Source organism: Aplidium turbinatum, chromosome 8 (genome assembly GCF_918807975.1).
Source record: "Aplidium turbinatum chromosome 8, kaAplTurb1.1, whole genome shotgun sequence".
NCBI lineage: Eukaryota > Metazoa > Chordata > Ascidiacea > Aplousobranchia > Polyclinidae > Aplidium > Aplidium turbinatum.
Genome location: NC_137479.1, coordinates 16,431,129 through 16,492,076, shown reverse-complemented (window position 1 = coordinate 16,492,076; position 60,948 = coordinate 16,431,129). Strand labels below are relative to the sequence as shown.

Below are 60,948 nucleotides of genomic sequence, written 5' to 3'. Positions count from 1 at the left end.
GCGTCAGCGCGAATTGCCTAAAAACTTTACGGCGTAAAGTACTGCGTAAGCTCTTAAAGAAATTGACGGCGTCAGCGTCAGCGCTAATTTCTAGCGCTATTTTTTGCCAGCGTCTCATAAAACGGAAATATTTCAACCAAGTTTAGGCTAACAATAGCTAAAAATAAAGAGCAGATATTATGTTTTGAGACTGTAGTGTATTGTAATTAGCTGCTTAGCCTATTAGTTATTTCCTTACAGAAAAAGCAAGCATTTCAAAACGTTTGTCTGACAATTTGCTGCGTTTGGGACGCATAGCCTAGGCTATTGTCCTTTCCAAGTGAAAACATGCGTTCCACAGCAGCGCTGGTTGGTATTGGTGTGTTGTATTTCAAAAATACATTGAAAACGTTTACTCGGAAAGGTATCATTGTTCCTAACGTGCTGTGATAGTTTAGCATGTATAAATCTTTTAACCAGGTTCACTGCACCAACATCGCTCTTTTCAGAGGCATAAAGCTCTTGAAATAAAGTATCTTCAACGTTCCGCGAAGCCGATCATGGATTTTTCGCTTTCTGTCTCTGATCTCTCGTTCTCAATACAAGGGTGATCACTAGGGCCCGCAAAACTCAATAAAGTCAAAAAATTTTAAGGACCTCGTCTATCCACGAATCCAAGAATAAAGTTATTTTTAGCACCTAGGGGACTGTTTCTACGAAGTTTATAGGTCAAAATAAAGTCAAAATTGACAATAAAGTCAAAATTTGTCAAATTATGGCTTTTGACAAACTTTTTGTGTTTCTTGAAAGTAATTTTTGTCAAAATCCTCGTGGAAACATTGTAAATCAGGAACTGCGACACAATTAAACCATATTAACCCCTAAAAGCAGGAAATATGTCACAATGCTGACGGATCAGCAGTACCTTTTATCGCAAATTGCCCATTGTTTATTCATTGTTACGTATTTAAATATTTTTTATAAAAAGCTCCATCTTCACAAACGTAGTCTTTTCGAAAATCAACAGTTTGGATTTTAGGAATAGCCAAGCTAAATCGTCTTCAGCAAAAGTTAGACAGATTTGTGGAGATTTTCCTATCGCCGAAAAACACGACGCACTTTTTATAATCCATAAAAACCTTGACTTTTCGACAAAATATTACGTTTGGGTCTGAAATCGACAAAACATTATGTTTGGATAACTAGTATCAATTCAAGGAAGAAATGTGACCTTTACAAACAAGCAATTTCGTTAGGTCAAAATAAAGTCAAAAAATTTTTTTTTTAGGTCAAAATAAAAATGGCCCTAGACTGATCACCATTTGGCGAACTTCTTCGGCGTGTATTCCAGGGAGCCATTCCAACCAACGCAAAAGCCGGTAATTCGGATGAGTCGCGCTGGCCAGAATACATTGTGAAACCATAGGTGAAACTCTAATTGTGAAACGAGATTTTTCATTTTTTTCCATAAAAATAAAAAATGACGCATAGCGCTTGACGCTTAAAATCGGCAAAATAGTTGACGGCGCTATCACTTCCGTCAACTGAAAAATAAATTGACGGCGCTAGCCTCAGCGTCAACTAAAAGTTGACGCCGTCAACGTACAACACTGCTGAACGCCTCATAGAAGTTTCCAAAAGATTCCAAATAAAAAATTTCAGGTTTCAAATACTTCATTTTTTGAAAAAGGGCAATGTTCTCAGGAATTCTTTTAAGAGTTTCCTTGATGGCCGAGGTAATAAACATTCTGGCCCTTTCTTTTATTGCTGTTTTTTCATGGTTTTGTAGATTAGCGTTTTCTAGGTTTTGCAGAAAAGTGATGCCCAGTTGGCAAGCACTAAGGTGTAGCAAGTGCTCTTCCCATCTGGAATTATTAAGAAAACCTTGAATGTTTTGACAATTGCCATTTGAAAAACTAGGGTTTACAACTTTTGTAATCAAGCATTGCAAAAACAAAAACAGTTCATCATGCAGTTTCAATGGATCAACCGACTCGCTTTCAAACTTGTCATTCATACTCTTGAACTGCTTGACAAGTGGCTGAATAAACTGCAGATACATCTTGTTCACAGGATCGCAAAACATACCATGCAAGATTTCAGCAGTGTAGCATCTGTCAGTGACTTTAGCCTGCCTGAACAATTGCTCCAGTTCATCCCATTGGTTTAAAACTGCAGTCATTGCTGGCGCATGGCTAATCCATCTGGTATTTGCAATACCAGGAATGACAAGAGGGCTATCGCCATCATTCAAGTCCCTGTAAACTTGTTGGTACGTGTCCTTTCTTTTTGACGAATGACTAAACCAATTATGTGTTTCTCTCACAAGAAATTCGATATTCCGAGGCAGAACAGCAATGCTGTTGCTGCAAGCCAAATGCAAAGAGTGACAAATGCATTTTACCAATATTACATTTGGAACTTCTTGCTTAAACAAAGAATACACCGAGTAATTTCTCCCACACATTGTGCTTGCCCCATCAGTACCAATGCCAATGACTTGGGAAAGTGGCAAATTGCACTTAGCCAGTACATCTGTCAGTGTATTGAATAGCCCTTCAGCTGTACAGTCATTAACTTCCACAAGCCCAAGAAATTGTGACACCACATTCTCCTTTTTGACAGAGAAGTAACGAACAACAATGCTCATTTGCTTTGTGACACTTATGTCAGTTGTTTCATCAATTATGAGTGACACAGGTGAATTGCCAATATCAAGCAGAAGTTGCTTATGAAATACAGGGCCAATGACATTGTTGATCAATGCTGTGCACTTAGTGCGTTTCAAAGTGAAGGTTTTCGAAATGTCAGAATCTTTGAAAATGCTGCATAGTACCTCAGATAAATGGTCTGCAGTAAGCAACGATGAATGTACAGCTACATGACAAGCCATCTTTATCTCAGCTCGCTTAGTTTTAACACTGATACTATCAACGCGTGGAAACACAGTAGAAATTGAAGGCTGCTGGCAATTTGAAAACATTTTAATTGATGTTTTGTGCTTTTTGTATCAGCATGTCTTTCAAGATCTGTCTTGTGGGCTCGTATTACAACTTTGCAGTAACGGCATTTTGCTTGAGAATCATCAGATGGATGAGCCTCTAACCAATCTGAAAATACCAATTTGAATGAAAAGAGAGTCTTTTACATGGTACAATATAGGCCTACTCCTCAGTTGCACGCAATGCAGACATATAATTGCGCTTACCTTTAAATTTTGTATCTTTTTCCCAATCTTTGTTGTATTTCTTCTTGTGCTGTCCCCACTTTCCCATCTTTTGTCAAAGAACTAGCAATATGTTAAATTAGGTCTTCTGCAATTCTGATGTGATGACGGTTCTGAAAAGTGATGACGGGGGCACTGAGCCCATGTTGTCGAGGTTGCTGCCTTCCTAACTCTGGACCGCTGGGCTACACTGACAACGACTAAACATTCTATTAATTTATTTTCTGTCTGATGTTTCAAGAGCGCTTACAATATTACCTACATGTAGTAGGCTACTCCGTCTGCTGCAGCAGCCTACGGGTTGCATATATGCCTATGATTATGACTAAGCGGGTTACAATTAACTGACTACGAATATTATCTACGTGACTTAAAAAAGCCTTCAACGAATTGTTTTGGCTATATTTCTATGCTGTTTTAATAATATCTCCTGTATCGGTTTTGTTAGTCTTGCAAGTCCTGGTGCTCTTTCAAAGCAAAAGACGATAAGTGCCTTAAGTTTTAAATTCAACACGTTTTCTTCAACTGAGTCCGTGGCGCATGCGTAACGTATCGGGCTTCCATTCTAGAGGGAATGAGTTCGATACTATCCGGAAGCGTTCTTTACATGCCTTTTGACTCCTTTTTATTTCTTTAAAAGTAATATCTAAAAAGACATTATTGACCCAAAAAGAATGTCTAAAAAGACATTATGAAAAGCAACTACGGACAAAGGCCAGTGTTTCGATCTCCCGACCTCTTCAGCGTAGCCGTAGCGTAGTAAAGTACTAAAGTGAAAGTGGAAAGTTGTCTTGAAGGGTTGGTTGAGATGATGATTTGAAACTTGACTGATTGTTGTGCGACAATGAGACTGGATTTAATTTTTAACTTCGGACTTCAGCGAAACGTAATCTTACAGCCTATTAGAAGGCGTGATTTTTTCAGAGAATTTGTGCTAAGAAATGAAAGGAATTTGTTAAAAAAAGACTAGAAAAAACTTTTTTAATTCGTTTTGAAACTTTTTTATTCACTTGTTGATTCATTCAGATTCATATCAGTTTGTATCCTTTTGTAGATAAAAAAAAAAAAAAAAAGAACGCTTCCGGATCGTACTCATTCCCTCTAGAAAGGAAGCCCGAGACGTTACGTATGCGCCACGGACTCAGTTGAAGAAAACGTGTTGAATTTAAAACTTAAGGCGCTTATCGTCTTTTGCTTTGAAAGAGAAAAAGAAAAAAGTGCTTATTTAGTGACGTCATGACCGGTCAAATAGTGTTTCAGATTCAAAGACCGGAGCCGGTCAAATAGCCAATGCCTTTTAATTATGCGCAGGTTCTTGCATGTGTACAGCCGTGCTCAAAAGTTTAAGACCACCTGTCAAAATTTTAGATTCTTACAATAATCTATAGAAATCATTTTAAATGTTATGTCATATTGGGTTTTATGCCATTATTGCAGTGTTATGTAACAGAGCCTTCTGTTTAAGCCATTATAAATGAACTATTTCTTTCAGAAATAAAAAAGTTAAACTCTTTTTCAAGATTTGTTGTTGAAAAAAATGGGCACAAAAAGGGAGCTTATCAGCTGTGGAGAGGTCAAAAATTGTTATATTGAAGGAAGAAGGATACTCAGAAAGAAAAATATATGAAAGACTAAAGTTCAGCAAGACAGCTCAGTCCATCAGGCAATAGTTAAACTTAAAAAATTTGGAAGTTTAAAGGACTTGAAAAAGCTGATGTGACGCTCTCTGTACTGTACAGAGAGCGTCACATCAGCTTTAGAGTTGCCAGACTGACTCGGCGCCGGCGTCATATTACGAGTACTACAAAATATTTATTTGCATCAGACAAAGCTGTCCATATCCAAAACACAACAGCGAAATAATACACAAACTGCAAATGCACAAAGGTCACAGAGAGCCGCTTTGGATGTCGTCAGTTTAAACTCTCACTCAATTGGCTATCTACTGTTACAAGTTTACAGACAATGGTACGGTAGTGTTAGTGTTACAAGTTAGAAGAATTATTAAAACAAGTTAGAAGAAGTATTAAAACATGCATTGAACAATGGTGAATATGGTTTTCATCGGGTAAAGTTACGATCATCATCATAATCCATCGTCGGTTTGTTCCCCACTAGTGGGGGTGGCCGATTGTTTCCTCGCAGCACTTGTTTTAATCCCTTTTCTCCATTTCACTCTGTCCCTTGCATCTTCCTCCTTCAGTCCGACTTTTTTAAATTCATGCTTCACTTGTTGTTTCCACGTTCTTCTTGGACGACCGCGTTTCCTCTTCCCATCCACCTTTAGATCTAGTGCCTTTCTAAAAAAACTTCCTTCCTCCCTCCTTATCACATGTCCAATGGACTGTCCATACCATCTTACTCCATTTGCCCTTGCCAGTTGGTCTATGGTCTCTCTCATCTCTAGCATATCCAACAATTCTTCAGTCCTTTTTTCCCTTCTCGTTTTCACCCCACACATTGCTCTCACCATTGACCTTTCCGTTCTTCTCAGGATTGCCAGTTCACTCTCTCTCAATACCCATGTCTCGCTACCATATAGCATTGCAGGCCGCACACAGCTCCGATATACTTTCCCTTTCATCCTTAGTGAAAATTTTCTGCCATACAACATTTCCCCACATTCCCTGAACTTTGCCCAGCCCAATCTTGCCCTTGTTGTCACCGCTGCTTCGATATATGAGATATATTGATTATTATGCATTTTGAAGAATAAATTAAAGAAAGGCCAAATCTAGAAAAAGGCCAAATGTACTGTAGAATTTTTAAGGCTAACAGATTCTAAAAAAGTTAAATTCGAGAAATTTGGCCTTTACAAGGCCAATCTGGCAACCCTGATCAGCTTCATTTTAGTATTCGGGAAGGATTAATATATGACATTAGCAATCTATGATAGAGTTGCCAATTTAGCTAGATTGTGTAAATTTTTGTTAAAAAATTGTGTTGTGTGTCATTTTTTGTTAAAAAATTGATAAACCGTCAAGATATGAAATTACTTCAGATTTTGAGATAATATGAAATCAAAGTAACAAAAATGTGCAAACATCATGTTTATGCAGTTTCACTTTCAAACATGCAAGGTTAGACACTTGTTAACAATAACTTTGTTGTAAACATTTTATTAATGTATATTCCTGGTGTTTTGTTTTTACAATTTTTCTTTTTATTAGTGTCTAGGTTATGATCTATAAGTGCATGCGTGACCTTGCATTTCACAAAAAGATATGTGGATCGTCCCTCCAGGTTACAAAGACTTTCAAATTTAGGAAGCTTGTAATATAAGTCTCCCTATCCATTTCTAAGACTTCTTTCAACACACAACTTTTTAAAGCTTAGTTGATTTTTAAAGAATTAAAAATAGTTATTTACAAAAATCAAACGATAACACCAAAAGATCTCAGCCATCCTGACGGCATTAACAAAAAACTGTAGTGATTTAAATAAAACAGTGCAACGATACTGGCCCTACCTTAAAGGAGGCGCCTTCCCGCTGGTAAAGTGCTAACGAATTAGGTGACGCATGTGCAGAAGCAAATGAGCCTCGGGAACAATATGCTTGAGTGTGTGACCTTATTTCAATTATTTTCAACTGACACCCAGTGACCATGGTAGCCACTTTAACAAGTCGAAGTTTGCTAATGTGATTGGAATGCTTTGTTTCTAAATGCCGTTTTAACTTTGATCGCTTCATAAATTCAGCACTGAGAACTACATTGCACAGAACACACTGTGGCTTCTCAATGCCATTGCTGACTATGAAAGTAATGCCAAACATTAAATACTCTTCAAAATATTTTCGTTTCTTGTCCATGGTAAGTAGGCTATTGAACTGAAATATTTATAAACACTGAAATATATTTATTCCTGACTCACTAAATGCAACTCCACAATAATTAACATCTGATTTAGACAAATGATTTTTAACAATTTTGTTCTTCACTTTTACCGCAATTTTCTTCACTTCGCCGACCAAGGTTTTTCGACAACTAATGTTTTGAGATTGTTAAACAGGCTGACTCAGTTCATTCGTTCTAATGGAACAAACGATAATAAATTGGCCTACAACCGAGCTACGTGTTCTCTATCGTTACAGTGCAACCAATTAGTCCCTTGCTACAACATTGCTGTATACAAAGTGATTGCTGCAAAGGTATTTTATTTTTCTGGAATTCTTTGCGACCCCCATGACAGGACCTTCGCGACCCCCAGGTTGAGAAACGCTGCTGTAAACCATTTAAAAACTTCATAGACCTGCTGATTATAGCAGGGTAATAGTAATAATAATAGAAAGAACCAATTTTATCAAAAACAGTTACAGTATATTTTAATCATTTTTTTGAAAGGTTAAGGTATAGCCTATTCTCCAAGTATTGAAAATGAGTAAGTAAGTATACAGTAAGTAAGGCATACTGATGATAAATTCAAGTGATAATGGTTTCTGGTTTTTCTGCTACTACAGTATATAAATGTTTATTAAACAGATTATGCAAACGAACCGGTCATTATGCTCTGACAGTGTTAAATTATTTTCTGTTATGCTTAATAGAAGTAAAAAAAAATTTGGCCTTTTTTGGCCTTATTTTATAATGAATTTGGCCTTACTATAGCTTGAGTATCTGGTAACCCTGCACCCTATATGGTGACTATTGCCTCAGCCTTGAAAGAAACTCAATTTTGTTTCAGTTTGATTTTTATACAAAATGGTTTGTCAATTAGCATATTTATCTGGTGCCTCTAAATACCAGGACCATAGAGTCGAATGGATTTTGACATGTCCGGAGTCGTTAAAAATGACCGACTAGGGCTTGATACAAAAGGATGAGCAATATACTTTTTGTTTGCAATTTTTTTTCAAAATATTGCTTCTTGATTTCCGCATTTGGCTTTAAAACTTTACCAGAAAATAAAAGTATTCTTATCAGTTCTTGTGAAAGTTGCTGTTTCAATTGCTATCACAACTTTAGTGAAATTTCATTTTAAAAAATGTAAAAGGTAATAATACTCATCAAGTCAGCAATCAGAACGTTGGCCAATTATAAACTGAGGAATCGGAGGTATTTATTGCTCAGACTCCACTACCCCGCTAAACACCCATTGTCCAGTTTGCCAGTTCCACTTGGATTAGTTTTGAAGACTACAATTTGGGTTACAGCAGTGAGGGTTAGGATTATACTACCGGTATGATGGTCATTAGGGTGCGTCGTGTGCCCCAATGTTCATATTTTTTGTATTATTTTTTTTCAATGGTGAGGTTTCACTGAAACAACAATAATATGAAGTTTCAGCAAAAAATATTAATGTTTAGGTGCTCCACATTGCAGTTAAAAATACAGGAATTTCGACCCCCATACTCCATAAATACCTTGTTTTAACATAACACTGGTGTACACGATTTTTGCTCTATGAACTTTGAAAACTGATTTAGAGTAATTTTGGGGTGCTGAATCCGAATCTGCCCTCAGATTTATCCTATCACATCAGGTATGTGAGCTATGATGACAGCAAATTGTTACTTTTGTCAAAAGTGGAAGATTTGACGTTGCGTTTATTGGACATACATATTTTGCTATATGCAGAAATCCAGGCCATGTCGTGCATAAGTAGCTGAAATACACCAAATATAAATTTTGATACCAATTTGTTTTCTAAGCAACATTATTAACCATACAGTAACAATCTAAAAGGGAGGCTAAAAGTATAACTGACCCCCCCCCCCCCCCGTCAAAGGTTTGCATGAAACCACAAAGGATTAAGTAGGCCTGTGGCAATGCTTGTACAGTAACCTTACTTAGGCTGTTTTGGTCTGTCTAACACTAACCATTCGTTATAGCACTGCATATGTTGGTGGTGAACGCAATGCCAAATCTTCCACTTTTGACAAAAGTAACCATTTGTTGTTATCATATCTCACAAACCTGACGTGATCTGAGGTTAGATTCGGATTCAGCACCGCAAAATTACTCTAAATCAGTCTTCAAAGTTCATGGAGCAAAAAATAATTCTTTTTTTGTTTACCAATGTAATATATGGATTATGCCTGCATTGTGCTTGGGCATGTTGAATGTTGATGAAGACTTGCAGTTTTTGTCAGTCGGGAAATTATGTCATTCAAGGTGGCTAACACTTGCTTGTAGGCTACTTCGTAAATACACTCATGCAATCAACCCTTCCAAAAGTTTCATGAACTTGTCTGAGTACTGCATCAAGGTTTGCTTCCCACCTTGGTTTGAAATAAAACACCACAATTCATTATCTGATGGGTCAAAAAACTTCTTCAACATGTTGCAAAGAAATCTTCCCGAGCCAAGAAGTAAAAGATTTCCAAGAAGGTTTTGGAATGCAATGCATTATTCGCTCACTCTGAAAATGTCATTGTTGGAATGCTAGGTGATGAAGACTGCCAAGTTAGAAGAGCAGCAGGCCAACAAATCTATTCCTTAAGTGCACAAGCACAGGAAAAGCAAAGCAAGAATCATGTTGGCTCCTCACAAAAAGCAGAAGATGAAAATCGAAAGCTGAGAAAGGAAATTTCACCAGCCGTGCCACCTGCAATATGCAGATTTCTTGTGCCACAGCTTAATACTAAAGCAAAATCATACCACCAACTTGTGAAGCTTGGCACAGTTCATAAGTCTGAGCCACCTATCATGAGATCGCTAGCAGATCAACAGCTTGACAATGTCATCGACGAACCTCTGCGGCTGGATTATCCTTGCCACAACCAAGCAGTGGAGTGTCACGTTAAGCTAGTGACTGTTAAAGCAAGCTTATATGCTGTAGGTTTTGAAAGAAGGGATGGACTGATTCGTCAGAAGGTGCAATCTCGTCAACCTATGAAAGAATTCAACAGCAAGAAGGAATTCCCACTAGATTGACATGTTCACCTTTTTGTGTTGGTTGCTAAAGTCTCAATGTAGTACAGGTAGTCTAGCACATGCAGCAGTATGGAGTATATCAATCTGTGTGCTGGTATTTCCTTGACAATGATTTCATGGCAGATCACAGTCTACCCATCACCAATTATGTCTACTAATTACAGTATTTGTTTTATGCACCTACACTTTGAACAGTCCAGTTAGTAACCCCCAGGTCGTGCAGTAAAGTTGTTACTTGCTACTGTGTGTGTACATGACACGAGCACTATATTGTATTTCCAGTCACACTACTGTACCGTTAGACCACTGCCTACATGCTCTCGATTAACCCTTGTATTCTCTACATCATGTGTAGTGTGTACCATATATTATGCATACCATGCTGTATATTTATTGCAAATGCAATAAGCAAAAGTATCCAAGTCATCTGTGACCTGCATCAACATATGCAGTACAGCATGTGCATTTACCCATTACCTTGTGCCTGCGCTATCGTTTTGTCCAAAACATTGTCAAATATACGCTTTTTGTCATAACTTTTTTTCTAGTGAAATTAAGGCAAAAAATCCTCATAGAGCAGATAGAAACATTATGATTCTGCATCATTTGATACCAAACTCATGTTCCTAGCACCAGCAGTTCCAAAGTTACATCCGATTTGAGAATTTTGGGGGTATTTCCCCATAAAATGGGGGGTAGAACGGCCAATATGTGGTACAACTCCCTGAAACCAGTTTTGTTATTGTTTTTAGCCAATTTGTCAGTGGTCTAGACCCCCTTTTTTTTAATTAAAAAAAAAATTTTTTTCAATCCACCCTATTGTCAAGCCAACAAGGGGATACAGGCAATTGGGATGTGGAGCACCTAAACCTTGACCAAATTTTTTGAAATTTTGTAATTTTGCTTTTTTAGTCAAGCCTCACCCACAAAAAAAAAATAATTTTGTTTTCAACCATTTTTTAAATTTTTGGGGGCACACGACACACCCTAATGGTCATGCAGCAGCGGTCTGCTACTATTCGGAGAATCCATTTAGGAGGATCCAATTCGAAGACAGCCTTTTGCGAAGATTTGTAAAATCTCACAGCGGCATCTGTTTATTCAAAGAAATTAGCTTGCAATCAGGCCTGGAAAAAATGCGGAATCCGGGAATGACATTCCCGGGAAATTTGCCGGTTCGCGGGAAATTTTTACAGTAAGAATCACGTTACTAACGTCTTCATACAAGCGTCGCAAATGCGTGTTTACAAGAAACGTTATTTACGAAATAAAGTTTGGTATTGTGATGTCATAATTGTAAATTCCAGTATACCAATGGTAGGCCTATATACTGCTATTTTGCATTCATCAAATGCTGGCGTTTGCACAACGGGAAAAAATTCAGCAGTCAATGGATGCTTTTAGCGGATTAGCCTTCGCAGTGAAAGTGTTAATTTAATTTCTCAGCGGGAAGTTTTTCCCTTCTATCCACTTAGGGTCGGCGTTTTCGCTTACGTCATGGTGCCATGCCTATGGCGTTTTTTGTTGGCGTTTCGACTGTAATATGAATTCAACATGTCCAGGCCTTGAATCAACGTGGAAAGACTCATTCAATAGCCAGTTTGAACTGAATTTCTCAAACCTGCTTGTAAACACACCAGCTTTTTCCTTAGGAAGCAAAACCATAACGATGATTTATTGAACCCAAACTATTTCTGATAGATAACAGAAGCTTTAGGGAATTCACCGAAGCGATACAAGCTGTAGACGACCGTAAACGTTGTTCCAAAGTTAAGCACACGGCCTGTTAAGCAATAAAAATTTGCGTGTATAGACGCTTGCCCGAAGCAAAACGCGCCTGCGTCTATTAACGCTTGCCGATGCTAAGCGGCTATTCAACTGCCCGCGTTGGTGTTATTATTACTATTTGCATAACTCAAGTTAGCAAGTTAGCCCTATATTCACTTCAGTTCAGCGTCTATTTTCAGTAATTCTTGGTGATAAACTAATGGCAGCTACGCCAACGTTTAAATCAAAGCTTCCGATTAGGTGTGGCTATTGCAGGGTGTCTATGCGAAGGGACAGACTTAGCGAACATACCCATCAGCAACATCGAGGTTTTCCTATTAAAGAATACGGTCAAATAAGTTTAATGGACATGTTTTCCTCATCCACTCGGAAAAGACCACATCCCCAAGACGAGGAGAACAATCAAGGACAACAACAACAACAAAAAACAAAGGACACATGTGTTATTGCTAGTAGGCTACAGTAGTAAAGAAGTCGAAGACAGTGACTTCGAGTTATTGGAAGCGCAACCCACGGAAATCGCAACAACGGATAACCAGCCTGAAACACGTCATCTTACAATTGGAGCTGAATCGCAAAATAATTCTGAAATGAACGAAAAGCGAGACAAAATACTCGATAAACTCACAGAAATGGAATTGTTAGCAGACAAGTCAACGCAATCTTGCCCAATTGCTGCAATAAAATCTGGAATATACAACGAAGTTTCTGCTGTAAAAATATTACTTCAAAGTAGTAAATCTATTCAAAGAGTAAGCGAAATTGCGAAACTTACTGTGGATGTAGACAACAACATTTCAATATGTGATTCTTGTTCTACCGACATTAGTGTTAGATTTCGATGTGGTACTGGAGTATTTTATTACGACTTTTCACTTGGAATTGACTTTGCCGACAATAACCAGCCAGTTGGTTTCACTAAAAAAAATCCATAGCAAGACACATAGCTGCAGATGCGCACCAAGAAAATTTGATTCGCATTACGGTTGTCAAGTACGTAGGAAGCGGTTCGTGATGGCGTATTGTTTCATGACATTCACACGGTGGTCAGTGAGTCAGTGGATCTAATTTGTAAGCATGCGGCGTCTAATTTATTATACCTATTGTTGTTCCAATTTATTCCGATCAACGTGGGCATATCAGGCACAAACAGTGCGTCATGCCTGCTTACGAATAAAATACCATACCAAGATTGTTTATTGGAACTATGAAGCTACAGATGGCCGTCTATAATATTTTTGTGTGAGGTTTTTCGCCAGAAAACGTGTAAATGTGTAATTATGACGTCATTATCGTGATTGTAAACCACGGGAAATTTTTTCACAAAAAAACAGATTCCCGGGAAGCCAAGCATTTTTTCCAGCCCTGCTTGCAATAGAGGTTAATCAAATAAAGTTTTAGCGAAAAAGTCTCAACTGAAGTCTCAGCGAAAAAAATGAAACAGTTGTCAAACGGCGTGTCGTGATTAACAATAGTGGTTAACCAAATGAAGTCTCAGCAAAAATGTCTTAGTTGTTGCTAAAATAAAAGTTGCTAAATAGTCTGCCCCGATAGCTCAGTTGGCTGGCACATGGCTTCTGGAACAAAAAAGCTTCAAGATCAAGCGGCGGTGGTTCGCCTCTCAGGGTATGCGCTTGAGCAACGCACGTCAAGGACTACTCGCCATTTAGAGGCATCTAATGGATGGAATAATTCCCCGGCTGCAAGACTTCAACAATCGGAAGCTTCACTCTGTCAATCGTGATGACCAGGCCTGCACCAGTGATTTCTAGAAGTATGTGAAACTGCCAAGATTAAGCTCTGCAAGAAGCTTTCCCTGTCCGAGAAAAAAATTCAATCAGTCATAATATGCTAGATATCACTATAGCCTATAATCGCAAAATATCAGCTAATTTACTTCTACCTCACTGAAACAATAATTTTCTCGTTTGCATTGGTATGAGAAGAAGATAATGATCAAAGGACAAGCCATAGAGTACCGGTAGTCTATCTGTCTAGTTATTTATGCTGACATGGTACTCATGGTAGGGCACCAAAAGGGTGTAGGCTTTTTTAGTTTATCTGCTTTGTACTGTGTGTTACAGTTACTGTATATGTGTATAATATATATTATAAGCATTGTTTGATATTGTGCACGACTGCAGGTATCTGAACATGACATTTATTAATGACTGTTTTGAGTTGTTGATTTTACAAGAAAATGGTTTTTTGTTTTCAAGAATTATTTTTGACTTGACAGTGTTTCTCCCTCTTGCCTTCACAGTTGCACACTATTTGTCAAAATTTTTCAGCTCATTGAAAGATACTGCAATGAAAGATAGAATTGCAGGGGTTGCCTTTGCTCCAACACGTTTTAACAAGCCTCACTGGTTCAAAGGTCACACAGTTCAAGTTAGTATTATCGTAGATATTGTTTTGGCGATGCCTGTAGTTAATAGTGTGTGGTTCTGAATTATCAACAATTGCATATGCGTGAGTAACATTGCAAACTAGGCTATACACTTGAGTAAACATTTATTTTGCAATCACCACTCCATATTTTTAAACCTAGTTTACCCTTCAAGTTTTAGTAAAAATATATACAGAAAATTTTCTGAACTAGACAACTGAAATTTAATTTAAAATGCCATTAAGTTATGTCAAACATCGAGTTATATATATATAATAATTAATTAATCTCATTAATTTTTCACTAAAACTATGTATCTGTTTTGGGAGCTGGTATACAAGTCCCCTCCTCCCCCCTTGGTAACTCATGACCATTGACCAGGCCTCGAAATTCGTTTTTGTTGACGGCGGACAAACGTGTCCGGTCTGAGCAGCTATCTCGGCGGACAAATTAAGTCCCACGGCGGACACACCAGTTTTAGCGTCGATCGTCATGCTTAATCACTTTATCTTGATAATTCTTGGCCATTTGAGAACTATAGCTACGGTTTAGAAGGCTTTTTAAAATTTCAGCGAAGTCACTCTGAAAGGCTTTCATCAGACCAACAACATGCGCTTGCAGAGTCAAAGCGCGTGTAGCTGCTTTACGCCGCATAACTGATTAACTTTCACCGAACGAGGTCGTGTGGCTTCTTGCGTTACAATGCTCTGGGCACGAGTCGGAAAACTTCTACACCAACGCTACTATTTTCTGCTGTGCAAAGCTTCACTAGGCTTCTTTCTTTAGAATTATTTTTGCGTGTCATGTGAGCGAAAGTGAATTTTCCCTGGACCTTTTCTTTCTTACTACTGTACTGTAATAACAAAACTTAACAAATTTTGCTGTAATAGCCTACTCGTATAATCTAATTTTGTAACCAACCTTGCCTTATCAATATTACTCGGAGATCAAAGCCAGACATTGTGACGTAAGACTTGAACTAAGTTGCGCGTAATTAGTGTAGAAGTACCGATACTCAAATCGATTTTTAGCAAAAAATTTACCTTTGTTACGCTGATTCAATGTCATCAATCGTTGAAGCAACGTAAAAATCGAAAGTTTTCCTGCTTAAATGAAAGCTAAGGGATACAGTATTTTCATTTTCTAGATCCGCGCTAGAATGCGCGGGAAATTATATTCTTGCAACATTTGGTCGTGCTATGCAATGACGATTTGTATCGCTAGTTCCTGTGTTATTTCTCGGCAGACAAATATGACCGATCTAGATGGTACTTCCTGCGGACATCACATGCTGTGACGGCGGACATGTCCGCTGTGAATTTCGAGGCCTGCATGACAAAGACAGGACTCAACCAAACATATAGGGTGAAACTACTTTACCTTTGCTTTACTGTTCACACACTTCAATCCACATGTTTTGGTCAATTCCTCTTTGTCATGAGTTGCCAAGGGGGGGGGGAGCGACTTGTATACTAGCTCCCTGTTTTGTTTATAAGACACTTGCCATCTGCTCAAGGTAAAATGATTAGGGGAAAAGATTCAGATGCAATCATAAAAAGAACACTTATTGAAAAGAGCAAGCGTCTTGATTGTGGCGAAAGCTTTATCAATAAATTCTACAAGTTTCTGAACCTGACTGAGTTTGTTTGCTTACAAATTGTAAATGCTGAAATAATGCCCAAAAAATAATTTTGTGCTATTGGTCTCTGATGAAAGCAATCAGTTCTGAACAGTATTTTTTTTTCGATTGTACTGTTGTTTGCAGCTGCATGGACTTTCGTGATTATAATATGTTGCAGCTTTTGCTTTTGTATTGAAAGCATCATTGGAATTTTGCACTATTCAGCAAACTTTGTGTTGTTTACGTACCGGTACTTGTAAAAATGTCATATTTTTCTTGTTAAGCTAGCAATCTTGGCTTTAAAGATATTTGTTGACATTGTTAAAAATCGCAATTTTCAGCAGTCTTTAACATATCTGTTACATTTATGTGAACTGACTTTTCACAACTAAGCTAATTAAAAATTACGATCTCATGTTTTAAAAGCAGGGCCGTGGAGTTGAGCGAAAAATTTACAACTCCGACTTCTCGGTTTATAACTTATCGACATGCCGAAATCCACTACACAAACTGTGTGAAAACAAAGCCTAAAAAACTGCTAGAAATCTATGCACATGGAAGTAAAGACTGATGTTAAGTTAAGCATGACATAATTTTTTCTCTGGTCCAAAAACTGGCAAAGCAAATCCGAATGTTTATTTCTGTTTTTTTTTTCTTTAGTATTCACCCAACCATGAAGGAATAATGTTGGCTTGTGAAAGAAGTATTGATTTTCCTGGAATCTTTTGTAGTCATATGGCTCCAGGGCAATCTTTTGTTCATCTCTCACATCCTGAAACTATGGCTCCCATCTTTGCAAGTTCAGGTACATTTAATTTTAGTACCCTAGCAGAAAATTTATCTGTGTCCACAAAAAGTGTTAACTGAAATCTGGCTTGGTTTAATTTTTTATTACCAGTACTAAGTTGAGTTTTTGCATATCCATTCCAATAGCTTCCCAAATACTCAGAATTAGTAGTACATTATATATACCATAGTTGAAAAGTATAATATTTTTAGCTGTTTCCAAGAATTTTTTATTGAAACTTTATGTTTTTTGCAAACAATTGTTATCAAGTATATATATATATTGTGCAAAATGAAAAGTGTGATTTAAAAAAATGCTGTAACACTATTTCAGTACGGTATTTTATAATACCGATTCAGATTGAAAATTTACATAAAGGCTATTTTCAGAAATGACTCTGCCAAACATCAGTACAGAACTGTATGTAAACTGTGTAAATAAAGTAGTTTTACATACTATGTACTATGTAGTATATACATAGTAAATTTTGGGCCAATCAATTCATGCACTGTGGAATGAAGTTTCAGCCTGCTAGGACAACTGCGAAAGAATCGCAATTTTTCTCCAAATATGCTTAGATGTATTAATTGTATTTATGTTACAAGTAAGATTGCTTGAGAACATTGCTTTCAATTTAAATGTGTGAGCATAATATGCATAATCATATGAGAAATTTGCAGTTATTTACAACAAAATTCAAGGAAAAAGAAGGCGTGTACCAGCAAACACCTATTAAATTTACTGATATTTTTTATTCATTTTTAACAAACTTTGCATAATTAATTATATTATATGTTTGTTTTCTCACCATTTTATTGCAACAAAATTTAATCTAATTATTACAGTACACCCATACTATCATCAGTCTTTAATCTACAACTGCATTTGAACAAGACCACCCTTCTGTGCGGTACACGACAACTGGGCGAGACAAAGTGGGCGATACCCATTTGGGCGAGACCAGGTGGGCGACGAGCCAAGTGGGCGACGGGCCAAGTGGGCGACCATGAAGTGGGCGACGGACCAACTGGGCGACGAGTCAAGTGGGCGACGGTAGCGAAAGTTTAGTGGTGGTGACATATATAATTTATCTAGTTGCTTTGCGGCGTCACGGTTTATCGTGAAGCTTAAGAGAAACTCCTTGAGCAACGCACGTTAAGGACTGCTCTCCATTCAGCGGCATCTAATGGATGGAATAGTTCCCCGGCAACAAGACTTCAACAATCGGAAACTTTACTCTGTCAATCTCGGTGACCGGGCCTGCGTCAATGATTCAAAGCCTCTACAAGTATGCAAAACTGCCAGGATTAAGCTCTGCAAGAAGCTTTCCCAGTCCAAGGATAAAGATTTAATCAATCAAATATGACTTTTAATTTTTACTTTAAAATACAATAATTGATTTGTGGAAGGGAGGCAATGAGAGTTCTCACGCTGAGTTTCACGAAGCATTGGAAGCAACATTTTCATTATTTTTTGTAGTCTAGTAATAGCGCTTGCTGTTTGATGTTAATTTGCATTGTGACATCATCTTGACACATAATTTCGCAACACACAATTCAGTCTCTGAATATTATAAACACTTGCGGTAGGTCACTAGGTCAGCCAGTGCTGAGATCTTAACTACTAAGTAGTTGGTTTGGTAGGTACATGCATTAGACATTTAAATTTTTGTAGCTTTTGCTACAAAAATTTATCCACCACAGGATCCTGTCCACCACATAGTCTGTGGTGGACAGGATCCACCACAGACTATGTGGGACTTCTCAAGAGGCATAAGTCATAATTTTAACTTGGGCACTTCAAGTCAACTGATATTTTTTAATCCGAATGCTCTAGTCTAGACGCTGTGTACTGTAGCCGCATCAACAGTTTACAGAACACATTGTGACTGACAGTCATTACTACGGCCATTTTGTTTATGACCTAAAAATTGAAAAATATGACTTTATTTTTTGAAATATAAAATGCAGTTTACGGTTATTTTTAGAGCATCAAATTTATGCTAATCTCCGTAGTTAATGATTCGTATGTAAGTTTTTACATGTATTTTGAACAATAACACACTCGAACAACTAACAAAAAACTTCTGTTTCGCTTGAAAATCACTACAAAAATTCAAATGTCTAATGCATGTACCTACCAAACCAGCTACTTAGTAGTTAAGATCTCAGCACTGGCTGACCTAGTGAACTACCGCAAGTGTTTATAATATTCAGAGACTGGATTGTGTGTTGCGAAATAATGTGTCAAGATGATGTCACAATGCAAATTAACATCAAACAGCAAGCGCTATTACTAGACTACAAAAAATAATGAAAATGTTGCTTCCAATGCTTCGTGAAACTCAGCGTGAGAACTCTCATTGCCTCCCTTCCACAAATCAATTATTGTATTTTAAAGTAAAAATTAGAAGTCATATTTCATGATCTAAAACAGAAAATATGACTTTATAACGACTGACAAGCTTCGATGACTTCAACCACTCTTTGGCCATTCGTTTGTCTCTTTTCTGAGGGGTTTCTCTTAAGCTTCACGATAAACCGTGACGCCGCAAAGCAACTAGATAAATTATATATTTTACCACCACTAAACTTTTGCTACCGTCGCCCACCTGGTCTCGCCCAAGTGGGTATCGCCCACTTTATCTCGCCCAGTTGTCGTGTACCGCTTCTGTGAGATTATGTATTGTTTCTTTTGTCAATTATGAATTTTAATTTTGTTTGTTTTGCATCTAATGTTTTCACTAAGCACGAGTATACTTTGTACACTTGTAGGCTACATTAAATCCAATCACCATTTTAGCTCCAAAAGACAAGTTAATTTATGGTTTCTTGGAACCTTGGATTGGCAATGGACTTTTAAGAAGTAATGGAAATTATTGGCACCGGCATCGTCGCCTTTTGACACCAGCTTTTCATTTTAGTATTTTAAAATCGTAAGTCCTGAGAAGTTGTTGGTAGGTAAGGAAAAATGTGATTTGCTTTTTCTTTTATCATAAAATTACCATTCATGTTCTTTCTTGCAGTGCACTTTATTTGAAACAAATAGTATGTTTTATTTCACATGTCAATATTGTCACGAAAGGGAAGCAAGGCTTGTTGCTGTGTAACAGCATTTTTTTTCAAAATATTTTAACATCACATAAAGAGTTCATGTTCTTTGATTCTTTGTGATTATACCAGATGTACCATACATAATTTACTACAAATGTTTATCTAAGACGTTTATGATTTCAGGGTTTATCATTTACTTTGGTCATTTGTTTTCACACCAAATCGATTTTCTTTGTCGATTGCAATCTTCTGCATCTCTTCACAGCATTTTTCCAATTTAACTTTGGTCTTCATCTTCCTTTGTTTCCATTCACTTCAAAAAGCATACCGGTAACATTGTTGAATCAGCCCTTATTATCATTTTGCAGCACATGTCTATTGTCTAAGCTATTTTATTATGTCCTCAGTCTCACTATTGTGCATTCATTTATCAACTCCCTCAATTCTGGATGTAGTATCTGCTTAGCGATATGCCACTCATCCATCCAGTTTTCAGACTTAGACATAGACACTTAGGCACATACCAGGTACGGTACACGACAACTGGGCGAGACAAAGTGGGCGATACCCACTTGGGTGAGACCAAGTGGGCGACGAGACAAGTGGGCGACGGACCAGGTGGGCGACGAGTCAAGTGGGCGACGAGCCAAGTGGGCGACGGAAGCGAAAGTTTAGCCGTTCGGAAAAAATATGACTTTTAATTTTTACTTTAAAATACAATGATTGATTTGTGGAAGGGAGGCAATGAGAGTTCTCACGCTGAGTTTCACGAAGCATTGGAAGCAACATTTTCATTATTTTTTGTAGCCTAGTAATACTAATAGCGCTTGCTGTTTGATGTTAATTTGCATTGTGACATCATCTTGACACATTATTTTGCAATTTGCGGCGTCAGGGTTTATCGTGAAGCTTAAGAGAAACCCCTCAGAAAAGAGACAAACGAATAGCTAAAGAGTGGTTGAAGTCAGTTATGAACGTTCCCTAACCGTTAATCAAAGCTTGTCAGTATAAAATATGATTTTTAATTTTTACTTTAAAATACAATGGTTGATTTGTGGAAGGGAGGCAATGAGAGTTCTCACGCTGAGTTTCACGAAGCACTGGAAACAACATTTTCATTATTTTTTGTAGTCTAGTAATAGCGCTTGCTGTTTGATGTTAATTTGCATTGTGACATCATCTTGACACATTATTTTGCAATTTGCGGCGTCAGGGTTTATCGTGAAGCTTAAGAGAAACCCCTCAGAAAAGAAACAAACGAAAGGTCAAAGAGTGGTAGTAAGAGTAGCCTAATTGTAATCAAAGAGTTAGAAAGGAAAATGCCGCAGAGAGTTGTTGCAGCAAAATTTGATGTGGCACAGGCGCAAATTTCACGGATATGGAAGGCATGGGAAAAGCTCTTGAACAACCATCGTAACAACAACATCGACAAAGTCACCGACATACTCACCTTAAGCAAGTAGAAGTTGTGTTTTATTTCCAGCAAACACAACTTCTTCTGTCCATCTTTCAGACCATCGTATCATCAAGAATTTCAAACATAATTATCGATGGAGTATGTTGCAAAAACTTCCGGTCACCATCGATGCTAATAAAAACGCTGCAGCCACCAACATAGCACGCGCAATCTGTTTTTGTTTTTTTTGCTGAGACTTTTCGGTCATTTGTCCGAAATGACTTGTAAAAATTCGGTCATTTTTTATTTATTTCGGTCATTTTTTCTGATGAAAATATTTCCTTTCAAGTAGCTGATACAAACCAAAATTTGCACTTTCTGACTCGCTACAACATTAAGTTTCGCTGAGAAACGTTGTCGTGTTTTACCTGAGAAAAGTTGGAACAGACAAACGTTCTTCAACGTTCATCAGCGAAACTCAACCTTGCAACACTTGGCCGAATTGACTATATATTTGTTTGCACATTTTGACCGAATTGGCTAGGCTATATTTTTTTCGGACATTTTTCTAAAAATCGGTCAATGACCGAAAGAAAAACAGCGCACAATTAGTGTTCTTGACGCCATAAATCGTATGTGCGCGGAAAATCCAATGTCTCATAGAGACTTGCCATTAACTTACATTTACAATGTTGTATGTGAAAGTACCAATAAAACTTTAATCCGAATGCTCTAGTCTAGACGCTGCGTAGCCGCATCAGCAGTTTACAGAACACATTGTGACTGACAGTCATTACTAGGGCCATTTTGTTTATGACCTAAAAATTGAAAAATATGACTTTAGTTTTAGATATTCTGTCAAAAATTTTATTTTAATGGATTATTTTTAGAGCATCAAATTTATGCTAATCTCCGTAGTTAATGATTCGTATGTAAGTTTTTACATGTATTTTAAACAATAACACACTCGAACAACTAACAAAAACTTCTGTTTCGCTTGAAAATCACTACAAACATTCAAATGTCTAATGCATGTACCTACCAAACCAGCTACTTAGTAGTTAAGATCTCACCACTGGCTGACCTAGTGACCTACCGCAAGTGTTTATAATATTCAGAGACTGGATTGTGTGTTGCAAAATAATGTGTCAAGATGATGTCACAATGCAAATTAACATCAAACAGCAAGCGCTATTACTAGACTATGCTAGACTACAAAAAATAATGAAAATGTTGCTTCCAATGCTTCGTGAAACTCAGCGTGAGAACTCTCATTGCCTCCCTTCCACAAATCAACAATTGTATTTTAAAGTAAAAATTAAAAGTCATATTTTATACTGACAAGCTTTGATAACGGTTAGAGAACGTTCATAACTGACTTCAACCACTCTTTGGCCATTCGTTTGTCTCTTTTCTGAGGGGTTTCTCTTAAGCTTCACGATAAACCCTGACGCCGCAAATTGCAAAATAATGTGACAAGATGATGTCACAATGCAAAGCGCTATTACACAAAAAATAATGAAAATGTTGCTTCTAATGCTTCGTGAAACTCAGCGTGAGAACTCTCATGGCTTCCCTTCTACAAATCAACCATTGTATTTTAAAGTAAAAATTAAAAGTCATATTTTTTTCCGAACGGCTAAACTTTCGATTCCGTCGCCCACTTTGGCCGTCGCCCACTTGGCTCGTCGCCCACTTGACTCGTCGCCCACCTGGTCCGTCGCCCACTTGTCTCGTCGCCCACCTGGTCTCGCTCAAGTGGGTATCGCCCACTTTGTCTCGCCCAGTTGTCGTGTACCGTACCAGGTAGGCGCACAGCCGCACACACTGTGGTAACAGGCAATGTATGTGTTGCACAATTACTTTCAAATTAATTTCATGGTACTTTTTTATTGCAACTTGTTAATTAGTGCATTTTTTGCATCCCACTTATTCTAAACTTTTATTGTTTGGTACAAACTTTTTGTGGACAACATTGAATTACTAAGCAGAAAATCCATGGCGAGAGTTTTGGAAATAAAGCATTATTATTGTCACCAAAACATCAAAATAAAATATTCCGGGGCCACAGTGTGTGTGCTTACCTAACATGCACCGATGAATCTGTGCTTACATTACAAGTCATGCTTTGCATCGATCATCCTTTATTCGTATTTTCTCAACATTTTCTTAATTATCAGAACTTATGTCATAATAATCAGAACCCACTGCCATACAGCATAGCCTACATTTATCACACAAGCAGCACAAACCCTTCTTTTCATCTGTCCATTATCATCCGGAATGGCCCGATTCGGTGAGTCCGATTCGGTGAGAGCCTTTTTCGGTGAGAGCCCTATTCGGTGAGTTTTTTTTTTTTAATTATTGCGCGCCGTAGCCTAATTATCATTGCCGTTATAGGGTTAGAGGTTAGGGGATAGAGGTTAGGGGGTTGGGGGTTTTTGGGGTTGGGGGTTTTTGGGGTTAGGGGGTTGGGGGTTTTTGAGGTTGGGGGTTTTTGGGGTTGGGGTTTTTGGGGTTGGGGTGTTTGGGGTTAGGGGGTTTGGGGGGGTTTTGGGGGTTGGGGGGTTTTGGGGGTTGGGGTTGGGGGTTAGGGGGTTGGGGGGTTTTGGGGTTGGGGTTTTTTGGGGTTTGGGGGGTTTTGGGTTAGGGGGTTTGGGGTTAGGGGTTTTAATTAGGCTACGGTACCCGATAATTTTCAAACAAAAATTCAAAAAAAAAACACAAAAATCCCCAACCCCAAAAATCCCTAACCTCTATCCCCTAACCCCTATCCCCTAACCCTATAACGGCAATGATAATTAGGCTACGGCGCGCAATAATTTAAAAAAAAAAACTCACCGAATAGGGCTCTCACCGAAAAAGGCTCTCACCGAAAAAGGCTCTCACCGAATCGGACTCACCGAATCGGACTCACCGAATAGTAGCAGACCCATTATCATCAGTGACACAAACTTTTCTTAAATAGAAAATTCATTCAGTTCCTTATAATGTTTTCATGAATGCCGAAGATACTAATTCTGAATTTCCTTTATGCAATATGCATATCCCAGAGAATAAATTTTTTCAATTCTGTCCACGTACTGTTACATTAATGTTTTCTTGGGGTACCTTGGTTTATATGACCGCATGTTTTTTCGTGTACACAACATTCTGACACAAGATAACTGACTGTGTCGACCTATCACAGGGACATCTTACCACGAGACTACTTGACGTAAAATCTATTTTATTGTTACATTGTAATGTTATGTAATATGGTATCATCATCATCATCATTTTCAGCATGTGAGAGCCCACTGCAGAGCGTAAGCCTTCCCCTTTTCATGCCAATTTACATGATTATTGATTAAATCAAATATAGTTATTACTATCTGAAGCCTTTACAAATTGTTTCACCTAACGGATCATCAGAAGGTCTGCAAAAACATGCAAAAAAGTAAAGAATCGATAATTCCTGAAAAGATATTAAATAATTACAACTGTAATTTAATCTGCAAAAAAAACCTTTTAAACCTGTACTTCCTGAAAAGATATTAAATATTATAACCGTAAGTCAAGTCAAGTCAAGTCAATTTATTTTGTTTTAACAGCGCCATATATTAACAAATAATCAGAGTAAAATGTAATTGTCAAAACAATGCATTGTACAACTGTTGGTTAGATTATGGCGCAAATCGTAATCCAATCTGCAGTAAAAAAACCTCAGAATTACTAAGGGCTACCTTCATCCATTACTACAAAGTTTACAAGGTTTTTAAACAAACAATTTCCATTTATTTTTTTCAGATTACTACGGGTTGCATTGATCATCAAACTGCATTTGCTTTTTTGTGATGTCATAGAGGTTGCCATCATGTTGCTTGGTTTTCAGATGGACAAATCCATTGAAACTTTGTAGTAATGGATGAAGGTAGCCCTTAGTAATTCTGAGGTTTTTTTACTGCAGATTGGATTACGGTTATAATATTTAATATCTTTTCAGGAAGTACAGGTTTAAAAGGTTTTTTTTGCAGATTAAATTACAGTTGTAATTATTTAATATCTTTTCAGGAATTATCGATTCTTTACTTTTTTGCATGTTTTTGCAGACCTTCTGATGATCCGTTAGGTGAAACAATTTGTAAAGGCTTCAGATAGTAATAACTATATTTGATTTAATTTGCTCTGCTTTGCTTTTTTGCTTAGCATTGAGCACTTTTTTGTAGTATTGATAGTTTTCATTGTTTTTGATTATTGATTATGTGCTAGTTGGTACCAATTGGTTGTATTGCATTGTTTGTCAATGTCGTCCCTCCATCTCACTTTTGGTTTTCCTTTTTTTCTTTTGGTTTCTCGTGGTGTCCATGTTGTTAATTTTTTAGTCCATCTATTGTCCTGATATCTTGCTATATGACCTGCCCAGGACCATTTTAGTTTCTTGATTGTGCTTAATATATCTCGTAATTTCGTTTGATTTCTGATCCATTCGGCAGTCTTTTTATCTCTCCATGTTAAACCCATCATGATTCGTTCATGTGCTCTCTGCATAGTTCTTAGTTTAAATGTTAATTTCTTTGTAAGGTTCCAAGTTTCTGCACCATATGTAGCGGTTGGAAGGATGCATTGATCGTAGACTTGTTTCTTGAGGGAAAGAGGCAGTTTTGACTTAAATATCGTACTTGCTCTTCCGAAGGCTTGCCATCCAAGTGATATTCTTCTTTTGATTTCATCTTCTTTATTGGAGTTGGTTGTAATTTTTTGGCCAAGGTATATATAGTGATCAACTTTTTCGGTAGTCGCTCCGTCCAAAAGAATATTGTTGCCGATGTCTGCCAGTTTGTTAAACATAACTTTCGTTTTGTTAAAGTTCATATGAAGGCCAATCTTTTTGCTTTCTGTATTGAGTTCACTTAGCATTGTTTGTAGTTGTTTAGGTTGCTCAGATATAAGGATGATGTCATCAGCAAAACGTAAATGGTTTATGTATTCACCATCAATTTTGATTCCTTTTTCTTCCCAGTTAAGTTGTTTAAAAATTTCTTCTAAGGCTGCTGTAAAAAGTTTTGGAGATATTGTGTCACCTTGACGTACCCCTTTTTGAATCTGAAATGGTTCAGAGTCTTTGTGTAGTCGAATTATAGATGTATTTTCCGCGTAAATGTTTTTAAGAAGTTGAGTGTATGATTGGTCAATTCCCTGTTTTTCCAGTGCTGAAATGACAGCTGATGTTTCAACAGAGTCAAACGCTTTTTTATAATCTATTAGTCCAAGGCAGAGTGGGATGTTATATTCGTTTGTTTTTTCAATTAATTGGTTGATAGTATGCAAGTGGTCCATGGTTGAAAACCCTTCCCTAAAACCTGCTTGTTCTCTCGGTTGGTGGTAGTCCAAATCTTTAGCAATTCTGTTGGTAATTACTCGGGTAAAAAGTTTGTAAATTGTTGGAAGAAGACTAATCGGACGATAGTTTCCCAAGTCTTTTTGGTCTCCCTTCTTATGAAGAAGTATGATGATGGCATTCTTCCAGTTGGAAGGAATTTGTCTTGTTTTAATGCATTCCGTAAACAGATGGGCAAGAGGTGATGAAATTGTTTCTTCTGCATCTTTAATTAGGTCAGGCGTGATATTATCTTCACCAGGCGCTTTATTTCGTTTCATCTGACCAATTGCATGTTTTATTTCAGAGATATTTACTTCTGGAATGGTTGCTAAAATTTGAGATTTGTTAATGGAGTTGTCGACTGGGCCTTGACCCTGATTGCTAGCATAGAGATTTTGATAGAATTCTCTTGTTCTTTCTATTATCCGGTTTCTGCATTTCGTAATAGAGCCATCTTGTTCTTTTATTCCAGTCATATGAATTTTTCCCAAGCTCAGCTGCCTTTTGGCAAATTTAAAACCTCGACCTTTCCGGATTGTTTCTTCAACAACATCAGAGTTGTATTTTCTTATGTCTCTTCTTTGTTTTTTACTGATGAGTTTGTCAAGTTCTGCTTTTTCGATTTTGTTCCTTGCTGATATTGGTTGCTTGAGATCTCTACGCTTCTTCATAAGGTTTAAAGTTTCTGTTGACAGTTTTGAACCATTGTTAGGCTTTATTTCTCTATACTTTTCTGCTGTTTTTGTAAGATTGATAACAATACTGTTATTTAAATCTTCAACTGTATTTCCTGTGTAATTGATTGGTTGCTCTTCCAAGGCTTGAAACTGATTTTTCAAATCCAACTGGAATGACAATTTGTGAAAAGGGTCTATTCGTAATGGTTTGTTTTTTGACCGAAATAACTTTCTTCTTTCTTTCTGAATGTCTAGTTTGACAATGCTCCTCAGTATTCTATGATCGCTTCCAGTATTTACATTGTTAAGAGTTTGAACGTTTTGGAAGATTTCAGGTTTGTTGGTAATTATGTAGTCTATTTCATTATGTGTTTCATGATTTGGGCTTCTCCATGTCCATTTTTGGTGTGGTTTCTTTTGGAACATGGTGTTTGTGATGCTGAAGTTGTTGCTCAAACAGAAATTGATTAAGTTTTCTCCACGTTCATTTCTTGTTCCGTATGGAAATTTTCCAAAGCAACTTTCTTTTCCTGTACCAATCTTTGCGTTAAAATCTCCCATGATTACATTAAATTGAGTTTTTTGGCAGTCTAGAGTTCTTTGCAAATCATCATAAAAAGCCTCAATCTCCTCCTGAGAGCTGAGGGTTGTTGGGGCGTATACTTGGATAATCCTGAGATCATATCGTTTCGAAATTTTTATAGTTACACTGACTACCCTGTCCGACTCGCCATGAAATTCTTTTACATTATTGACCAGATTTTTGTGGATAAGAAATCCTACACCACTCTGCTTAACGTTTTCTCTTCCTTTGTGGTAGAGCAGATGGCCATCCTTGATATTCATTAGTTTTTCTCCTTTTCTTCTGACTTCACAAAGACCAATCACATGCCACTTGATAGTTTTTATTTCTTCCAATAGGCTGGTAAGATGAACCTCTTCTGACAAAGTTCTAACATTGTATGTTGCGATGAAAAGTTTTTTGTTGTTTGATGTACCGGTACATTGATTTGTTTGTGCACAGTAGTCATCTTTGCACACAGCACCCCTGTTCACTGCAGGTACTGAGGATGGACCTCTTTCCGTTGATCCACCGGGAACGGGTATTCTTGTTTGTACGCAGTAGTCATCTTTGCACACAGTATCCCTGCGTACTGCAGGTACTGAGGATGGACCTCTTTCCGTTGATCCACCGGGAACGGGAGGTGATGTCTTTATTGGCATATTTTCATTGGGGAGTGTTGGGCCATGGCCTTCCATGCTGGCCCAGTGCAGGTTGGAAGGTGGGAGGGTGATGTTAGTCTGACTACTCGCCAAGAACCTCTCTGATTTCGTTGAACGTGTTCAGTACAGCTTCTTGGGTCTTTGTAGTACACAAGCTTCAACACCGCGACAAGGTCTCACCCAATGTTGAAGTAATATGGTATAGTAAAAAAAAATTGTTTACAAATCAAAAAAATCAAGGCATGGTTTTTACAGTCAAGTAAATATAGTATATCATCAGCCGTACACTAACTTTGGTGTTGGTGATTCAGGCTAGTTTTATTAGTCAAGTTTTTTCCTTATAACTCCTCTCTACACAAAAACTGCGTGATGTAATCTTCCATCAATGGTTAATTGGTTAATGGTTATTGGTTATTCGACTTGTGGCCCACACAGTAACTATACACCGATATTTGGTGGTATACCTCGATCATAACGCATAAAAACACTAGAAAACCAAGAAAAACTGAGTTATTTAAAGATGATATGGTCAAGTAGAAGTTGCGTCAAGCAGTCTCGCGCTGATATGTGTACCATGCGGTGGGATGCCCCTATGACAGGTTGGATGTGACAAAATGTTCTGATCTCTTTTTTTATTGGTGCCTTCGGTGTAGCTTCAACTTCAACATAAATAAAAGTACCAGTTATGTATTCTATTATATTTTCTGCTATTGTACACTGAAATAAACTCGAATGATGAATCATTTCAGCTATATTCCAAAATTCAACGCTTGTGCTCGAGAGATGCTGGAAAACTTTAATGCACAGAAGGATCAACCTATTGAAGTTTTTAAACCAGTTGCGCTGCTCACCCTGGATACTATGCTTCAATGTGCCATGTCCACTGTTACTCACTGTCAAAGTTCAAAGTAAGACCTTTGTATTTCAGTGTTACTGACAATTCTTTTAAAACACAACTGGCTTGAGTTGCAAGTTTGGATTAAGTTTTCAAGCATCCCCAATTCCCCAGTCCTACAATGTATTGTGTAGAAACGGCCAATAGCTTTATTTCTCAAAAACAAAAGCAACACGGCTTTGAGGTGACATGTTAAATTTATTCACTAGTTCTGACAGAACTACAACATAACGATAAAAGACGGTCTACTAATTGGTGCCACCCTAGAAATAATTGCGAGGATGATGCTATTGAATTGTCAAAGAAGTTTCAACACAAAAAGAAAAACGGATAAACCTCAGTTTACAAAATAATGAGTTGTTCTTGTTTGGTGTTTTCTTTACAGAAGCCACCCTTATGTAGAGGCAATACATGTTCTCAGCGACACAATTGTTCAGCGCAGTAGCAAGATACATCTGTTGTTCGATTGGATTTTCAAGCTTTCTCCGACAGGACGCTCGTTTACGAAAGCGTTGAAAGTGGCCCACGCATTCACAGATAAGGTTTGTTTCGAACAGCTGTTTAATGGCGTTTAACCATTTTGTGTATACACTAACTAACTGATACTCTTGGGTTCATGGACTTCTTTTGTTTACGCTACAACAAAGTTGTTTGGACTACACGTAACATAGCAAAGTCAGTGGACTAAACTACCGTTTATGAAAAGGGTACAAGGTTTTAAGCTAAGCCACAATTCAAACAAAATTGGAACTGTCTCAACGATTCCTATGTGATTTGTGTCCAATTAGATCATTGCTGATCGACGCAAAGAATTAGAAAATGTTAGCTCTCCCACAACTACAAGTGATGATGAATTAAATTATCGTGGAGGAAAACTTCTCAATTTTCTTGATATCCTTCTTACTGTAGAGGTTGGTAAGGTTGCTCTGCCTTAGCTCTAAGCATGAAAGTGTGAGTGGTCGGTATAAATTAGTTTTACTTTCAACTTTTTTATGTGGAATAAAGTTTTTTTTTTGCTGCTATGGAGTAGACGAACTGCATTGAAGAACTACTTTTTATGCAAGCAATAGATTGTAAAATATTTGTTATATGGCTCTACAACATAACGATACGCTTGGACCTGCAACATTAGTGAACTTAAAAAATGAAACTAAGCTGCCATCTTGGAATATTTAGGATGAAAACGGAGTTAAGTTGACAGATCAAGAAATCCGCGAAGAGGTGGATACTTTTCTTTTTGAAGGCCATGATACGACCGCTAGTGGTAAGGTTTTTCTAATATTCACCGTTCAAAGATTGTCTCCAATCTCCCCATGATTAACGTTTTTTGTCAACTTATATAATGCAGTAACTTTGACACCCCCACGCCGAAGGACTTTATATCGGACAGCCCTCAGTAGCACATACATCATAGGAACCATGGGCGAGTTAAAGTTTGATTTCCCATTTTGGTGGATATCGAAAATCTGGAAGATTGTTGGTTATACTCTGAATCTATAGATTAGCCTATTTAAGAAAAATGAATATAGTTTTCTTGACTAAAACCTAATCGACAGAATGTAGCTTATTTAATGCAAACAATAGAAGGGCGTTTGAGCTGTTAATTAAATAGTTGAATCGTTGAAACCCTAATTGGTCTCGGCTCGGTCATTTAAGAACTGACCTTTGAAATGTACCTTACCAAGACAGTATTGTTCTACACTCATCTTTTACAGATAAGTACAATAAGTATTGACTATTTTTAGGATATTTTGCTAACTTACTTGTGCAACCACTCCCAGGTATTTCATGGGCTTTTTACATGTTGGCAAAGCATCCTGAATGTCAAGCAAAATGTCGCGATGAAGTTACAAATGTCATTGGAGACGACGTCGATTGGTACGACACTTGTGTATCATAATAACTACAAAATTTAGTGATTGAATTAGATAACTGAATAAACCAAAATACAAGTGCAACTATGGTTGTCTTGTGGAAAACTTTTGAATTGTTGTTGCATACTTTGATGCATTTTTTATTTTTATTTAGGAGTGATCTGAGCAAGTTGGAATATTTGACAATGTGCATCAAAGAAAGTTTAAGGCTCTATCCCCCTGTGCCAGTGACCATACGGGAGCTCAATGAGGCACTGCCGATTCCAAGTAGTTACAATATTTCGGGTGAAAACATTCCCAAAGGAAGCTATGTATGTTTGAACTTGTGGACGATGCATAGAAATCGTCATATTTGGGATGATCCCGATGTAAGTTTACTTGAGTGAGAGTGAAGTAGTGATTTCACACCTTGGTATAATATATTTTTTCCATTCTTTATGTACTACAGTTGTATTACCATGGCGCCTTAATTCAAAAAGTCTGAATTTCTTTTAATATAATATCTCAAGAATGGTTGACTGAATTGCAATGGTTGTCTACATTGCGTTTTGATTCGCAATTTCTTCCGCACTTGCTTTACGGTAGTTTTGGCAACTTCATCTTCTCTATGATTTTTCAACATCACATCTTCAAGGCTCTGCTATGCTGCAGCGTGTTCTTAAATGATGCAATCATGCCATGTTTTAAATTATTAGCATATTGCGATCCTTTGAATCGTGCTTTGTCGGAAATAGTGGAGACTATTCTTGTCATTGTGACGGCATTATTTTAAAATGAAAACTATTGTTTGCAAACAACCTGCAGGTTTTCAACCCGGAACGTTTCTCAAAGGAGAACATAGTCAAGATGGCTTTTAATGCATTTCTGCCTTTCTCTGCAGGTTCAAGGTGAGTTTCCCACGCCTTTCTTGGCAGTTTTCAAAGTAAACTTTATCAAATACGCAAGCATTTTCTTATCTGACATTCCAACCTTCTAATTGAGAGATTTTCTTAGGAATTGCATTGGTCAGAACTTTGCGATGAACGAGATGAAAGTTGTGTTGGCTCAAACGTTGCGTCGGTTTCGTCTTTCCATCGACGATTCCTCTCCGGAACCCCGGTTGGTTCTTCGCCTTGTTCTCGGCAGTGAAACAGGAATTCTTGTCAAATTTGATTCTTTGTAACTTGGAGGTCGGTCAGTTTGTCTGAGATCATCTTATACGGCTGTGGTTTCCAGAACAACTACACAAAACACATTTTACATAAAATATGAAACCATTCAGTGGGGGCTTTTTGTAGAAGGCCAGGCCTAACAATGCTAACATAGTCTTTTTATCAAGTCGATTTGAAGTCCTTGTGTAAAAATGATTGCTTATTATGTTTTAATAACAATGTGTGCTTATTAATAATATCGTGTGCAGCTTATAAAGGTTTATTGCATATATAACTGTTTTTTTTTGTAACTACATTTGTTGTCAGATCACGCTGAATCGATGGATTACTTTGTATACTTTCTACACTCTACAGGTGATTGGTTGATTTTGTTGTATAATGAGTCTTTCTATTCTTTCCTGATAGATTTTATGATAGACATTGCCACTTCTAACTAACCCCCGTTTTTGTTTTTGTGTCTGAATATCATTCCTGATCGTATGTATTGCGTGTGATAATACTGTATATGCGTATAACTGGAGTCTGTTCAAATATCATTTGACGCTTGGAAAGCTTCATACGTGATAACATTTTGGCACTCATGATTGCAAGCAAAAAATTTGTTTGATCTTGAAGCGTTACCCAGTGCTTAAATGAAGCTTTGTTGAATTATGCACTGCTTCCACCTCTTTTCTGCTTTACATTGCATTTAACTTTTTGTGTAGTCAGTGTTAAAATAGTAATCTTTTGTATCAACAGCATTTACATTTTGACTCGATTTAATTTACTGAAAGCTTCCTTTTTCTTTTGATAACATCTTTTCATTGATAAAAATGCAAGTTAATAATGTATAGCACATAGTCTGCATCATCATCAAACTAAGAATTGTCTAATATATATCCATCCCATACCGCAAAATTTCCGCTACCGTAAGTCTCCTTTTTTCCGTGAAATGTTGAGGATGACAACTTAAAGTACCTGAGATAAACATTTTATTTAACATTGGGGTTGAGGTACAAAACTGAAGCTTTTTTATTCAACCAAGGCCATCTATAAATTTACAGGCCAGGAAACGAAATCCAAGATGGCGGAAAAACAGGCTCAACTTCCACTGTGCTGTAATTAGGCTGTGGGCCGAGTCTGAAAATTCGTTAGTTGAGTTGCACCCCCCCTGTAGACAATACTTTCTTGATATGGTTCAATAGAGTAATTTTTACTGAGTCCAAAACAAAAAAGTTCAAGCAAAAACCTGTGTTCGCTAAAAAGATATTAGGCTTGGAAGATATTAAAAAGAACGCGGATGAACACACTTACAGGCACTACTTCTATGTGACGCTTTATGATTCGGCGCAAGCGATTGGTTGGCAACACCTCGATTACACCCACTTGTCGTGCATTTAACGCATCGGTGCGCACATAACCTAGCAACGATCAAAGCTAAGTCAGGACTGCATGAAAGTTGGTTTGGTAGCAGTAGTTTCGCATTTTTCTTGCCTGTTGCAATGTAGAGTACGTAAACACAACATAAAAAAGAAGAAAATAAACCTATCTTTCTATTTGTCTTCTTCTCTAAACAGATGGATCATTTCTAATTAACTGTGGCTCTGCGCAATATCAGTGCGAAAATGAGAATTAAAGTGATTGTATTTCAACACCAAACTGTCTATTTCTGGGCTATATATTTTTTGATTAGATTAACCTTGCATTCCAACCATTTTGCTCCTGACCTTGGTATCTTTGTTCAACAACCTTCCTTGTTTCATGACCTTTGTAAAATAACTTTGAATTCTTTGTTCGCTTTTTAATAGGATTGGTTTCTTCATTTAAACGTTAAAACTATACCACAAGCCCACTACTATATATATGTGGCCTTGTTCATATACTGTAGTGCCTACATCTAAGTCAGTGAAAATGGCAAATAGCCTACCCCTTGGGGTCATCAAAAACCTTAGAAAATGTGCTTTCCTGCTTTGCACTCAGCATAAAGAGCACTGAAAATGCCTGCATTGTAAACCACTGAGCAATGCATATTTGTGATAAATATACAGTAGGCTACCGGCGTATGAGACCTCAAAGATCACTACCGTATCACTTGTGATGGACTAAATTCTCTGATTGATAGGCTATAGTTTAATAGCTGTTTATTTTCTCCTTTTATAAAATATTATTAGGCTAATACAAAAAAACTGAATTCATTCAATTTTATTTGTTACCAGCGAATCAAAAAGATAGAATTTTTGCATGTTGGCAGTTTTCTGTATGATTGTTTATAGGCAATGCACAAATAATGAAAAAAGCATATGCTACAAATTTGGTAGAAGCAAATAAAATAGCACTAACAGACAATTAATTTTTTGTAATGACAATGTTGACAATGATAAACCACCATTGACAATCTATGGTGGTTTATCAACAAATCTATAGGCCTGCAAGTGCAATGGCAGTTATTCACAACAATAAATCATTTTCAGCAAACAAATGCTCTTCCATTAACCCTTTGACCGCCAGCACTCATATTTGAGTGCAAGTCCAAAAACCACAACATCTTGCAAACGGTGGCATCGTTGATGCTCGTTGACCTTTTAAATCAAAGATAAAGCAATGGAGAAGTAAAATATATATTAAAAAAATATGGTTTGTTTTTAGACTTTTTGAGATTTTTAGTGCCAAACTTGGACAAAAATTTTTGCTTGGATTTTCCGCGCTCGCTTCAGACGAGAGAGCGTTACCGTCGCGCTAGAAACTGTTTTTTCAGTGTTGCCGATAATATTTCAAACATTTTATTGAATTTCAACACCAAAAGAGCTGAAAATTTAGCTTTTATTTGGGGTTAAAGTGAGAAAAGTATGAAAAAAAAATGCAGATAACTTTGCGAGGTCAAAAATTAATTAATATAACTGTATAAAATAATCTTTTTACATTTTTGAAAAGAGAAAGAATTGCTCTTCGACATTCATGTGAAGGTTATTGAGGGGGGATTCATACATGAGGTATTTAAGGCCAACAAACTTGTGATCACTCATGCGTGACGATAGGGTAAATTTTTGGTGGCGGTCAAAGGGTTAATCTGTCTAATGATGGAAATTACAATTTTCTATATTAACATGTTTGTGTGACACACGTATGGAATAATGTCAGTTAATATTACACTTTTGTTAAAACAATTCTTAATGCCTAAGAACACATAGTATAACATGGTATGCAATATGTGTGTTCTTACCAATAAATTCCTTTTAAGGGTGATTGTAATGAAATGCACAGCCAAAGTAATCATAAAAACACCTGACTTCAGAATAATTCATTTTAAGAGTGATTATAATAAAATGCATAGTCAAAGTAACCATAAAAACCCATAACTTCAGAACAATTGAAGGGTATTATATAATTTCTTTTAATATACCAATGAAATAGGCTATAAGCAAAAGTTTACATGTATACTTTTGGAATATTGTATCATACTAGAGTAGGTGGATATAGTGCATTAATTCTGATGTAGTATATGTCCATGACAGTACAATGACTATTGAACATGTAGTTCAAATTCTTTATCATGGACTTTGCATTGATGAAGTAGAAAGTGCAAGACTTCAAATTTCAACAGCAGAATAATCACCACGAGTCCGATAAGACCACAAACATATCTGCAAAACAAATCAAATTGTGATCAATGAAGATACACATAAATGCAGTTTTTATGCTCATAGCAAAATGTGACTGAGAGACATAGCCTATAAACCTCTGTAAAGGAATATTACTTTATTTTGTCTACAAAGTACAATGGACAAGCCAAAACAGTGTTCGGTGATGGCAATTGTATCAGGCACACTTTGTTTTTATGCAGTACATATATGATCAAGATATGCATTAAAGGAATGAGATCATCCTCGTATGAGGTTCTGGGGCCGAGGGTCCATCCTAAAACAAACTAATGTAAACTAGGTTGTATAATAGGAACGGTATAGTAGTAATCTACAAACACATTGCTCACTCAACTAGTTGACAATTAATTTGGACTATTTCAATGTATGAGGTGAAATGTGCCATGTAGGCCTACACTAAGAGAAGTTTGGATCACATCAGCAAATTTTCAAAATTCTATTAAAAGCCAACACAGCACTATACAAACCTTCAACAAATCAATCATTAAAATCTCTTTGTGGCCATGATAAAGATAGCATGTTTAAAACAAAGCTTTAATTTGAAATCAAAATTTGTGACACAATTAACTTCTACAGAAGTCCAATTTTGATAAACTTGGTAAAATATAAAGTGTGTGTCTTAATACAAAATTTACACTATTAGGCCTTAAAGTGTACGAAATGTCATCAAAGCAAGGTAAACTTTTATGGGGGGCAAGCATCCCAGACCCCCTCCCACTATGTTTGTTTTTTAACAAATTTTGCATTGTCTATGTTGTATTAGGCTACATAATTTCCTTTGTTTTAAACTGTAGTGCCCCCCATCCCCCTTAATGTTTTTATATATCCACCACTGGACATGCCTAGCATGTTTGTGTTTGCGATGACTTTTAAATGTTAAATATGCGTTCAATTGAATTCATTTTTCTTTGTTGAAAGGCAAATCAAGCGATATTGCATCAAAAGCCTCTACAAGTATGCGAAACTTCCAGAATTAACCTTTCAAGGATTTTCCAATCAGAGGATAAAGATTCAAAAACCAAACCAATTGTAGAAACAAAATACAGTAATAAAGCCAACAAAAGAAAAGGTGGCAAAACCACAATGGTTTTAAGTGAAATAATCCGCACTTCCAAATATAAAATAGGTATTTGGTATGATCATTAGCTTCATACTTTAAAATAACATTTAGGTAGTAGGAACTTGATAGTCAACTAGTCATTTTACTCACCTTCTGGTAGCCTCCCATAAGCAATAAGAATGGTGATCACTGGTTGGTTGGTTTTACTTCATAACTTTCATCATAAATTTTACTTCATACTTAACTGTAACTTCATAATCATAGATTTTTTATGTGTAACAATCTATTGAACATAAAGTTCAAAACGGTGGCCTAAACCATGAAGAATGCAAAATAAATTAAGTTTGATCAAGAAAAACACTACTGCAAGTACTGCAGTCCTGACTTCGCTTTGATCGTTGCTAGGTTATGTGCGCACCGATGCGTTAAATGCACGACAAGTGGGTGTAATCGAGGTGTTGCCAACCAATCGCTTGCGCCGAATCATAAAGCGTCACATAGAAGTAGTGCCTGTAAGTGTGTTCATCCGCGTTCTTTTTAATATCTTCCAAGCCTAATATCTTTTTAGCGAACACAGGTTTTTGCTTGAACTTTTTTGTTTTGGACTCAGTAAAATTACTTAATCGAACGATATCAAGAAAGTATTGTCTACAGGGGGGGTGCAACTCAATTGCATTTTTAAAGCGAAAAATCGAGGTCGGCCCACAGCCTAAATTGAGAACAACACAATGCGTTATGGCTAAGACACTCGCAGTGGGAACACTATCGTAATGTTGTGTTGAATCAACGTTTATTGTCAAATAAAAAATCTTTTAATGTTGATTCAACGTTAAATTAACGTAAAAGAGTCGTTTTACGTTGAATCAGCATAAACTATCATAAATCAGCATAAACTATGCAGAGTTTTCACACTAGGCCTAATGACTTGATACAAGCTTACAAGTACCACTGAAGACTGAAATTGCCTTATTTAAAAAATTTCCGTTTTCTACATATTTTTACGTTAGTCTTGGGACCAACTTGTTATAGCCATATAATTGGAGTAAATTAAAATAAAATTAATAAAATCTGCAAACACTACTCACTGGAAAATCAAAAGTTGTATAGGCTAACCACGTTTATTGCCGACACAAAGATCCGAAACACAAAGGTACAAGACAATTCGTACTGGCTCTAAAAATATAACATTTATTAAGGTAATAAAAGAATACAATGAAAATGAGATGCCTTCTCTCACTTGTTACTAAAACTCACTTTAAGAATAATACGATTATGTTTCTGCAAGATGCCAATTTGGCAATAACAATCTAATGTGACTACAACCATGATGCACTTATTTCTTATTCGATGTTACAACATAGCTATTTAAGAGAGTCAAGAAGTTTATTTTTGGTCACGACAATGACAAACACACTATCATGGCTAGGGAGGTGGCGAAGGGACCGGAGGGTCATCAAGTCAACTACCCCCCTAGGCATTACTTGTAATAACTGTCGTAAAATAACATAAATAATAAGTGGATAATATAATAACAACACACTAAACAAAACAAAAACACAACACAGAGTAACATACCGCCCAACCATGAACACCTTCCATGTGGTTCAGTACCGTTTAAGTATAATAATGTTATTCTCTTCACCCATTTGTTAAATTTTACTAATTACCTGGTAAATTAATTAAATCAGTGATGTTTATATATTGTATGTCGTACAAAGGCAACAAATAAAATGAAAAGACAGAAAACGAGTACAAAATACATAAGTTTTGTCGACTCAACATTAGGGTGGTCCTTAAATGTATGCAAAAATTTCAAACCTAAAAAATTGTAGTGCACACACTTCTATTTGGTTCCTTTTTATATAAAAACATTTCCCTGAAAGTTTGAAAGAATTTGATAAAGATTTAGAGGTGCCAGATTACAGGTAAAAATTTAATAAATTGAGTGATTTATGAAACCCACCCAAGATAGTGTAACATTTGCAATTGTACTTTAAAAAAACATAACACATCATGGCAGAACGAACAATAAACATGAGAAAAATGATATGTAAGAATACTGTACTCTCATCCAACTCTGCAGTAGGAAACACTGATATAATTTTCTAGTACTATGCTTCGTGCATCATTATAACTCCAAAGCATATTACTGGAAAACTAGTAGTTTAACTCACAACAAGATTAACTAGTGCATTCTTAAGATAAATACATAATACAATTCAGTCTGTGGACTGATACACTTTCTGAAGGTTTTTTTTTTGCTGCAAGTCGGAAGAGCATGCTGGTGCTGTTCCACAACTTGTAGAATGTATTGAATTTGCTCTTCATCTTTCGTTAATACATTGTTAAAATTCATCAACATTTCATGATGTGATTTCCACCTTCAGAAAGTCACATGGTAAGTTGAGAATCTGGAAAAATCTCATGGTGTTTGATGTGACAAAGTGCGACAGATCTTTTGATGAAATATCATCTGGTACAGTGGTACTCGAGTAAGACGCTTTGAAGGTGTACTGCTTTGACGAGTTAACGCGAAAACCATGGGTTTTTTTGAGTAACAGAAACAGCATCATTAAAGATGCCAGGCCCACAAGTTCTTCACTTATATACCACAAGTGCCTCGAAAATGTTTTCATGGCTTCTTGCGATAAACCTGCATCATGTTGCTCATACTCATTTACCCTTTTCAAGAGCTCCAGGTCATGTCGTGGTGCACATTTAGCTAAAGGTGCTGTGAACCATGATTTTACATACACCTTCAAAACAAACAGAACAAATCGCTTTAAACCACGTTGCTCCTGACTTGACAAATCAAACTGCATTCGAAATAACCAGGATGACAGAATCGAATTCCATGCGGTGGTGTTCCGTTGAGGATTATCACCGATACTTCTAGAAATTCTTGGTAGTCATCTGTTGGCTGATCATTGTTACGCAGATGGTGGATACAGAACTGTATGATTTCATCAGAAAAGCTGCTGTCATCTTTTTCCAATGTCACATACCCATCTTTATTCAATGTACTCCATTTTGATTTAAATCACATAAAAAGGAGAATGTCTGGTCCAGATGATTGCCCAAGGCATGTCAAGAAGGCTTTTTGTAATATTAGTTCCAGAATATGGTGACGACAAGCCAGATGAAACATGTCCTTGTTCAATTCTTTTGAAATTAGGACACAAGCACCAGACTTCTGACCAGTATTGCTGAATTGAACTAGCTTTAGCTAAATCTAGAATATTTACTCAACTACAGACAAAGCTTTGGTAGCTGGTGTGACATAATTTTATCTACTGTTAAGACTATCAACATGGCAGCCAAGTAATGGTGGTCAGTGAAATGGAACAACATCATGCTGATAAAAAGAGATTAACCCAGTTTAAAAGAGGACATTGCCTACACCCTACAACTATATCAACAGTTGAATAATTACAACTTCAGTGTGTCAAGTATGGTTTTACAGACTGTAGCTTCCCAATTCCCATATGTTTGCATAGGGAAAAAATCTGAATTTTCAAGGTAAATCTGGCACTTCTAAACAAAGTTCAATCTCTCTGAAATTTTTACAGGGTCCATTTTTGGTCATTTGGAGATGTTTTGGGTAGTGTCACATTGCATTTTCCAAAATTCGGTTTTCGGGACCACCCTACTCAACATCTGGTAACGTTGAATCAAGATAAAACTGGAGGTTTTTCCTGGGTGGACAAGAATGCCCCGCCAAACACACATGGCCATAAAACCATAACAAAATTAAAAGAGCACTTCATCATCACCAGAGATTATGACACTATCACGTTACACACAGAACACAATGAAAGATCCAGCTTTGGATTAACAATGCGAGTCTCACTTTTTACCTTGAGAATTTATAATAAGATAACCTATCAAATAGCAAGTATAATGTGTACTGCAATATAAGCGTTGCACAGCGTATCAGCATTATTTACTAAATAACACAAGTTTACCATTTACATAAATGTTATTTTGCCATAGCTGAGGAGGGACTGAAAAGTGTTGCGCCTAACCAACAAAACGAGTAGTTGGGCACACCAAATCAACTACTTGTAATCTGCTCACCTAAGTTGTAAGTACTATGGTCAGTTAGCAATTTGTTGCTGAAAACTTTTAATTCCATTGTTTCAGACTTTTTAAAATAACTACCTGAGAGCTTAGTGGACTAGAAAAAAAAGATAAAGATAATAATGTTTGGTCGTTTAGTGATTTGTCTAGAATAGAAAAAATGGTATAACATACTGGGGTCAGATTTCTCCATCTCAAAGGAATTTTGCAATCTGAAAGCAACCAAGATATGGTCAAAACTTGACAGTTCAGTTTCATCTTCATTTTCTACAGTCAGATAGTGAATATTTAATAATAGTGTGTATTACTTCAACACGCCAATCTGTAACAAATCAACCTGCTAATACTAACATTTTTTCCACTTATACACATCATTTTAAAGGTGATTATTTTGAAATATCTGGAAACAAAACAGAGGACTGGAAGCATAAAATTCTTAGATGGTAACGATGATACTATACACTTAAACAGTGATGAAAAAGACGGTAGCATAGTAGCATTGCTACTCGAAAATTTAAGAATTTTTTTTTTAAATTCATGTTTTTTGTAAAAACTGATCAAAATTACCTTAATTTGCTTGTTAGGACTTATAGTTAGTAAAATCAGTATTGGAAGCATTATCGCAAACAAGCTTTATATTTTATCACTGGGAACTAGTAACAAATTTCAGAAATCACAAAACAAAATTTCTAAAATTTGACAATAAAATTTTTGCTACTTGGAAGAAATTTTTTTTCCAGCATTGCACTTAAACTACAAGTAGGCAGTTAATGCACAAACAATGAATGCCAAATTAATATTTAGCCACCCTTTTACTTAAAACAGCAGAATATTTGACATTATCGTTCTTAGCCTTCGTATAGTTGTTCAAAAATATATTACTGAGCACGCTCACACATTGCAGCAATACATCACGAAGCAGTTTGCTGCAATGCATACATCTTTCACCAACTTTAAAGACATCAGTACAATCCCAAAATTTTATGTTGATTTTGAGAAACACTCTTTTTTAATTTGTTTAATTTCAAAAACTTGCCTTCATATTCAGTTGAAATGCACAAGTTAAAAATAGCATAAGCACCTTGAAAACATGTAGCAATGCACTGGATGGAAAAGTTAAACCACCTCTGTCAAGCTGCTCAAAATATTTACGTACCTCATCATCAAATTCACAATTTAACTGCCTCTCATGAACCAGCTGCTTACGGCAATAACAACAGTCTATTTTTCGACATACTTTCTTTGCAGCATACCCAGCAACATACAACAAGACAGGCAGCTCATCATCATCAAAACATACTTCATCACATGGAAAGAGTTCAATGAAAGCCTTCTCTGTTTCACAAACTTCTAGGTCAAAATGTGGAACATCAGCAAATTCGGATAAATATTCCTTTACAGAAACTGCTCCACCTCCGGGGTATATCTGTGACAAGCTTTTTATCTTGAGTTTTTTCTCATTTTCCATGACTTCTTGAATAGAAACCAGACGGTTTCCACCAGACATTTGCCGATACTGTCCAAATCTACTTTCAAGATTGTCGGTTTGAAATTTGCCAGTTAAAATATAATCAAACTTGTGAACTCTCAAGAGATGCTTTACCAGATCAACTATAGCCTGCAAAGTATAGCGAAAAGCAACATACGTATCTGAAGACAAAAAACCTTCATCTGATTTTTTGTTTTTCTCTGACCAAAGGTCCAATCAGTTAGCCAACAAAAGTAAATAGCCGAAACGTGCATCATCAGGTGTTTGCATTGGAAATGCATTCGCATCTCTAGTATTTCTTCCCTTGTATGGGTGATGGACATTTACAATATTCCACCATTTACAAACAATGGATATAAACACAGCTGTGCCTTTCCAGTTTGTAAGATCTTCTTTGTAAAGTGGACCATATACATTGAGCGCAGCAACATTCGTTTGAGCAAAAATTTTAAGGGCTAGCTTTACATTTTGTCTTTCTAAAGAATGTGGATGCAATGCCCTTCAGCATAGCATTGGAGCTCGCTTCAAAGTATTCTGTTTCTCTAGCAAGTACAGGTGCTCTAAATCTGCAAACGATGCACGCAATAATGTCTCAGTTGGTTCACCTGAGGGCAACATCTCTGGAAAGGAGAAGGTTTGCCGGTAATTCTTTAAGTTGATCCAATTGCTGCGAATGCATTTCAGTAGATGAACTGAGTCAAATAACAGATGTATCCTGCGAGTCAAGTCAAATGGATTACAAATGTATATCGGTAAATTTGCTGGTTTGTTAACATTTGCGAGCAAACAAAACAGCCTTTTATTTATTCTGTTTCCATCTGTAATGATGCTGATGATTTAAAATCCTGCATTTGAGACACTGTGTAAAACTGATTTCAAGTGCTGAAGCAGTTTCTCTGCAGCCATTTTCTTTGCTGGTACCAAACAAACAACATCCTTGTTATTAAAAAATATTGAGGAAATCGTAAAGCAATGTATTGTAGTTGCTAAGTTGCTATCATCATCAGTTCCGGTTAGAATAGAATTTTTATATGTTAAACTGGGTTTTACATGGATTTCGTCCAGCAGTAAATTGATAACTAATTCCTTTTCTGCCAAGTATCTAACTTTGTTGCTTAAGTAAGTAGTCATCGATTCAGAGTCACTATTTAGGTTACTGGAAAGCTGCCTTAACATGCGAATATTTTGGCAATATAAGAAGAGTATCGCGAACATACTTGTACGCAGCCGTTGACTTTAACTTTAAAGCATATGCACCCACAATTGTGCTAGATGAATAGCGGCGTTGTGTAGGAGTTTCTATAGACAAGCAAAGCTGTTCAGCTAAAAATGCTCTCATGTCCCTATTGCTTTCACACTGTATTTGATTAATAATCTTCTTGGCAAATTCTACCAATGTTTTATCTTTAACCAAGGAGTCACGTTCTGCAGCATTACTATTGTTTATACGACAAATAAGGTTCTCTAATTGGCTCCAGTTTTGTAAAGTTGAATCTTCGAGATTCAACCATGACAAATCTTTACAAGAGATTTTTACCCTATCCACCCAAACATCAATTTTTAGTGAATTGTAAACACAAACACAAGATTCAATTGTTGGACACAAACTAGAATGTTCAGACGGAACAGATATTTGGTAGATCATCACATAACCTGGCTACTTGTGAATGCTGATTGACGGAAAGATACACTTTTCAAGGATATTGTTACAAAAATTATCAAATGAGTGTATTTTATCTTGCTTCAACCACTCTTCCTGTAAGCTATTTTGGTAATCCTCATATCTTTTGCGTCGTTTTGATGGGCTTGGCCTGCTTTTCTCTTCGGCGTTATAAGACAGATATGAAGGGAGGTTAGGGAAAATGCATGGCACTGCATCATTTTTAAGCTTAAAATGCTTACGTGGTATTCTTACGTTAAGCTCCTCATTCATTCCTTTTAACACATCTTCTTTAATTCATTCAATTTAACACATCCTCACATTCTCTTTAAGACCCTCTCTAGAAATTTTTTGCATCCATTTTTTTCTCAAGTTTTTCTCCTTTGGAAAGCTAAAGGATTTTACAGTCCCTTCAGTGACTACACTGCTGTTGTAATTGGATTTACAGCCTGGAACACAACACTTATTCACCATTATTAAATATTGCTCTGATTAACTGAAATATAGATGATAATTATATAGTTATATACGTACTGCAGGCCTCGAAATTCACGGCGGACACCGCGGACATGTCCGCCGTCACAGCATGTGATGTCCGCGGGAAGTACCATCTAGATCGGTCATATTTGTCTGCCGAAAAATAGCACAGGAATTAGCGATACAAATCGTCATTGCACAGCACGAACTATTATTGCGAGAATATAATTTCCCGCACATTCTAGCATGGTAGCGCGCATCTAGAAAATGTTAATATTGTATCCCTTAGCTTCCGTTCAAGCAGGAAAACCTTCCATTTTTACGTTGCTTCAATGATGGATGACATTGAATCAGCGTAACACAGGTGAATTCTTCGCTAAGAATCGATGGGAGTACCGTACATTTACACTAATCACGCGCAACTTAGTTCAAGTCTTACATCACAATGTCTGGCTTTGATCTCTGAGTAATATTGATAAGGCAAGCTTGGTTACTAAATTAGATTACACGAGTAGGCTATTACAGCAAGATGCAAAAAAAATTGTTAACTTTTGGTATTACTGTAAGAAAAAAAAATCACAGAGAAAATTGTAAAAGTGAGAATGAGGGCAATGAACCTACTCGCTCTTTGACACGTTTGCTCACATGACACGCAAAAATAAACCTATAGAAAGAAGCCTAGTGAAACTTTGCACAGCAGAAAATAGTAGAGTTAGTGTGGGAGTTTTTCGACTCGTGTCCAGAGCATTGTGACGCAAGAAGCTGTACGACCTCGTTCGGTGAAAGTTAATCAGTTATGCGGCTTATTAAGCAGCTACACGGCGCTTTCACTCTTCAAGCGCACGTCGTTGGTCTGATGAAAGCCTTTCAGAGTGACTTCGCTGAAATTTTAAAAAGCCTTCCAAACCGTAGCTATAGTTCTCAAATGGCAAAGAATTATCAAAATAAAATGATTAAACATGACGATCGATGTTAAAACTGGTGTGTCCGCTGTGAGACTTGATTTGTCCGCCAAGATAGCTGCTCAGACCGGACACAGTTGTCCGCCGTCAACAAAAACGAATTTCGAGGCCTGTACTGCAATTAAAATATTGATTTTTTTCGGTAGGCTATACAAAAGACAAACAATCCAACTTGCTCACTACTTAAAAGAGAATTCAGAAAAAAAAATTGATGTTTTTAGCAAAACCCAAAATACGAGTGAAGTGAAATTGGTAACTACATCTATTCCCTGCAGTTGAGCTCAACTGAGCTATTCCCTTCTCGTGGAGGCTTTACCACTAGTCTCAAATCGATTAGATTTCATGGGCTAGGGGGGGACTTTTCAGTTGATCTTCATAGCCTAGCCGTATAACTATAGCCTACTACGGTCACAAATACTAAAAAGGTTTTTGTTGGGAATTGATTAACACTGAAACAACAAGCAACCATAGCATGTTTAAAACTTAAGTCAAACTTCAGGATTTTGGCAAAGGTAAAATACCAGCCTAGCAATTCTTACTGCCTCTACCCTTGTATCGTAGTTCAAAATAAATTTATTTTAAACAAAAACTAGGCTACTGCGAACACAATTTGATAAGCTTCCTACCTTTCATACAACTAACTCCGTGTTTCTGAACGTGCATACTAAACTACTGTATCTTTGTTTCAAAACACGCACTGCGGTGTTTATCAAGTTAGTAAATTTCGTACTTTGGTACCATCGCACAAATGTGAGCCTGTTGTTGTGACGTCACAGCGCTTTCAGTTTTTTGTTTCCTGGCTTGTAAAGTTAGAGAGGGCTTTGATTCAACACATCATAATGCCAAAATAAAATCAGCGGAAATCTGGACAAATAAATCAATGTAGAACTAACTGTTTAGTGGTTCAGTGAAAATTGTCAGTAGATTACAGCTGTAATTCTAGCGTAAAATTACTCTAAATTGGGTTACAAATCTTTAAAATGCTGTTTTTTAAAGCCTATGTCCTGTTTCAATTTTACCTTACAACCAGGTTTGTGATACACTTTAATTCATAAAAATGTGTTCAACACAAACTTAAAACACTGCTTGATAACAACACAATTTAAGATTATGAATATTTAACCAGGATTTGAATCCGCATTGATTCTGGTATAGCCTAAATGCTTCTTGACCAATGACCATGTGTGTGTACCTCACTTTCAGTAACTGTTACGCTATTTTAACCGTAGTGTTGCTGTAGAATTTTTTTTTAACTAAAAGCAGATAGGTGTCCAAAATGCTGGTTGATTAAAAAAGTTTTACATACCGGTATTCTGTAAATCCGCTTTAATGCAAAGATGATACGTTCTGTAGTATATATGCATACATCATGGTGCATGCTGTCTAAATGCTGTGCTTTGCAGTTAATACCAGAGTAAAGTCACATATTTTTTGACTCTGTCTCCGATCCTGTCTACCAGCAACAATCTCCAGTCCAACTGAAAGATTTTACAAACTCCGACTCTTGTGATACTTCAAAAAAATTAACTCTTTTGCAGCCAAAAGAACCTTGCACATGGTCACTGAAATTTCTGCATATAATAGCCACTTTTGTGAACATTTAAGACCCCTCTTTTGAAAGACATCTGGATATGAAAGGGTCCCATGAATGGCAATATGTCAGCAGTCATGTCTGGATTCTCACTTCAATTCTAGCAATAATGCATAGACAGGATGATCACCGACAATAACGGCAAATGGCATCTCAATCAATCATTTTATTTTCGTCATTCTTGTCATCTTCTTGTCATCACTTGCCTTTGCAAGCTTGCGCAGGACTTCATACAGAATGGTCTTGCTTGGTGGATCAGGATAAGTCATGTGATAAATTGCTTGACTTTTCTGGGTTTCTGGTGATAGCTTGGCCTGGAAGCCAGAAAAGGCTGGTACGGTCTGGTCTTCTGGCTTTGGTCTTGTTCCGTCTGCCTTAGCTGTGTCCAGATGTTGTTCATCCGCTACCCTTGGTCGGGTGTTTCACCACGCTTGACTGTTTTGTGTGGTTCAACTCTTTGCATCTGGCTCCCGAGTTCTTTGAGACTAGCAGTAGCAGAAAGGTAGGAAGGCAAGGAGGTATTTAAACTGGTCTATCCTCAATCAGGGTAGGTAGATTTAACTCAGGCAGGTCTGGCTGGACAAACATGACATTTGTACGATGTGATTGGCCACTTCCAGTCAAAGTGTCACTTTTAAAGTCATCGTTGTCGACTATACATATTGCGGGTGTTCCTTCAGAAAGCTCAAATGGACACTCAGTTGAATGCTTCAGGTCAGTAGCTGACCAGAAATCTCTAAGCATAAGTACATCGTTGTAACTGATTCCCAAGGCCATCCTTATATAATATTTCTTACCTCGTTCATGTCATTTCCGATCATTTCCCGATCATTCCCCAGAATTTTCCCAAGCTTTCATCTTCATAAAAGGCGTTGACAGGTGAATCATGTCTAAAAACTCTTCTTGGATGTCTTCATATTCTTCAGCCGGAAAATTTTTGACAGAAACTCTGTAAGGATTCCTTGCTAATGCCATCAAAGGAGTGTCTTGTTTAAAACCAGGAAAGTAGCTATGAAATTCCTCAATTAATCTGCTGAAGTGCTCAACAACCTCACTTTGAATAATGCTATTGGACACCGTTTGTCTCAATCATTTTATTCATCATTGGAAACTTTGCTACTCTATAACCATTAACCATTAACCAGATTGCATTTTTGTTTTCCAAAGATTAAGCTTAGTAATTAAAGCTGCAACCTTGTCTCGTAGTACCAACATGTTTGCATTCAAATCATACCTTGCAAGTTGCGGTTCAGTTCGTTCAAATGAGAAAACATTGTATTTGAAATATCCGTCTTCAATTCTTGTTTATGTTGCATCTCAAGAAATTCAGTATCCTCTGGTACGGTAATAAACACACAAGCCATGTTTCCTTTTGAGAGCCAGTGTGCAGAAGTATGAAACAACAGAGAATCATACTTCACTTGCTTATCTTGGCACAATTTTCGGAAGAGTTGTGTATTAAGAGCACTCGCTTTTGTATAGTTCACAACTTTTATAGCACAATCAAGTGCTTGCTTAAGTGGCTGTAACATAGTTCTTGATGCCAACTTTCTCGATGTAATTGATTGAGTTTCGCTTTTAGCAGCATGATCGTTGCTTACTTCACAAGGTAGATTTAAACGATCTGTCTTAGCCTAATGCTGCGAGTTTGCTGTGGCAATAGTAAGTTGCGCTAGCTTTCGGAACACAGTTCCCTAGTCATGTGCTTTGATGAATGGTGTAGAAGTCAGTGAGTGGTTCTTTACTGTGGTTCTTTCGTTTAGCTTGAGGCTGCTGGTTGTTGAGTTTCTGTGTTATTAGGCGTTTTTGTTGCAAAATTTTTTCAGTTGATTAGTAGATTAGATGACGTAGTTCTTCCCTTTCGGCACGGTTGTGGATTTTAGGATTTTGTTTGCTGATGAATATGGCCTCTTTGAAACGTAATTTTACCGCGTCATTTTCTTGGGCAATTATTGTAAATTCAAAGTCGGTGTGACACTGTTGTTGATGATTAAGGACCAAACTTTTGTCTGAACTGAGGTGTTCTTTTATGCGGGATTGGAGTGGTCGAATCGTGCTGCCTATGTAGCTTTCCCTGCATTTCTTGCATGCGATCTTGTAGACCAGGGGTTCTTAACCTTTTTTCCCTTATTACCCATTTCTGTCCAGATCAAAGTCTCATTACCCAAAATCTAATTTCATCTATTTTATATACCATATTAAAAATATAAAACAGCGTTATTCAACAAAAACAACACGGCATCAATAGTTTCAGTGAGACATTTGCGCTTTTTTTGTGTACAATTGATGCAATAATTGGGTGCGATTTTGGATACTGCACAAACCAAATCTGACTTCAGATCTGACAGCTTGTTTCCTAATTTTGACTTCAAAGCAACAACACTTGAAAATGCTGATTCACAGAGATAGGTGGAAGGGAACATAGTCAACAATGTTAGTGGTTTTGCACAACTTTTGGATATGCTTTCCCCATCATTTTCCCAAGCTTTCATCTTCAAAAGTATATAGCTCGCTCGTCTCAACACTAACTCTAAATGTACACTTAGCTATACTACTTCAAACAGCAACGCAGCCATCAAGCTTGCTCATAAAACAACTGTAACTGAACTGATTATACAAGAAAAATCTCACTATTATGTCACAAAAATGAAATACATAAAACCAGCAACAAAAATGATGCAAAAAATAAATCACTATGACGAAACAATTCTAAAAATGATAAACTATCACTGTGCTTGTTTTGAACGGACTTAAAACATAAAAAAAAGCATAAGTATAATAATAAAGCAACTTTACCACTTACAGCGGTGACATTGTTTGTTACATCTATAATTCTAAATATTCTAGTTCAGCTGATTATCCACCTGCTATCCTGAAATTACCCACATGTGGGTAATTACCCATAGGTTAAGAACCACTGTTGTAGACACAGTTCTTGGTGGTACATATGTCATCGTTCCGTAGTGGGCAGTTTTGTAGCCGGCAAGGTTCGGGTTTTTTTGGTTTTTGAAGGGCGTTTCTGAGGGTTCGTAAGCGTCAAAAAAGGTGGACTGGCAGATCCAGGTCTTTGAAAACTTTCTTTGCTTTACCAGGCCTTAAAACTCGTGTTTTTTTCCGGCAGCCATCGTGGCCTACCGAGAGCTCCTTCTCGGCAGCCAAATCTGTGTGCTTGGAGGCCAAAATACAAATAACGATAGCACAAGTAAATAGAATTAAACTTGCAACAAGGCCAAAATGAACACGTAGTGTTGTTGAAGTCTGGGCGACGTCCTGCTGTAGAATCGTTGCACCACGCAATAACTGCTTTATCGGGATTGTAATCCGGTATTGCGGGACCATCTAACGACACTAAATTGTTTCAACTGCATTACCGAATACCGCCTTTCATAAAACTTGACCATTTATACCGTTATGATGTCACCATTGAGTGTGTGAAGTCACTAACCAACAGCGGAAACATTTCTCAACTCTGATGAAGACACGCGTTTTCCTCTCGGATGTCAACTAACCTACCCAGACAACAAAATTTGTCATTTTTACATTGATTCTATGTTTACAGTCGTTCAATCAGGGTAAAAATGACGAATTTTGTTGTCTGGGTAGTTCTCGTTTTTAACAACGATTCAATGTCCGACAACATTGAATCGACATAAAAACGACAATATTGCCAGCCGATGTAAATTAGCACTTCGGATTAACGCTTTGTTAAACTAAACGTCGGGAATTACAAACAAGACTTAGCCATGGACGCGCTGACCTAATTCTGCGTCACTCTTTGATACTAGATATTTTCGACAGCTAATCACGATCATTCTATTGCAAAATTAAATAATTAGCTCGAAGAAACCGGCGGTCGAATTACTCGAAGAAACCAACAGTCGAATTACATCCAAAAGACCGAAACTTTGCAACCAAGCAACTTTGAGAAAAGTTATATACCGTACATAAACATTTTTCCGAATATCCTCTAGTATAATAAGTCCCACGCCCAGCATGTTGACAGTTGCAACTTTTCTCAAAGCAAACTCAGAACAACTGGAAGATGATGCTGCATCAAAAAGATGAACCTGCATCTGGTAATCTTCTGGGTCCCTAGACAAGTCGCCATCGAGCCACCAAAGAAACCTAAGGCTGTCACTGTCCATTGGGGCACTAACACCTGATGGAGCATTGATTTTATGTCCCTAACCACTACGAATTGATAAGTGCGAAAAGATTAAGTACTCCAAAAGGTTGCGTCTGGTCTGGACCAGGTAACAATGCCCCATTCGATGACTTTCCTTGTCCTGGGCCGCGCAGTCCAAGACAGCTTGAGTTTTCCACTGATTGAGTGGTGGGGAAAATACGAATATATCAGGTTTTGTTTGTCGGTACCAATTCATCTTCAGGAACCTTTTGCGCTTGTCTATTTGTGATGTATTTAGAAAGTTTAGCCTTGTATTGCTGAAATAACTCATCACCCTTGAGAAATCTTTGCTTTAAATACATCAATCTCTTGTAAGCTATGGTACAATTAAAGGAAAACTGTATTTTCTGACTTCCAGGGCAAGGCAATTTCAGTGAATTCCTACTCTTTTTACTGACTTCTCCATTAGTATAACAGCGTTTTTATCATTGACAGAAAGAGCAATATCATCAATGTTGGGGCCATCATTAAAGTCATGGGTATAGCCTACATACGTACCACCAACTCGTGAAAAAGGGAACTATCTTTATGAATGAAGTTAACGCAAGAGCTTGGTCATTAGTCGGACCTACCAGTGTCCATTCAAGTTCGGTCTTCACTGGTACAGTTGACTAATAAAACTTTTCTGTTTTTAGTGAACCACCCAGCAAACTGTCCACTTGAAGCGGTTGACTGTCTCTTATCATTAGTCTCGTCCTGTTGCTCAACACAACAAACAATGTACCAGCCTCATTTTTGTTATCAAATGTCGATTTCGCTTTTAAAGCATCTTCAGTTTGATATTGTCAAGATCAAAATAACAATAAAAAATTCTTCAAAGGTTAAAAGTTTAGATATTATGATGTAACAATGCATGTTGCGCCACCATGGAAACAATGAAACAAATTATATGATCTATTACTACGTAATTACTAATGAAGAAACGTAACATGTAAAATTAAATAGCATGAAAACCAAAAGAGTCTACAACTTTTATGAAGTGAAGTAAAAGATAACTAATAAGTTTCTACACTGTACATTCGATATTCAAGAAATTGACAAAATTAATGGATGCTCTAAAACAATTACGCAGGCAAATAACAATAAAACAATTAACTAATCAATGAATACAAAATTAATGACTGTCTAGTGTCTATGCATAGTGATATTATTGAGATTTACCTAAAAAATTAACCAGAGCAATTTCATGAAGTGCACAGCAAACAAATGTGCTATAGTAGGCCTACAAGTGTTTTTCATTTAAATTTAGGCAAAAACATTTTTTGAATATTTATTTTGGCATCTAACAATTGATACCAGAATTCTTCTTTTTGGTCAAGTTTGGTTGGGTTTGGTTCTTCCACAAACGTGACTTCAAAACATTCTGATAATTGAAGATTTCTTAGTGAAGTATAAGTAGGCCTATGTATTTTTTGGTAATGTTGTAATAGGGTCGTTTTGTTGGTTTTGTCTGATGAGTTGCCGCAGTTACCTGAATTCTAAATGGAGCGATGTTTGTTCCAACGTGCAGAAAATGAATTTTTTGTTTGTCCAACATACTGCTCTTTGCAAATTTTGCAAGTAACTACGTAAATTCCAAAGTTCTTACATGTCAAATTCTGTTTAAGACGAAAAAGTTTTCCTGATTGCGATGTAAGACTGTGTGTGTCACTGACCATACAAGAAAAGTTTTTTCTACTGCCACACAATGCACAATTTCCACACCTTTTTGAAGATCCAGTGTTTTTAATTTTTTTATTTGAAAAAGCCAAATCCTTGTAAGTCGTGACATAAGATGCAATAGTTGGTGGTCTTTTGGAGACAATACTGGCCGAAGATTTTAATTTCTTTTCTTTGTCTGTAAGCGTCAAAATGTTTGTAAAAGAGGAAGCCCAAATGATTCTTTTTTTGTCTGCGTTGGTTTTCTTCTCCGGTGCAAGTCTAGATTTCCAAGTTTTTGCCAAGTCAACAATGCCTTTGGTCATTTTTTTATTAAAGCCAGAGACTATGCATTTATTGTACTTGTAAGCGAGTTAAATTCTTCAAGTAATATGGTTCAGTTTCATTTAATCGACGCATTCGAATGCATTCTCCATACACAATTGATTTGAACACACTCTGTGGATGATATGAATTTCCATGAAGAAATTTTGCGTCCACAGCTGTTGGTTTCACAAAATCAGAAGTGAAAAACCCCATGTTGTTTTGGCTTGAAATGATGTGAAACACGTCAAGAAACTCAACTCCTTTTCCTTCGTCTGCGGTGGAAATATTTCTAAATTTTAGTTTTAGATCCCAAGATGCAAATGCTTCGATCAAGTGCAGTTGTATGTTTTCTGTGTTTTGGGACCCAAATGATAGCCACATGATGTCATCGATGAATGTTTTGAATAGTTCCGTTTTCTGTAATACATGCGATATGCTTCGAACAACATAATGCACGGAAATGTTGGCAATCGATACGGAGTTGTTGTCACCGGTTACCAAACCTTGCTTTTGTTTATAAAATTTGTCCTGGTATTGAATAATTACATTGTCCAAGCAAAGCATGACTAAATTAATAAACAAAGATTGTGTTGTTTTGCTCCATGTTGTTTGTTGATTGAAAGCAAATGTCATTGCTGTTTGTACTAGTCGACGGTTCAGGTTAGGATAGAGTCCTTCTACATCAGCTGCTACGAGGTGCAGTTTGTTATCATTGTTGTTGAGAAATGTTTTTGGACTTGACTTCCAACTAATGAGTTTTGTAATGTAATCCTTGCTGTCCCTGCAGTATTCATCAATTTCTGTCTTACAGAAGTTAACACTAATTGGTTGGAGCATATGTTCGAGGAAAGCAGTAATTCTGGAAGTGGTGATGTTGCCGGCAGATTGTAATAGTCTGGTCGGAATTTCAGAGATTGTTGTTTTTAAGACTTCTTCGTTTAGTTTGTGAGTTTTAAACAAAGGGTATGCATAAGCTGCGGAGTTATTGCAAAAGTATTTAGCTGTAGGTCCAGATTTTCTATGGTATCCTGATGGTGAATGTTGAATTCCTACAGTATGCAATAAAAGTTTGTTTTCCAAAATACCTGCTGCATGTAATTTCTTCATCAAATTTTCACCATCTGCTCTAACTTCATTCATATGTTTATTGATATTGCTTTTATTCAACGTTTTTATCTCTGAAATTTCTGTAGTTCCTTTTTCATTATTAGATCATAATCCGAATAGTTAACGATGATTGTTTTTCCGTCTTTGTCTGCACGACAAATGACAATTTCTCTGTCTCTGACTAAAGTTTTAAGGTGGCATAAGGCATTTCTTTCTAACTGCGTTAGATTATTTTTAGTGAAATAGTTTTTTCGAATTTGTTTTTCTGCATTGCGTAGTTTAGACCTGACCATTTCAGTGTAGGTGGTGGTTTCTTCGTCCAAAACTTCTCAGTTGGGTCTAGATGTTTTAGGAATTTTTAGTTTGTCTGGTAGTCCATTTTTAAAGCTTTCGTCATCATCGTTATCAGATTTAAAAACATTTTCCCACTCAATTCTACGGATGTGTTGTTGCATGTTGTACCATTCTGATTGTTTGGTTGTTTCATTCCATTTAGGTGTTGGCGCAAATTTCAAACCATAAGTTAATACTATCTTTTCATCCTCAGTAAGTGCATAGTTGGACTTGTTTAGAATTATAGCGTCTGCGTCTCTAACCTTGTTCTCTTTCTTTTTTTGGATTTTTCTTTTGGCGATATCGAGATGTGCTTTTTTTGTTTTTACGATAATGGTAGTTGCTTTGATATTGCATATTTATCCGGGTTTGTTCTTGTTTATTCCTAAGCCAGTTAAATTTTTTAATAAAGTTATTTTTCTGTGCTGTTCTGTATTTCTGTAGACTTCTTTTCTCATTGACGTTGATTTTCGGCCAAGTGACTTTTAAGAAATTGTTAATCTTAGCATGCAAATCTTTAATCTGAAGTTTGAGAGTTCTTTTTTGTTGGAGTAAAAGTAAATCAAAGTCAATGCCGAATTTATTCAGAGATGGGAGCGGTACATTACATTTTATACACCTTTAAAGAAATTTTACCTTTTCCTGCAGCTTGACGTTCTTGATGGAATAGCTTTCAATTTGCATGACTGAGGGTTCTACAGTTGATTATCAAATTGACTAATAAAACTTTTCTGTTTTTTGTGAACCACCCAGCAAACTGTCCACTTGAAGCGGTTGACTGTCTCTTATCATTAGTCTCGTCCTGTTGCTCAACACAACAAACAGTGTACCAGCCTCATTTTTGTAATCAAATATCGATTTCGCTTTTAAAGCATCTTCAGTTTGATATTGTCAAGAGCAAAATAACAATAACAAATTCTTCAAAGGTTAAAAGTTTAGATATTATGACGTAACAATGCATGTTGCGCCACCATGGAAACAATGAAACAAATTATATGATCTATTACTACGTAATTACTAATGAAGAAACGTAACATGTAAAATTAAATAGCATGAAAACCAAAAGAGTCTACAACTTTTATGAAATGAAGTAAAAGATAACTAATAAGTTTCTACACTGTACATTCAATATTCAAGAAATTGACAAAATTAATGGATGCTCTAAAACAATTACGCAGGCAAATAACAATAAAACAATTAACTAATCAATGAATACAAAATTAATGACTGTCTAGTGTCTATGCATAGTGATATTATTGAGATTTACCTAAAAAATTAACCAGAGCAATTTCATGAAGTGCACAGCAAACAAATGTGCTATAGTAGGCCTACAAGTGTTTTTCATGTAAATTTAGGCAAAAACATTTTTTGAATATTTATTTTGTTCAGTGTTCACTTTTCACTTGTTCACAGTTCACTGGTACAGGACCTTCATGTGGGTTTGCTCTGAACTCCAGTGAACAATGAGCAGCATCTTCTATTGTGAAGCAGAGGGAGATGCTTCTCTGAAGAAGTCCTAGACTAGCTATTACTTCGACAAAGGCAGATAAAGTGGTCTTCTAGACAGTGAAGACATAATCGGTAGTACAACACCAACTTCCATTTTGACTTTTGCCTCATGTGATGGAGTTTTTTGCAGTCCGCCACATGTGGTTCTCGCCGCAAGCCAGACATTTAGATCTCTCCATTGGTGTGTCATGAGTGAAGTAGGGAGACACCATTGTATTCCGCCAATTAGATGTATCTGGCTTAATTTTATTTTTTCTTTGACCAATTAATTGACCAAGAAAACTTCGGTCAATGTCAGCACGAGATTGGAGAAACTCCATGACTCGGTGACCCTTTTCTAACTGGGAGCTTGCTTTACCAGCAAAGGCCTGCTGCAGATGAACTGGAAGCTGCTGAAGATCTTTCCAATCGTCTGCTGTGTATCCAGGTCAGACGTTTCATAACAAGACATTCTGTCATTTCCCTTGCCAACCTGTTTGCACCAGCAGGTCGTAGGCTTTGATCAGTGGGCTTTCAGTCAACTTGCTTACATAAGCACCAATGTTGGTATGACGTTGGCAATAGTGGGACCCAAGTAATTTCCTTGTTTCTTAGTAGTCATGCTCAGAAGATACACAATACACAGCTAGTTATGCAAATAATTATGCAGTCTCTTGAATCACCTGTACAAGAAGATATGAGTCGATCCAGTTTAGTTTCTGGATCCAACACACCCCATATGACGATGGAATCAAAATGAGAAATGAATTGATGGTACTTAGTAGCCGTACTATCAAACAATTTTTCCTCATGCAGTGATTGGTTTTGATATTGCATGAAGCTGGACATTAGGGCGACCCAAAAAAATTTAAGTTTTAATTTTTAAAGTTTTTCTTGTTTAGATCTCTGCATTGTGGTCCAAAATGACACCTTGCCAAATTTTGTTGAGATTGGTCCACATTTGACGCCCTAGCAGTGGGCCGGTACCGCCCGTCGGTTCAAAATCGGCCAATCACGCTAAATCTCAGCAACTGGTAGGCCTAGAACGCTCAAACTTGGTTTTGAAGAAGCAGAATGCATGGTTTCCTATCTAACTTGCACAGGGCTTTGGGGTCTAAAACATTTAGTTTATGAAAAAATACAAAAAAAAACACATTTTTGACCAAATGTGGTCCCCATAAACGTGTGATGTTCAACTTTTAGTGTATTATGCAGCACTAGTAACACAAAATTTAAAATACAAGCAACTTTTCTTTAATCACAGACAACTTTTATTGTTTTTGCACTTTGGTTTACCACTAAACTCTCAACCACTGTAATTACCCATTAAATAATAAAAGACAGTTTTTTTGTTTTTTTTCATATTTGTTTACCACTTGATATTTCTTAAAAATGATTTTGTGGTTGTGTCCAGCTTTTTGGTGGACAATGTCTTCTTGGCCATATTTTATTCATGGTTATTTTTTCTCAAGTATTCATATTTCTTGAACTTGTCCGATTCTTGAACCTCATCAGATTTGCGTTGGGGAGGATGAGGTAAATTGAGCCACTTTTTACTGAAACTTCTACTAAGAAAACCGCTTGGTTTACAATAATAGCGGAAGTGACAGCATAATGGTTGATGTTTTGGCCTTAATTTTACAAATTTTTTTCATAACTCATAAGAGTATTGAAAAAAAAACATGTTTAAAATATTATACACTTTGGCTCAACTACCAGGCTCAATAAAACGATGAATTAATAAAGCACAATCCTGAATAACCAAACCTCCAAATGTGAATTTGCTAAATCAATTTCCGTTGTCTGTCAAATCTTATTCAATATGCCACTGATCAAGAGAGCATGGAAACTCGAATTTCTGCTGACGGCGGAACGTTCCTCCAATAGTTGTCAGGTGAGGAAGCTTCTTCACAACATCCTTTTTTAAAAAAAAACACTCATCGTCTGCTTTAAAGACAAAGGACAGCTTTTCCTCTTGGCCTCAAAAACTTGGCCTCAATTTCTCCATCTTCATTGAAGCATTCGATTTGACCAATGTAATAAACAGGTCGGGTTTTCCCTTCAAACTGGACAGGAACAAAGTCCCCTTTGTTGTAAATTTCTTCACCATCATTTTCAGCAGTGTTTTTTCATTATGTTTTGTAGGCTCATCGTCTTCCACACTAAGAGACTCTTCTGAATCTTGAACTGAAAATGCAGTTTCATCTTCAGTGTTGGTGAAGTTCAAAATTCTTTTTCTAGGCTTCTTAGCAAGTTTCTCCTTCTCTTTGTTAGCTTGCGCTTTGGCAAGTTCTTCTTGCCATTCAATAAACTTCTGTTCTGTGAGACGTTTTTCCGGGGTGTCAGTTAAAATGGTTGTTCTTCCTCGCTTTCGACTCCGCTTTTCCTTTCGAGGAGGTGCCTTCGGAAATGGAATTAAGACAACAGGAGGTGTATAATTAGTTGTGTTGGAAGAGCAACTTGGCACTTGTATTTGTAAAGCACGAGGCGACTCTCAGTTATGTGCAGCTGCAGCAAGAGAATCGCTGTTCGAAAGGGCAGGTGAATTAGTGTTGATTGATTCAAGAGCAGTCACATTTGCGGCAGGCCTGGTAGCAGGAAAAGCATTAGCTTCCACATTTGGAGCAGCGGATGAAGATGCATGTGCTTCCTCCAAATCAGCAGGCATGGCGCGATCTGTCAACTCATTGGGATCAAATTCTTCTTCAGCAAATATGTCTATGTAGAGCATATACCTGTGCTCCTAAATCCTGACAAAATGGTGCTTAGGGACATTGCAGACAAATATGCCGAGTTAACCAAAGCTGGTAGGTTATGGTGCTTTAACCTCTGCACTGGATGGTTTCACATCCAGAAGTCCATTGCCTTGCTGAAATAGGACTTAAATGTTCCGTAGACTGTCTAGTGCAGGGGTTCCCAACCTTTTTTGCTGTTCGTACCCCTTTGTCAGGTCAGAGCATTCTTTGTACCCCCAAAAAAATTCTGATTCAATTTTTCAGGCATATATTGCTAAATTAAATTGCTTTTATAGCTCAATTAAACGTTAAGTCGATAGTTCACACAAAAATGCAATTTAAATTACCAAAAGAAATTAAATGTCAGTTATTTTGTTTGTCACTTCTCAGTGAGATATTTGTTGCTGCTTCATTGATAAAATTCGCTCAAACGATGGTTCGATTTTACTCAAGGCAGCATGGAAACCATTTTCCAGTTGAGGGACGATTTCTGTACTTATTCTTGATATACATCATGATCGAAAAGCCACTTTCACAGTAATAAGTTGTTGAGAAGAGAATTAACACTGTATGGCTTCCATAGCAACACTAAAAATCTTTTAACTTTGATTTTTCAAATAACAGTTTCAATTCTTGGCAGCTTTTCATATCGATGATGTTCTTCAAATTATCCTTGTCCGACATTTTGGTTAAATCAAAAAGAAATGGATTTATAATAATCTAATGCTGGAAATAATTCAATTCACCAGCAAAAAAGTAACCATCGAAAAAATCAACCAGCATCTTTAAATGGGAAATAATTTTATTTTTGACATTTTGCAGCAAAGAGTTATTTGAAATTTGATCAAGACAAGGAAAATTACCAAGGTTTCCATTTTCATTGTCAGCAGCAGCAAGTAAAAAACACATTGTTATGAGACAATGAGGCTTCTTAGCCTTCTAATTAACAACAATTAATTGTTTTTTTCAAAGCAAAGACGGTAATGGCATAATATCATCTACAATTCCAAAATAAAACTGTACTGTAAAATCTGTTTGAAAAGCTGCTCTGTGGCCCAAGCATCTTCGTACCCCTTGATGTTTAATCTCGTACCCCCAAGGGGTACGAGTACCCCCGGTTGGGAACCCCTGTTCTAGTGGGAAGTATGGGGAAGAATCGTTAACATCACAATTCCATGATCCTGAGCAATAGTTAGAGCTTTGAACGAGATATGGGATTCATAGTTGTCCAAGATTAAAAGAACCTTTTTTTCTCGAACACCTAATATTTTCAACAAAATGCTTCAAATACATGGCAAACAAGTTCTCATTGATCCAACCAAACGAATACTATACTCCTTTGGATCCTGTGGGCACTCCAGCAAGGAAGTAATCATGATACTTTGTTTCTTGGAAAAATAAAAACCGGTGGAACAGTATTTCCTGATGCACTAATAGTGCACACAACATTCACAAGTTCATCGCGTTTAGCTGATGTGATAGAGCCTACTTGCTTCTGTCCCGTGTCGCACAAAACATTTCGTAGCACTTGGACCGTCGTCACGCCTGTCTCGTCGACATTGTAAATATGTGATGGGCGAAATTGATACCTGAAAATGTAAGCAATGCTTTAGTTCAAATGTCATGTTTTTATTGAGTTTGTTAGTCATGAGCAAAAGACAAAATCAATGGATTGACCTACCTGTCTAGAACGCTGGTCAAATTTGTGAAAAACTCCGAAACGGTGTGCTTATTAAAAGTGGTTGCATATGCCAATGAAGTTGCTGCAACAACCGAATTTTGCAGAATCATAAACGGACCCTGCATCCAACAGCTGTGCTTTTTGTACGACAGGAACGTTTCCAAGGTTAGGCTTCAAGGTTAAAGGTTAACCATCATTA

At 36.9% G+C, this 60,948-nt stretch overlaps 2 protein-coding genes across 2 annotated transcripts; one reads left to right on the top strand and one right to left on the bottom strand.

The window, feature by feature from the left end:
* Window positions 1-1,576: 1,576 nt before the first annotated feature.
* On the bottom strand, window positions 1,577-3,234 carry LOC145776099 (protein FAM200C-like). Its single transcript, XM_082587505.1, has 2 exons — window positions 3,188-3,234; window positions 1,577-3,089 (listed from the first exon to the last, which is right to left on the bottom strand). The coding sequence occupies exon 2, from the start codon at window positions 2,960-2,962 to the stop codon at window positions 1,577-1,579; it is 1,386 nt and encodes a 461-aa protein (XP_082443631.1). The 5' UTR covers window positions 2,963-3,089; window positions 3,188-3,234.
* A 1,841-nt stretch (window positions 3,235-5,075) lies between these two features.
* On the top strand, window positions 5,076-33,025 carry LOC145775325 (cytochrome P450 4F2-like). Its single transcript, XM_082586601.1, has 12 exons — window positions 5,076-5,173; window positions 14,160-14,259; window positions 16,539-16,683; window positions 19,468-19,600; window positions 29,127-29,285; window positions 29,658-29,814; window positions 30,061-30,183; window positions 30,449-30,536; window positions 31,054-31,150; window positions 31,301-31,514; window positions 31,951-32,033; window positions 32,140-33,025. Exons 2-12 carry the CDS (start codon window positions 14,179-14,181, stop codon window positions 32,306-32,308), a joined length of 1,449 nt encoding a protein of 482 aa, XP_082442727.1. The 5' UTR covers window positions 5,076-5,173; window positions 14,160-14,178; the 3' UTR covers window positions 32,309-33,025.
* Window positions 33,026-60,948: the final 27,923 nt, after the last annotated feature.

Excerpts from the sequence above, each read along its gene's own strand:
- LOC145776099 (XM_082587505.1), bottom strand. The coding sequence starts at position 2,962 with ATGTTTTCAAATTGCCAGCAGCCTTCAATTTCTACTGTGTTTCCACGC.
- LOC145775325 (XM_082586601.1), top strand. The coding sequence starts at position 14,179 with ATGAAAGATAGAATTGCAGGGGTTGCCTTTGCTCCAACACGTTTTAAC. Across the intron at positions 31,151-31,300 it reads ATTGGAGACGACGTCGATTG|GAGTGATCTGAGCAAGTTGG; the intron begins GTACGACACTTG and ends ATTTTTATTTAG. Across the intron at positions 31,515-31,950 it reads ATATTTGGGATGATCCCGAT|GTTTTCAACCCGGAACGTTT; the intron begins GTAAGTTTACTT and ends AACAACCTGCAG.